We start from the raw sequence: 57,838 nt of genomic DNA on the forward strand, positions 1-57,838 counted from the left end.
TCCAAAATGTTAGGTGATACGACAAAACTAACAGGACTTAAAAAAACAAAGAACTCCCACTCATCTGGTCGAACCACTACTAAATATCCCCATGCTGCTGATCACATGTATGGTATATAACATGTGTACACCGTTATATGTTATAGACTGTGATAGACAATTTGCTCCAGGAAAGTTAGAATGAACTTGTGACTTTAAATGAGCATCATTATTCCACAATACTGTGAAATTTGGGAAATTATGTAATCATTTAATCACAATTTAAAAAAAAAAAAGAACTTCAGGGAAGGTAGGGAGGGAAGGGATGGTAGGGGAAAACAATGGAGGGGGTAACAATGCTCAATAGGAAGTGTACTCATTACCTTACTCATGTAACTGTAACCCTCTGTATAGTATCTTTACAATAAAAATTTTAAAAAAAAAGAAAAGAAAGGGAGAGAGAGAGGGGAGAAAGGGAGGTATAGGGAAGGAGGGAGGGAGGGAGGGAGGGAAGGAAGGAAGGAAGGAAGGAAGGAAGGAAGGAAGGAAGGAAGGAAGGAAGGAAGGAAGGAAGGAAGGAAGGAAGGAAAAGGAGCTGGCCGCTGCCGAGAAGCTGAGAGGGTCTGGGATACTCTTGTAATAAGGAGTAGCAGAGAAAAGAGGAGACGGGTTAGTTAGGGAGAGGTTGAGGGGTGAGAAAGAGGAAATGAGAGTAATCAACCCTTTGAGGAGTTTCCCTGCCAAGCAGAACAGGAAAATGGAGGGGGGCGGGGGGCTGCAGGGGAATGTGAGGTCAAGGGAGGGCATCTTAACATGGGAAATTTCAGCCGAGCACCATGGCTCCCACCTGTAATCCTAGCTACTACTCTGGAGGCTGAGATCTGAGGATCTGAGATCTGAGGATCGGATTTTCTGTCCAGCTGGAGCAGAAAAGGCTGTGAGACTCATCTCCAGCAAAAAGCCAGAAGTGGAGCTGTGGCCCAAGTAGTAGAGTGCCATCCTGGATTGAAAACCCTGAGAAAGAGTGTGAGGCCCAGGGTTCAAGCCCCCAGTACACACACACACACACACACACACACACACATGCAGAAGTAACTCCACATTGAAGTCACACTGTGAAAGAAGCAAAATGGAACAGGGCCTAGAGGACAGTAAGCAGTCACTGTAGGCCCATGTAAGGGACAGGAAGTATAGGCCAGGCTACCAGAAGTGAACTATGAGGCAGTGGACAGAAGGCACTTGGAATGAAGATTGGTACATTACTGTCATAAAGACAGTGGTTCAGCCAGGCGCCGGTGGTTCATACCTATCATCCTAGCTACTCAGGAGGCTGAGATCTGAGGATCATGGTTCAAAACTAGCCCAGGCAGGAAGGGCAGGAAAGTCCGTGAGACTCTTAGCTCCAATTAACCATCAAAAGGCCAAAGGTGGAGCCGCAGCTCTAGTGGGAAAAAGCTAAAGGACAGAGCCCAGGCCCTACATTCAAGCCCCAGTACTGGCACAAAAAAAAAATGTGGAGTTGGAGACAAGGCTCAAGTGGCAGTGCACCTACTTAACAAGCATGAAGTCAAAATCTGGTTCTACAAAAAATAATGTGGAGCTGGGCGCCAGTGGCTCACGCCTGTCATCCTAGCTACTCAGTTCACAGCCAGCTCAGGCTGGAAAGTCTGTGGTGACTCTTTCTCTTCAGTGAACCACCAGAAAACCAGAAGTGGCGCTGTGGCTCAAGTGGTAGAGCGCTGGCCTTGAGCTGAAGAGCTGAGAGACAGGGCCCAGCCCCTGAGTTCAAATCCCATGACCAACCAAAAACAAAAAACAAAACCCAACAACTGTGTAGCTGAAATAAAATTGAGGCTTGGGTTTTGAGGTCAAGGGGTCAGATTGTCGAAGGCCTGACCACACTGAGCATGTGTGGTAAGGTCAGGGCAGGGCTGACAGAGGAGACAAGCACTGGTTTTCAGGAAATGTGTCATCTCCCTTAGAAATGTCAGTTTCTTCATTTTGTGTGTGTGTGTGTGCGTGTGCCACTCTTGGGGCTTGAAATCTGGACCAGGGCACCGTCCCTGAGCTCCTTTTGCTCAAGACTCATATTGTACCACTTGAGCCCCAGCTCCAGCATCCCTTCAGGCTTTTTGGATGGTTCATTAAGAGATGAGAAGAGTCTCAGGGACTTTCCTGCCCAGGCTGGCTTCAAACCCTGCTCCTCAGATCTCAGCCTCCTGAGTAGCTGGGATGATGGGTGTGAGCCTCCAGCGCTCAGCAGATGTGTGTACTTTTCAAACCTTTCTCTTTCCTCCCCTGTGACCCCCAGCTTGGGTCTCCAGCCCCCCAATATTGGTCCCTCAGGTTCAGTCTTCCCATGTCTCCATCCTGCCTTTGACCACTACCTGCCTCTCTCTGCCTATGTGACATTCCTGCTGTATAGGGACCCAACATGGCCACCAGATTGCCTACACCCTGCCCCTCTGCTTCCGTGGATCGGAGCCACAGGTGGCTGGAGCCAGGACCCAGGTCCTCTGTGCCAGGAGCTAAAGTGACCCCAGGCAGCTGCAGGAAGGAATGGGAAGGCTTTATTATGAGCAAATCTGTACACTGTACATCCGGGTATTCACGTAAGGGTCCCCCCCCACCCAGGCTGCCTGCTGGGGAGATGTTTCCCCCAGGGGACAGCACCTCAGTGGCCCTGTTGTCTGTCACGTGACAGGCCTTGCTATCAGGGCCGATCACAGGGGACAGGGCCCTTCTTCTTCTCCCGGCTCAGCAGGGTCACCAGCTTGGCCCGGAAACCCACCTGAGCCCCAGAACGGCCACCCTGCCCTGCCTCGTCCAGCTCCAGTTCTAGAAGCCGCCGATACTGGGCCTCCAGGCTGCTGTCCTGAGCCGGGCCGGGCCAGCTTAGATCCTCACTGTTATGGTAGATGGGGCTGGCCAAGGGACTGTGGCTAGCAGGAGAGCCTTCTGGAGGCTTGGGAGCCGCCGTGGGCAGTGCCGGGCTGGCTTCGGGCACGCTCAGGTTCTCATAGAGGTGCTCGGCTGAGGCTGGCGGCCTGCTGCTCGGCTTACACACCGAGGCATAGAGACAGGAGGCTGGATCTTCCAGGGCGGGGCCCAGCTGGAGTGGCAAGCTCTGGGGTCCAGGTTCAGCCACATGAGCCTTCTTGGAGGTGGATCGCTGGGGCCTACCTGGTGGTACGTCCTGAAGCTCTTCAGGGGGGTCAAGGGAGGGCAGGGAGATGGCCCGGGCTAGAAGGCAGGGCTGAGCGGGCCTGGGCGGCTCATGCAGCCGCTCTCGCTGGTGGGCGATGGCAGCAGCCACAGCCCCGCACAGGTCAGGAGCTCGTGGGCTGCTGAAGGCAAAGAGGCCCTCACCGGAGTCACAGCGCCGGCCAGCCTCGAAGGAGAACACGCCCTGTGGACAGGCCAGACAAGCCAGGGTCAGTCCTTCATTCTGGAAAGTCCTGGGACTTGAACTCAGGGCCTGGGTGCCGTCCCTGAGCTCTTCAGCTCATAAGTGAGCACATTGAAGCCACAGCGCCAATTCTGGTTTTCATGGGAGGTAAAAGCCTCATGAGCCTTCCTGCCTGGACTGGCTTTGAACCGTGATCCTCAGATCTCAGTCTCCTGAGTAGCTGGGATGACAGGCGTGAGGGCATCTGCTGGGGGGGTGGGGGGGGTTAATGGGGTTGGGCTAGCATCTCACCTTGTCAGAGCCAAACTTCCGCAGGAAGTGGTAGGGCCAGGTGTAGACGTCCTGGGAGCGGGCTGTGTCTCTCAGCCGGATGGCATCAGGGCCCAGCACCAGGAGATAGGACCCCTTCAGCTGGCAGCGGAGAGCAGCCTCGTTCCTTTGCACAACCACTGGAAACTCGCCGGCTGCAGGCAGGCAGGGAGGACACGCCATCAGCCCCACACAGCTTGGTTCTGGGGGTGACAGACTGAGTCCCCTCAGGCTTTCTTTCCCCTTTATCCCCTGACTCACCTTCCTGCCAGGAAGAGTAAATGGAGTTGTCCTCCATGGGGACCAGGCCCTTTGGGGGAGACTGAGTTACTGCAGGCTTGGATGAACAATTCCCTGTGCCCTAGGGAACAAGCTCAAGGTCAGCGGGTCAAGTTCAAGTCAGCCGTGAAGAGTACTCGGGTTCCTCTTCCTGACCCTTCCTGCCCGGGGCCAGCAGTCCATGCACCCCAGGGCCAGTCCCAGGTCTGCTTGGCACCTGCTGGATTCTGGGGACACCCTCCTAGGCATGATAGAGCAGCGATTGGGGAGAGGAGAGGGGTGGGCTTTGGAGGGGGCGGAGCCTGCCGGTGACGGACAGCACCCAAGTAGATGCTTCCATCACAGTCCCCGCGCCTGCCCAGGGACCCCGGCAGGCCTGGCCCCAGTGAAGGAGTGGGTGGTTTAGGGGTGGCTCATCTGAATGAATCCCTCAGTGAGCAACACCCCAGGCTTCCTTCTCTATCTCCCCAAAACCACCTTGTGAGTCACTTTTTTTTTTTTAAGTCAGTCGTGGGGCTTGAACTCTGGGCCTGGGTGCTGTCCCTCAGCTCTTCAGCCCAAGGCGAGCGCTCTACCACTTGAGCCACAGCGTCACTTCCGGCTTTCTGGTGCCTTATTAGAGATAAGAGTCTCACAGACTTTCCTGTCTGGGCTGGCTTTGAACCATGATCCTCAGATCTCAGCCTCCTGCGTAGCTAGGATTATAGATGTGAGCCACTGGTACCTGGCTCAAAATTTGTGTGTGTGTGTGTGTGTGTGTGGATAAAATACAATTTACCATTTGAGTATTGTAAAACACACAATTCAGTGTGTATGTGTGTGTGTGTGTTAGTATGTTAAGGAGGTGATATGGCCATCATCACGATCAAATTCCAAGAACTCAATTGTCACTCCAAATGGAAACTCTGTGTCTATCGGCACTTGCTTCCCATTTTTACCCTCTTTTACAGTTGTAGTCATAACTCATCTGTTTCTATCTTTACATATTTGTCTTACACAAGTAGAATCACATAAGATAAGAACATTCCATGTGGGTCTTGATGGTAGAGCGCTTGCCTAGCATGCATGAAGCCCTGGGTTTGATTCCTCAGTACCACATACACAGAAAAAGCCAGGAGTGGTGCTGTGGCTCAGGCGGTAGAGGATCAGCTTTGAGCAAAAGAAGCTCAGGGACAGTGCTCAGGCCCTGAGTTCAAAGCTCCAGGACTGGCAAAAAAACAAAAACAAAAACAACAAGTTCATGTTCAAGGTTCATCCACGCAACACGCGTCTGTGGTGCCTTGCTTTTTTACGGCTGAGTCACTCTCCAGTGTTTGGAGATTGCGTTTTGGTGATCCATTCATCAGGGGGTAGATACGAATAGGTTGGTAACTGTGAATAGCAGTTCATGTCCAGGTGTCATGTGAACATGTTTCGATACTCTTGGGTATAAATCAAGTGGTTGAGTTGCTGGGTCATACGGTCACTCCATGACAACCATTTTGAGGAACCACCAAACCTGTTCCCTAGGGTCCATTACAGACCTGGGAGATTTTTACAACCATCAGCATCTGGCTTTAAACACTCCAATGGCTTCTCCTCTGACTCAGAATAAAATTCCCCACTCCACCCACGGCCTAGGGCGGTCTCAGCTCCTCCTACCAGAGAAGACTCAATTTCAGGACCTTCCGCACATTCCTCTCCTGCATTGGTTTTTTGCTTTTTGGTCAGGACGTTTTCCTTCCTTCCTTCCTTCCTTCCTTCCTTCCTTCCTTCCTTCCTTCCTTCCTTCCTTCCTTCCTTCCTCCCTCCCTCCCTCCCTTCCTTTCTCCCTCCCTCCCCCCCCCCTTCCCCTTCCCTTCCTCTCTTCCTTCCTTTCTTTCTTTGCTTTCTTGTTGTTCAGGCCCACCGTCCCCTCCTCAGAGAGGCTTCTTTGGACTCTTGTCTGCCTGTTTGCTCCAGTCCCATCCCCCAGTCTCATTTCCTGTCTAGCATGCATGCACAGCCCTCTGGGATTTGTCCTATGACTTTCTGGGCGATTTCCCAGCCTCGCAGGTGGTTGGCAACGTTTAGCAAGTGGCAGGATGTGAGTGAACATGCGTGGGGTGACGTCACCCCAGCCCTACCCTACCCCCCTCACCCGTGCCGCCCCCCCCACCCCCCCACCTGGCCCCGGCCCCTGTACTCACAGGGAAGGCCAGCTGGCAGATGGGCCCTATCCATGACTGGCGGTGCTGGGCGGCCAGCAGGTGGCTTCGCTCCGTGGTGGTGAGCAGGAAGGCACCCGTGTCCCGGGGGCAGCTTTCGTGGTCCGTGGGCAGCACGGACACGCAGTCAGCCAGGCGGATGACCCTGCGCTCCCCGCGCCGCCCGGGCCCCGCAGGTCGGTCGCTCGCTAGTCCCGGGCCGCCATCGCGCATGTCCCAGCTCTCCAGCCGGGCCACGCCGGACGGGCCTCCAGCGTACAGCAGGGCCCACACCTTCCGCCACGACTTCTAAGGGGGGGAGGGGGGACAGGGAGACCATGGGTGGCAGGGTGTCCCTGTCACTTAGGCCAGCACAAGCTGCTCAGCAACTGACCATCCACGCCCTGATGTCAAGGGTACCAGGGCTGGGCCAGGCAGCTTGAGCAAAAGTATGTGTTTGGGACCAGTCAGCCCCAGGTTCAAATACCACACTGCAATTTCTTGCGATCTCAGAAAAGCCAGCATCTGGGCTGGGAAGGTGGCTCAGTGGTAGAGTGCTTACCTAGCATGCAGGAAGCCCGGGGTTCCTCAGTACCACAGACACAGAAAAAGCCGCAAGTGGTGCTGTGGCTCAAGTGGTAGAGTGCTAGCCTGGAGCAAAAGAAGCTCAGGGACAGTGCCCAGGCCCTGAGTTCAAGCCCCAGGACTGGCAAAGAAAAAAGAAAAGAAAAGAAAAGCTGGGCACTGGTGGCTCACATCTGTCATCCTAGCTACTCAGGAGGCTGAGATCTGAGGATCGCAGTTCAAAGCCAGCCAGGGCAGGAAAATCTGTGAGATTCTTTTTTTGTTGGTCGTGGAGCTTGAACTCTGGGCCTGGGTGCTGTCCCTCAGCTCTTCAGCTCAAAGTGAGTGTTCTACCACTTGAGCAACAGCGCCACTTCTGTTTTTCTGGTGGTTTATGGGAGATCAGAGTCTCATGAACTTTGCAGCCCGGGCTGGCTTTGAACCGCGATCCTCAGATCTCAGCCTCCTGAGTAGTTAGGTTTACAGGGGTGAGCCACCAATTCCCAGCTCTGTGAGACTCTTATCTCCAATGAACCACCAGAAAACCAGAAGTGGCCCTGTGGCTCAAGAGGTAGAGCGCTCGCTTTGAGCTGAAGAGCTGAGGGACAGCATCCAGGCCAGAGTTCAAGTCCCATGACCAACAACAACAAAAAATAACCAGTATCCTAGTCTTCTAAGGACCATGAAGACTTCTTCTGAAGTTTCTACACAGTCTATGCATATATTTATATATTCTTTTTTTTCCTTTTCTTGGTGCCAGTACTAGGGCTTGAACTCAGGGCCTCTCCTACTCTTGCTTGGCTTTTCTGCTCAAGGATGGTACCTTAGGTCTTGAGCGACACCTCCAATTATGGCTTTTTTTAGTAGTTTGCTGGAGATAAGAGTCTCATGGACTTTTTTTTTTCTTTGTCAGTCATGGGGCCTGAACTCTGGGCCTGGGCACTGTCTCTCAGCTCTTCAGCTCAAGGCTAGTGTTCTACCACTTGAGCCAGAGGGCCATTTCCAGTTTTCTGGTGGTTCATTAGAGATAAGAGTCTCACGGACTTTCCTTCCGGGGTTGGCTTTGAACTGTGATCCGCAGATCTCAGTCTCCTGGGTAGCTGGGATGACAGGCTCGTGAGCCACTGGCGCCCAGCTTCCACTTCCAGTATTTTAGATAAGAATCTCAGGGACTTTTCTGCCCAGGCTGGCTTCGAACCTCAATCCCGAGTAGTTTGGATTATAGGCAGGAGCCACCAGTGCCAGGCTATGTCTCTAGTCATGGGTGACCCATCTGATACTACTATGTTGATCCCCTCCCCCCCCCCCAAAAAAAGGACACTTTCAGGGTGGGTCGGAAGGAGGCTGTGTGTCTTGCAGGCAAGGAAGGAAACATGCAAATACCTTCTAACAAAGGAAACAGGTGGTTTATCCTCTTGGGTAGCAGCTGCGGGCAAAGGTGAATTCCCCGCCACACCCCCCCTGCCAGCCCTTGACAGAGATAGGGGCCCTGCCTGCCTCTGGGTACTGGTCCACCTCTGAGCACTGTAGCTCTACCCCTGGCCCTCTAGGGATGGGCTCTGTGCCCCTACCACATGAGTCAGAAGGCAGAGGCTCTGTCCAGTTTGCCAATCTCTCTCTGCTTGCTTGTCTGAAGCCGTGGCTCTATCATACCAGCCATGCCTTCAGTCCAGCATTTTGCTGGTTCACTGGAGATAGGAGCCCGGGGTGGGGGGGGGTGGGGACGGACTTTTCTGCATGTCCTCAAATCATGATCCTCCAGGCCTCAGCCTCCTGAGTAGCTAAACATTGCCAGCGCGTGAGCCCCCAGTGCCTCTTAGCGGAGATTGTGACTTAGACCCTTCCTGGATCGCAGCTTCCCCATCTCTACCCGAAGACAGGGGCTGAGTAAAGCAGGTTTGTTTTTGTTTTAACCCCGACCCTCCCAGGCCCAGAACCTGCTCTCTTCTGCTCACTCGTGAGTTCCTGGACTCCCCCCTCCGACCCAGACCCCTTTACTGCCTCCCTGGGTCCTGGCGGAGTCAGCTGGGTAATGCCAGGCCAGCTTTCTCTGCCTACCTCTGGCCCTTGGCAGCTGCCTGGCAGCTGGGAAATCCCACCTTGCCAAACTTGACCTGCTGCTGGTAGAGGACACCATCCTTGACGGGGGTCTCCACGGACTCCATGGGTTGAGCTGTTGTGAAGACTTGAGGAGACTGGCAGCCAGCCGGACAGGAACTTCTCCAACTTCCCCTTCTGCCGCTTCCCCCTCCCTTCATCCACAGCGGCCGGGGGAGGGGAGCACTGCTGGGGCTTGGGCTAAGGGGATGGGGGACGGAACATGTTTCTTCCTCGGGGTCTTGGCCAGCACCAAGTGCTCAACACCTGCCTGGTCGGAGTCTCGTGGATTGGCGGGAGGGCAGTGGATCTCCAAGGCCGCACCAAGTGAGCTGGGCGTGAGAGTCTGACCACAGGCAGGCTGTCTCGAGTCATAAGATCTGGGCTCCCCCCCACCCCCCCCCCATCATTGTACCGCCCTGCCCTCACCCAGACCCTCCTCTGGCCTGGTGATCTCCTAGCTCTCCACCTCCTGATTCCTTGGGTTTGTGCCATTGGGCTTGTTAGTGGTGGTCGTGGGGGATTGAACTCAGGGCCTTGTGTGTGGGAGGTATCATCTCAAATAGAATGTGCCATACGCCAGCCCTGACTCTGAATCAGTTGTCTTGCGGTCTGGCTTGGGTCTCTTGGCCTGTTTCCCCACACTTCAGCCCTCTTACCTTGGTGTTGCTCAGCTGGCAGGCGGGGTGGGGTGGGTGAGGAGGGGGAATGCTGCTTCCTCCGAGTAGCCTTCCCTGACCACTCCAAGGTGTCAGAGAGCATCAGCACATCGGACAGCTGTTCATGTGAGATCTATGCCCTCCCCGCCATGGCCTCCACCACTCGAGTGTGGGTGGCAGGCACCCAGTGGGCGTCCCAGAGAGGTCACATGTTCTAATAAAGCTTTGCTTCCTGCTGAGGTTTCTTTTTTGAACTCCTTGTTTTGCTAGAGGCCAGTATTGGTGGGCCACTGTACTGATCCTGGGAAATCCTGTCCCTGAGGAGGGGCTGGCCTTGTGCCCACCAGGGTCCAGGGGCCCCAACCCGCACCCCCGCCCCCCCTTACCCCACCCCATGTCCTTTGTGTGGTCTGTATCCGCCTTGCTATTTCAATGATGAGGAAATCAAGGCTGAGAAAGTTAAGCAACCTGCCTCAAGCAGCACCACACACGGCTTGAGCAACTGCTGTACTGCTGGGCTGGGCCTGTGAGGAGCCGAGCTGCGCCCCCCCCCCCCCTTCTGCCCACCGCTTGCCAAGTGCTGGTGGTCCTGGGGCTTGAACTCAGGGGCCTGGGCACTGTCCCTGAGCTTTTGTGCTCAAGGCTTGTGCTTTGTTTCTTGGCTAGGGCCATGTGTGGCTTTTTGGTGATGACAGTGAAGAGAGGAAGTCACGTGCTTTCCTGCCTGGGAAATGAATGAGGATCCTCAGCCTCCTGAGCAGCTGGGGTGACAGGCGTGAGCCACGGGGTACCTGGCCAGGTGTTGAAATCTTGACCGGCTGGCAGTCTTGTGATATTCACCCGGATTCCTAGCCGAGCCTCCCACTTACCTGGGATCCACTAGGCTCTTCTGGACCCTGACAGCCCCGGCCTGAGCTGGGCACACAGAGGGGCTGGGGGAGGGGAGCAGTCTCGTGGCATCTGCCACCTCTTCCATGAATGGAACTGAGCGTCCCTTGGCTGGGAGTAGGCACAGAGGGGCGGTGGCAGGGGCCTGGCGCAGGAAGAGGCCTCCCAAGGGGCTCTACAAGTCTCAGAATGTCGCAGGGAGAGAGAGAGACAGACGTAGCCATTTCCTCTTGGCCCCCACTGTGATCCCTCCTTAGGTCCCCCCCGCCCCAACACACCTCTAGCAGGGCTCATGAGGATGTGCCCCGAGCCCTGGGAAAAGAGGGCGCTGGACAGGCAGCTCTATCCACAGCCAAGTGCCAGCAGGCGGGGACACCTTGCAGCCGAACCCCGAACAGGGCAGCCAGGGCAGAAGGCGAGACGCAGAGGCAGGGCAGGGCTGTGCTTTAATAGCAACGAGAAGACAGGGAGGAGAGACAAAAATAGTCATTCTGGGGTGGGGGTCCAGGGAATGCCCAGGCCAGCTGGGCCAAGGGGGCTGGCTTCCTGTCCAGCGGGCTGGTGTGTGTGGGGAGTGCGGGCTTGAGACTGTGTCCTCGGCTAGAAGTCCATGGAGCTGTGGGCCAGGTAGTCCTTGCGGCCGATGTTGCTGACCTGCTTGGTCTGCATGGCTTCCAGCTTGGGGCAGTCGGTGATGCGATGGCCCAGCCCCCCGCAGAAGGCACAGCCACGCTCTCCTGTGGGGGAGGCCGGGAGCTGGGTCAGCCAGGCCACAGGGCCCTCCGTTATGGAGTCCACCCGTGTCATGAACGAACGGCTGCCTTCCGTGCTGCTCCCGCCTCCCTGCCTCCAGGGACTGGTGCTCCGGCCTGCCATTCACCTCCAAGGTCCAGTGGGGATGCATCCCTGCCTTCCCACCCCGCCCCTCACCTCCAATGTCTAGCATGGACTCGTCCCCACAGTGCAGGACTTGCAGCACGGGCGGCACCTTCTGCTTGGCTTCCAGCAGCAAGGCCTTGAGGTCCATGAGCACCGACTCATCTGGAGGAGAGGAGGGAAGGTCAGGCCCCGCTCCAGGAGGCCACACACACAGGACTTGGGGTAGCTCTGGTGGCTGTGGTGACCGACTCACCGCAGGCCTTGTTGATGAACGTGGTGGCGATGCCTGTGTTTCCAGAGCGCCCGGTGCGGCCGATCCGGTGCACTGGAGAGGGGGAGAGAGAGGGGGAGAGAGAGGGGGAGAGAGAGGGGGAGAGAAAGAGGGAGAGAGAGAGGGAGAGGGGAATCAGCTCTGGCTTACTGCCCAGCCACTGGCAGGCTTGCTTGCTTCTTCTTGCCTGTTGCCCACACCCTGTCCCCCCCACCCCAGCACCCCAAGCTCCTTACCGTAGTTCTCGATTTCCTCAGGCATGTCGTAATTAATGACGTGCTGGATGGCAGGGAAATCCAGGCCCTTGGAAGCCACATCGGTGGCCACTAGGACGTCTTTCTTGCCCTCTCGGAAGGCCTCGATGGCTTTGGTCCGTTCCTCCTGGTCTAGGGAAGGGCAGGCAGAGACTGTCAGGATGACGGTAGGAGTTCTGGAGGCGGTGGTGGCCAGGCTGGGGAGGGGGAGAGGAAGGGGCTGTGATGGCAGAGGGGCCCATGCCAAGGATTGCACTGCCCTGACCTTTGCCCCCGTGGATGGCCACGGCCTCGACCCCCTTGAGCAGCAGGTATTCGTGGATCGCATCCACATCTGCTTTCTTCTCCGCAAAGATGAGCACCTGCCCGGGAAGGCGTTGGTCCAGTCAGAGGGCGTGCCGCTAGCTTCTCCTTACCACCCTCCCCCTCACGCGGGTCCCCAGGCACCGGCGGGGGGGTCTTCTGCAGGCACTCCAGCAGGTACACCATCTTGGCCTCTTCCTTCACGTATTCCACCTCCTGCCGCCAAAGGAACCAGGTCAGGGGATCCCGGCGAGAGGCAACCCCAGTCCTGGTCCTGCCACAAGAGGCCGGGCCTCTAAGATGAGGCAGGTGACCAATGGCCTTTTTTTTGGCCAGTCCTGGGGCTGGAAGTCAGGGTCTGAGGCTCTGGCCCTGAGCCTCTCTGTACCCAGGGGTAAAGCTCTACCACTTGAGCCACAGCACCACATATGGCTTGTTTTTTGCTGGTTAACTGGAGATAAGAATATCTTGCGTGTTGGTGGCTCACGCCTGTCATCCTGGCTACTTAGGAGGCTGAGATCTGAGGATCACTGTTCAAAGCCAGCCTAGGCAGGAACGTCTGTGAGACTCTTATCTCCAATGAACCACCAGAAAACCAGAAGTGGCACTGTGGTTCAAGTGGTAGAGTGCTCGCCTTGAGCTGAAGAGCTGAGGGACAAGGCCCCGAGTTCAAGCCAACCAAAAAAAAAGTCTCACAGACTTTCCTGCCCAGGCTGGCTTCAAACCATGATCCTCAGATCTCAGCCTCTAGGATGACAGGCGTGAGCCACTGGCACCTAGCTAGCAGCCTCTTGCCACCCAGGGCTGAGAACCCAAAGAATGGCCTTGGCTAAAGGCTGGGGGGGCGGGGAGAGGAGGGGGTTCAATGGAACTTCCTGGCCACACAAGGTGGATTTTTTTTTTTGCTCTAACCAGTCTCAGGGCGGCCTCACAGGTGACAGATCCACCTACCTGGATGACATCGAGGCTGGCGGCCCCGGCGCGCCCCACATTAATGGTGACAGGTTTTACCAGGGCACTCTTGGCGAAGTTCTGAATCTTCTTGGGCATGGTGGCACTGAAGAGTAGAGTCTGTCGCTGGCCCTGGGGGAATGGTGGGTCAAAGGGCAGAGGGTGTGAAGGGCTAGGCACCGGGCCTACAGGGGGGAGGGGGGAGGGATGGGGGGGGAGTCTGAGGAGGCTGAGATTCTGAGAGAAGGATAGTGCGTGCGTGCGTGCGTGTGCATGCGTATGTGTGTGTGTGTATGTGTGCATGTGTTTGTGTGTCCCTGTTCTTGGATGGGATATTCATCCCATCCAAGGAAGGGCCCAGAAATGCCGAGGCCGGGCACCTTGAAGTAGGAGAAGATGGTGCGGATGTCCCCCTCGAAGCCCATATCAATCATGCGGTCGGCCTCATCCAGGGCCAGGTAGCGACAGATGTCCAGGCTGACCATTTTCTTCTGTAGCAAATCCATGAGGCGCCCAGGGGTGGCCACCATCATGTGCACGCCGCTAAGGGTACAAAGAGAAAGACCGAGGTTGGAGCCGCAGCACTGCTTCCGGCTTTTTGGAGTAGTTTACTGGAGCTAAGAGTCTCACGGAGTTTCCTGCCCAGGCTGGATCCTCAGATCTCAGCCTCCTGAGTAGCTAGGATGACAGGCGTGAGCCACAGGTGCCCGGCTCTAAGAAACCTTTTTTGTTGTTTTTACACTGGTATTGGGACTTGAACTCATGGTCTAGGCCCTGTCCTTGAGCTTTTGATCAAGACTAGCACTGCTCTACTACTTGAGCCACCATTTTTTGGAGATAAGAGTCTCATGGATTGGGCTGGGAAGGTGGCTCAGTGGTAGAGCGCTTGCCTTGCATGCCTGAGGCCCTGGGTTCGATTCCCCAGCACCACATAAGCAAAAAGAAAAAAAGCCGGAAGTGGCGCTGTGGCTCAAGTGGTAGAGCGCTAGCCTTGAGCTGAAGAGCTGAGGGACAGCGCCCAGGCCCAGAGTTCAGGCCCCACGACTGGACCCCCCCACAAAAAAAGAGTCTCATGGATTTTGTGCCTGGGTTGGCTTCAAACCATGATCCTCAGACCTCAGCCTTCTGAGTAGCAAGGTTTACAGGTGTGACGGTGACTAATTCTTTCTTCTCTCTCTTCATGACCCCCATCATCCTGCCCTAGGTACGGCATGCCTCTCTTTCAGAGGGGCTGCACCCTTCTGGCCAGTGCTTAGGCTGGGACCCCTTGTCCCCCTGAAGGGGGTCTGCTGTCTGAGCCTCTACAGAAGCTGCACCCCAGGCTCTCAGTCCCTTCACAGGCCTTGCTGGGCTCACTTTCCTAGTCCTCTGATTTCTCCTTCCCTGAGTTTGGGAATGCCTCAGACACAGAGGCAGAGTCTTGCCCAGCGTAGAGCCTAGCATCTACCCCAGGGCATCTGGCGATGTCTGCTGAGGATTGCCCTGTAGACACGGGTGCCCCTGGCATCTGGCCTGTCCCCAGCGCCTCAGGGTCATTGGACTAACCACACTGAACAAGTCTGGCTCTTCTGGTCACTGCACGGCTCACCTATACCTTCCCTGTAAAGCCACCCCGTCCTCTTCCCTCCTAGATGCCCCCAGACATTCCACATCATGCATTCCCACAATACCCCTGGGCCCTCTCCAAACCACCTTCCCTTACATTTTGGGCCCATCAGAGGCCTCTGGCAGGGCCTGTGTAGTAATTAAAGGGTCCCCTTGTTCTGGGGGGCTCGGAGGGAGCTTGGGGGATGGGGGAGAGCCAGGAGTGTCTGGACTCACTGTCGGATGGTCTCCATTTGCTCTTTGACAGACATGCCTCCAATGCAGAGGGCACAGCGCAGGAGCGGGGAGCTGTCCTCTTGCAGCAGGCGACAGTAATACTCCAGGATGCCGTGCGTCTGCCGGGCCAGCTCCCGCTGCAGGCACAGGGACGGGGCTCGTACCCCAACAGTCTCCTCACCTACCTCCCCGCCCCTCCCCTCCCCGCCCCGCCGTGTCTATCTTACCGAGGGGCAAATGATGAGTCCGTAGGGCCCTTCACGCTTGGAGAAAGGCAACCGCTTCTCTTGCTCCAGGCAAAACATGATGACAGGCAGGGTAAACACCAGAGTCTTGCCTGACCCGGTGAAAGCAATACCAATCATGTCCCGGCCAGACAGACTGTTTAAAAGAGAGGACATGGGCTGGGAAGGCGGCTTAGTGGTAGAGTGCTTGCCTGGCAAGCAGGAAGCCCTGGGTTCGATTCTTCAGTATCACATACACAGAAAAAGGCAGTAGTGGTGCTGTGGCTCAAGTAGTATAGCTCTAACTTTGAGCAAAAGACACTCAGGGGCAGTGTCTAGGTGCTGAGTTCAAGCCCCAGAACTGGAGAGAGAGAGAGAGAGAGAGAGAGAGAGACAGAGAGAGAGAGAGAGACAGAGAGAGAGAGAGAGACAGAGAGAGAGACAAAGAGAGAAAGAAAGAGGGGGGGGAGGAGACACACTGCACACTGCAGCCGGGCCTGGTGGAAGACAGTAGCTACTTCTCTAGCCAAACACTGCCGTTCCCCCTTCCCCCACCCCCCACTGCCCTCCTCTGGAACCCCAGGTCCACGGTGTGCACTCACATGGTGGGTATGCCCTGGATCTGAATGGGTGTTGGGTGAAGGATGCCTTTCTTCTTCAGGCCTCGAAGGATTGCTGTGAAAAATAACAGGGGCTTTACTGGGGGTCCCAGAGCCGGTACAGTGAGCACTTCCTCACTGCTCTCAGGCTCAGGGAGAGGCAAGCAAGAGAGATTTCTTTGTTCAATGTCCACTGGCTTCCTGGAGCCAAGATTCCCACCCAGGCCTAAGCCCAGTGTCACCTTTCCACCAAAACTTTGAAACAATAGAAGAGAGTGAGATGTCAGAGAAATAACTTGAAAGAAGCTCCTTCTCAAATCCCTCTATCAGTAGGGCTGGGCATATACTCACACAGAGGCTTGGTTATAAAAGTGGAGCTGTTGGCTGGGCACTGGTGGCTCATGCCCATAATCCCAGCTACTTAGAAACTGGGGTCTGAGAATCAAAGTTCTGCCAGCCCAGGCAGAAATGTCTATCAGAATTTTTTGTTTTTCTTTTTGGTCAGTCATGGGGCTTGAACTCTAGGCCTGGGTGCTGTCCCTGAGCTCTTCAGCTCAAGGCCAGTGCTCTACCACTTGAGCCACAGCGCCACTTCCAGTTTTTCTGGTGGTTAATTGGAGGTAAGACTCTCACAGGTTTTCCTGTCCAGGGTGGCTTTGAACCACAATCCTAAGATCTCAGTCTCCTGAGTAGCTATGATTATAGGAGTGAGCCACCGGTGCCCAGATTCATCAGACTTTTATCTCCAATTAAATGGCACAAAAACTAGAAGTGGAGGTGTGGCTCAAGTGGTGGAGCACCGGCCTTGAGGGAAAAGGTAAGGGATTATGTCCTGGCTCTGAGTTCAACCCCCAGTATTGGCACGCATGCGTGCACGCAAACACAGACACAGAGCATGGTTGTCTCACTGTTTTAGGTACCTGCGGGAAACTTCATTTCCTTGAAGCTCTTGATGGGTGGTGGGATGCCATCTCCCTCCACCAGGATGTGATACTTCTTCCGTACTCGTTCATGCCTCTCTTCAGACATGTTCAGGACGTAACGGGGTGGAGTCCAACTGAGGGTCAACAGTCGTGGTCAAGAAAAGATCTGAGCATAGCAGGTCTCTGGGTGCCACCGCCAGGGTCCACCACACATCATCCCAGCTACGGGCAACCGCACAGACTACAGAGATGTACCTGGTTTTGATGGGGTCATCGTACGTGATGCCCTTGGCCATCTCCTTCACTGACATCAAGGCTAAGGAGACAAGACATAGCTCAAGGCTGGCTCTTGCTTCCCAGAGGGTGAGACCCCTCCAGATCTAACATGCCTGCCTGAGGTTGGAGGAGAGGGGACTCAGTCTGCCTCCCCTTTGCCCTGGAGCTGGCACAATACCTCGTCCTTCCGCTACACTCTCCAGAATCTTCTCTTCTTCCTTGAGCTGTTTCTCCTTTGCAGACTCCTTGCGGGCTGAGGAAGGAAATCAAAGATGTCAAGAGATACCAACACAAGTGGCCAGGCTTAGCTGTGCTCTTCTGGCCCTGCCAGGCAGTGCTGCCCCAACCCACCTTCAGCCTTCTCTTTGAGGTGCTGGTGCTGATCCAAGAGGCTGACGTTGGACTGAGGGCCCAGGGGGATGTCGTCTTCATCCCCCCGGGGCTCGCTGCCGCTGTCCTGCTGCTCCTCCTCCGCGGCTCCTTTGCGTCTGCGCTGCAGCAGCTTCTGAAGCTGGGGTTCCACCAGTTCCCCTCAGAGCAAAGCCCGAGACAAGAGGAGGGGGCATCCCCGGAAGGGTGGGGTGTACCCCCAGGGGCACCAGCTGCTTTGATACTAACTCTCCTGGGATCGCTCCCCTCCAAGGCCAGGGTCACCCACCCCGCTCCCCGCCCACCAGCGCCCCTCACCAGGAGCTGCCGGCGCTGTCGCAGCGGCACATACGGCACGTATTCTTCGTCCTCCCCGTCCTCATCCTCGGAGCGACTCCCTCCGGCAGTCGCCTCGTCAGGGCGGGCCCGCTGTGGATACGCAGGAGTCAGGCCCGCGACCCCTCCCCTGCCCCCGACTCAGGCCCGCGACCCCTCCCCTGCCCCCGACTCAGGCCCGCGCCCCCTCCCCGGCCCCCCCCACACCGCCCCCACTCAGGCCCGCGCCCCCTCCCCTGCCCCCGACTCAGGCCCGCGCCCCCTCCCCTGCCCCCGACTCAGGCCCGCGCCCCCTCCCCTGCCCCCGACTCAGGCCCGCGCCCCCTCCCCTGCCCTCCACACACCGGCCCGACTCAGGCCCGCGACCCCTCCCCTGCCCCCCCACACCGCCCCGACTCGGGCCCGCGACCCCTCCCCTGCTCCCCACACACCGCCCCGACTCAGGCCCGCGACCCCTCCCCTGCCCCCCCCCCCACCGCCCCGACTCGGGCCCGCGACCCCTCCCCCGCTCCGCACACACCGCCCCGACTCAGGCCCGCGCCCCCTCCCCTGCCCCCCCCACACCGCCCCGACTCAGGCCCGCGACCCCTCCCGGCCCCCCACACACCGCCCCGACTCAGGCCCGCGCCCCCTCCCCTGCCCCCGACTCAGGCCCGCGCCCCCTCCCCTGCCCCCGACTCAGGCCCGCGCCCCCTCCCCTGCCCTCCACACACCGGCCCGACTCAGGCCCGCGACCCCTCCCCTGCCCCCCCACACCGCCCCGACTCGGGCCCGCGACCCCTCCCCTGCTCCCCACACACCGCCCCGACTCAGGCCCGCGACCCCTCCCCTGCCCCCCCCCCCCACCGCCCCGACTCGGGCCCGCGACCCCTCCCCCGCTCCGCACACACCGCCCCGACTCAGGCCCGCGCCCCCTCCCCTGCCCCCCCCACACCGCCCCGACTCAGGCCCGCGACCCCTCCCGGCCCCCCACACACCGCCCCGACTCAGGCCCGCGCCCCCTCCCCTGCCCCCCCCACACCGCCCCGACTCGGGCCCGCGACCCCTCCCCCGCTCCGCACACACCGCCCCGACTCAGGCCCGCGCCCCCTCCCCTGCCCCCCCCACACCGCCCCGACTCAGGCCCGCGACCCCTCCCGGCCCCCCACACACCGCCCCGACTCAGGCCCGCGCCCCCTCCCCTGCCCCCCCCACACCGCCCCGACTCAGGCCCGCGACCCCTCCCGGCCCCCCACACACCGCCCCGACTCGGGCCCGCGACCCCTCCCGGCTCCCCACACACCGGCCCGACTCAGGCCCGCGCCCCGCTCCCCCCGCTCCGGACCCGCGCGCGCCCCGGCCGCCGTCCCACCTTCCGCTCGGGTTCCGACTCCTCCATCCTTGGCGCACGCATGCGCGCTCCGGAGGACCACGCCCCCACGCTGCCACGAGAACCAATCAGGTGAGAGGGCATGGGCGTCGGCGCCTAGCAACAACGCGGAGCGCCGGGTGGCGCCGAGGGACAAACTTCCTTCCGAAGAGGCGGTAGCCGGACGGGACCGTGAGCGGGGCCGGGGGTGGGGGCGAAGGCGTCAGGCCGGAGGCCGGAGGACGTGCGGCGCGGGGCCCCGGGGCGGCGTCTCGAGCTGGGGCTCCAGGACCGTGCCCACCCCCGCGGCGCCTGTGGGGCGTGGCGGGCGGGACCGTGACCCCGCCTCCGCGGGGGGGGGCGTGGCGGGCGGGACCGTGACCCCGCCTCCGCGGGGGGGGCGTGGCGGGCGGGACCGTGACCCCGCCTCCGCGGGGGGGGCGTGGCGGGCGGGACCGTGACCCCGCCTCCGCGGGGGGGGCGTGGCGGGCGGGACCGTGACCCCGCCTCCGCGGGGCGGGGCGTGGCGGGCGTGACCCCGCCTCCGCGGGGGGGGGGCGCGGCGGGCGTGACCCCGCCTCCGCGGGGCGGGGCGCGGCGGGCACACGTCCATGGCGGCGGCCGAGCGGGCGCAGAGCGGCGGGTGTGAGCCCCCGGGGCAGCGTGGGAATCGCCGCGCCGGGAAGGGGGCGAGGCCTCCGGAGGGAGAGTGGCGGCGACAGATGGCTGCTGGTGTGCGTGCGTGCGTGTGCACAGAGGTTCCTCAGGGAACAAAGGGACAGCCACACCGCGGGGGGGCGGGTACCCAGAACCGAGGCTGCCAAGGGCGCCCGGGCCCAGGGCTCGCGGGGAGAAAGGACTTGCCAGGAATTGGAGCCGCTAGGCACTACAGCCTAGGACTGAAGGGAAGGAGGGAAAAAAAAGCAGACGTACAATGCAGGGCGCCGGTGGCTCAGGCCTGTCACCCTAGCCACGCAGGAGGCTGAGAGCTGAGGATCGAGGTTCAAAGCCAGCCCGGGCAGGAAAGTCCGTGAGACTCTGATCAACAATGAAGCCAGGAAACCGGAAGTGGCGCTGTGGCTAAAGTGGTAGAGCGCTAGCCTTGAGCTGAAGAGATTAAGGGATGCCCCCAGGCCCTGAGTTCAAGTTCCACGACTGACCCGGTCTCCCCCCCCCAAAAAAAAAGCATACATTAAACTAATTTGGGAGTTGGGACTTATGTATGTAGGAGGGATTTTATTTCTGTTGGTGGTAGGGCTTGAACTCTGGGCCTGGGCACTGTCCATCAGCTCTTCAGCTCAAGGTGAACGCTCTACCACTTGAACCACAGCGCCACTTCCTTTTCTAGTAATTTATTGGAGATCAGAGTCTCACAGATGTTCCTGCCTGGGCTGGCTTTGAGCTGTGATTCTCCTATCTCAGCCTCCTGAGTGGCTAGGATGACAGGCGTGAGCCACCACAGCCCAGCTGGGATTTTTAAAAAAATCATTGTATTACTGCTGGAATTTACAAACGAGCACCAACTGGGGAGGCAGTTGATTGCTTGTGCTTATTGATACGTTTGTTACCCTTTTTACTCTCAAGTATACAGGTACAGTCCCAACTGAGACCTCAGAGCTTACTTAAGAAACTGAATTTACTCCCAACTGTCCTCACTACATTGTCAGGGTGAGAAGCCTCAATTGGCAAGACATAGAGGTGTCTGATCTGCAAAGGCCTTAGGCCTTCTAGACCCCTTCCACACCTAGATGCCCAGAGGTGACATCCAAACCACCCCTTGCCCATGCTGCAAAGGGGGAAAACAGATCCGAAGCTGGTTGGAACCTGCCTTATTAGGCTCATATCATAGCTGGGCCAACAACACAGATGTCAGGGTCACATGGGCCTGTGTTAAGCTCTACTTGAGCAGACTTGAGTGTGCTAGTCACTTCACTCTCATCCTTTGTTTCTCATCTGTAAAATGGGTCTACAGCCCCACTTTCAGATTGCTTTGAGAAGGCCTAAAGCCTGACACACAGTACCTGCTCCATAAGGTTTGTGATTCCAGTAGAGCTGTGCACATCCCTTCCTCTCCCTACCCAGGCAGCAAATCACACCACACCAACTCTGTGTCCAAATGTTGCTTTTATCTTTCAGGATGAAAGATGTTCACAGTATCAAAAGTAAAGAATTGAAAAAAAATGACAACAAAAATAAAACAAACACAAAGAGAGCAGTGTTGGGCCAGCAGTACCCTCAGCCCCTGGCCCTCAGGCCAGCCCTGTCCCTGGGATCTGAGTGTGGAGGCTGCATAGCACCAGGAAGCAGCTCTGCTGAGGTCCTGGGGACCCAGCACAGCATGGCATCCGTTCAGCTTTTGGTTGGTCCAGGACCGTGGGAGCAGGGAGGGTCAGGGCGTGTGGGCATGTGGAGGGAGACTCTGGAGACTTTCAGCTTGCAGTTGAGGCCTCAGGATGACTTGCAGAAGCTCAGCCTGGGCAGGGCAGAGAGAAAAAAAGAGCAGGATCATGGTGAGAGAAGGCCTGTGTCCTGGCCTCCCCATGGGCCCCTGTGGTAGTGAGAAAAGGCAGCTTCTGGTCCAAAAACATGGAGCAGATTCACTAGATCCAATCATCAAGCAGAAGCTGAGGCTGAAGGCTGTGGATGGCACTGGGATGTGGCCAAGGGGTAGATGCTTGCCTAGCAAGTGCAAGGGCCTGGGTTCCACCCCCAGTAATGCAAAAGTAAGGAAAGGCCCTGCGAGGGAACAGAGCTCAGTCCTGGAATTCTAGAGACAATCCTTGGGGACGATCCTTGAAGAACCCAGGATCCTTGTGCAGAAGCAAAGCCTTCCAGGTCAGGGCTGAATATGAGCCCAGCACTGATGTCTGCTTTCCCACTGGCGGGTACAGGAGGCAGGCCCTGAATTCAAACTCCTGCCTTGAGCTCCAGGGACTCAGCAGTGCTTACTCCTCTACTGGGGCTCCTGGCCCTGCCCTGGTGGACAGTGAGGAGGGTCAAAGGACAGCACTTATGAGAGAGGAAGGTATTAGCCAAGAGGCTGGATTTGGTTTCCTGGATGACAATGGAATTGGACTGTGGAAGGAGAGGTGAGCCCTTTCCTCTCAGCTGGGATAGAAGGTGAGGTGCAGGGGGCTGGGAAGGTGGCTCAGTGGTAAGAGCTTGCCTTGCATGCCTGAGGCCCTGGGTTCGATTCCTCAGCACCACATAAGCAAAAAGAAAAAAGCCGGAAGTGGCACTGTGGCTCCAGTGGTAGAGCGCTCGCCTTGAGCTGAAGAGCTGAGGAACAGCGCCCAGGCCCAGAGTTCAGGCCCCACAACCGGACCCCCCCCCCAAAAAAAAAAAAAAAAAAAAGGTGAGGTGCAGGGGGTCTCTACTGTTTCTTGTGGAGGCTGATGAGACAGAAGGGCACCCTTGTCCTGGAAGATGTTCCTGGGGTACAGACATCTTGGTCTGACAAAGATCAGAGTCCTACCGCTGAGAGCTGAGGACAGCTGGGGGAGTCTGAAGAGAGCCCCAACTGGGGGGGGGGGGACACCAGTGCCACTGGGAGCCTGAGCTCTAGGAAGTCCACGACTTTAATCCAGAGAAACTCTCCCAAGAGAGAGAATGGCGGTGAGAGGGGACCTCCCAGGCACCCCCCCGTCCCAGCCTCTTGCTGCCTGCAGGAGCTGTGCAGCTGCTAGTTGCTGGAAAGGCCTCGCTCCAGGGAGACTGCCCAGCACCGAAACCTGCCCGCCTCTGGCCCTTTCCTTCTGCACCAAGGTTCCTGGCCCACAAACATCCTCCCTATGCCAATAGGTCTGATAAAAAGTTTTCTGCAGGTGTCCGGAGGGAGAGCAGCATTCCTGTGGGAACCAGGTCTCTTCTTCCACTAGGCGGCTTGGCTCCCAGTTCACTGAGGGGAGTCCTGTTTGGGGGGAGCCTCCAGGTTTAGATGGCCTACACAGCCTTGCTCTACCTCTCCTACTTCCTCACTGCTCCCTCAGGCTCTTCTCACACTGGGCATCTGCCTTGGGGACCCCACTAAGCCCCAGGCCTGATCATCTAGGCGCTCAGGGGGCAGCTGGGTTGGTGGTGACCATTCAGAATGGCAGTCCAGGAAGATCCTTCAGGAACACGGGCCAACGGGGGCGTGGAGAGGGCCTGGCCAGGGAGGAGAGACAGACGGACAGAGAGGTCCGAACCAGCAGCCACAGAAGACTTGGAGCCTAGACCTTCAGACACTGTAGGTGGCTGCAGAAGCAGACATAGCAGGGCTGCCGGACTGCAAGGCCTACTCCCTGGCCCCGGCCTGGTGTGGTGGGGCACGGGAAGGAGCGGCACAGCACGCGGGAAGAGGTCTCTACCTCACTGAGCTGTGCTGGGAGTGGTCTTCTTGAGGCTGAAGTTGGTCCAGTTCACGGCAACTTTCTGACGGGTTTGCTTTGCAGAATCCAAACAGAACCTGGAGGGTTTGGGAGCCACGGGAGAAGCAGTGAGCGGTCCCCTCCTTCCTCGCCCGACCCCCTGGTGGAGCTGGGGTACGCGGCCGAGAAGCCGGCTGGCTCTGTACAGCCAGCGACTCGCAGGCGCTGGGGCTGGCAGGCACAGGGGCCTTGCCAGCTTGGCATCAGGGAAGAGTGCAGGAGGACAGCGAGGCTGCCCTGAGCCACAGCTCCCTGCATCTTCTGGCACTGGATGGAACTGGTTTCGGTTCACCCTTGGCCCTTTGTATACCTCACTTATCTGGCCAGCTCAGACTGAAGTCTTCAGGGTTCCTCTTGGTATCCCTTTTTCCAGGAAGGCCTCTGGGCCTGCCCCTGCCCCACAGGTGGCTCCCCCCTGCACCCTCCCATCACACCCAACACTCTAGTGGCACTGGTGGCTAGGCTGTGGATTTCTAGATCCCTCCCGGTCTACTCTGTTCACAGAGCCTGGACCATGCAGAGCAGATAACGTCCAAGAGAAGTAAGTTGGGAAAGGCCCGGTTTTTGGGACCTGACATGCTTCCTTCTCCCCATTCACGGCAACTCCCTGGGCTCCAGCAGACGCAGCAGGTGGCAGGGTCTGGAGGGCTGGGGAGGCTCCCACCCAGAGATCAAGGCAAAGGAGCAGGCTCGTTTGAGCCCCGAGGCCTGCGTGGGCTCCCTCAGGGAGCGGAGGGCAGGCGCCCACACCTACCTCTTGAAGTACTCCACCTCCCGGTCAGTCTCATCCATCTCCGTCCCATCCATGTCCTTGGGCAGGAACACATCGTCTAGGAAGACACAGCCAGGGGGGCTCAGTGCCAGCAGCCAGGCCTACGGGGTCATGCTCTGGGGGCAGCGCTGCCCTCCACCCCATGGCCGGGCGGGGGTGAGGGTCAGCCCCTCGGCTCCTGGTGCACTCACCCAGCGAGGAAGCTGACTTCTCCTGTTTGTGGCGGCTCCTCCGGCTGCGGCCCTTGCCCTGGGGCAAACTCTGGGGCCTGGCTGGGCCTGAGGGCAGCACAGACTCCTGTTCTGAAGCCCGTGCCTTGGCCTCGCCCGGCCAGTTCTGCCAGGAGCTGCCCTTCTCCTTCGCAGTTTTGGGGCTGTCTGCCCAGCCTGGTCTTGGCCGGCTCCCTTGGCTGCCCTCTCCAGCCTCAGCACAGCTGCCTCCTTTGGGAGGCTCAGAGGCCCTGGCTGGCGGCTTGGAGCCAGGCACTTGGCTCTTGGCACTAGGAGTGTCTAGGCTGTCTGGAGGTGGGGGGGCGGGGCTCGCCTCGCTCTTCTTGGCCTGAGCACCCTGTCTCTTGCCCTTCTTTGGCTTCCCCACAGTGGCTACAGGCTCAGACAGTTCCTGTTTGCAACTGGGTGCCTCCTTTGAACCGGGCTCCTCGGAGCTGGGGTTGCCCGGCTTAGGCGTCTTGACCCAGATCACCCGGGACAGGTTGGGCACGGTGTTGAGTCTCCGCACCAGGCCATTCTCAGGGACAATACCAGGTGGGGGGCCCCTCACCTCTGTCCATGGTGGGTGGGGGCCTCTCATTTCTGCCCATGGTGGGGCTGGCTCGCCTGGAGCTTGTAACGTGTGGTTCTGGGGGGATCCCAGAGTCAAGGGGGACAGGTCAAGGTTGATATCAGGCTGTTGGTCAGAGGAGCCGTTGAGGTCTGAGGGGACTAGATTTTGGGGTTGCGACTCCTCAGCCCCCTCCTTGATGAAGCAGCTGCTGTCCATGCTGAGCTCGCACACGCTGAAGCTGGCGCGGAGGGAGTCCTTCACAGTGCTCTTGATCTCCTGCAGGTGGCTGCTCAGGAAGCTGTTGACCCGGTCCAGCTCCTGGTCAGGCCACTCTAAGAGCCTCTCTTTGGCAGGCCTCGGCTCCTGGCTTCCAGAAACACGATTCGCCTGCTTCAGACTTTCTGCTGCCAACCGGGCCTTCTCTTTCTCCTGCTAATACAAGAGGCAGTGTCAGCAGAGGCCTGCCAACTGCTGGGCTTAAAGTGACGCCTGACCCATCGGCCCAGGGCCCAGCTTTGCCAATAATCTGCTGGAGGCAGAGCTACAGCACCTTGGCCTGCTTTCCCACCTGGCAAGAAAGTGGGTGAACTGCAATCAGACAAGTACCAATCTGGGGGTGGGGGGTGGGCAGAGTGCAAGATTTTGACATCTGGTTTATTAATACTTGTTTTGGTTTATTCTGAGCCTGCGTGAGTCCTGGGGTCTAAGGGCTAAGGTCTCAAAGGGACAGCATTTGCCTTGTGGATATTAAAGGAAACCTTGAGCAATTCCAGTGCACTCATCTACAAAATGGGGACAATAATTTTGGAGTGAAGACCAAAATGGGGACGCTGACGAGGAAGCTGGCGGCTGGAGAGGCGGTCTTGCCAACGCTGTGGGTGGGTGGCAGAGAAAAGCCGAATGAGTCTGTCCTCTGAAAAGGACTCCCAACGGTAGGTAAGATACACACAAACACATAGCACCTCCTCATGCAGTGGCTGGCTACCTCAAAGGGGTCCCTGCCCTTAGAAAGGCCCTGGCTGCTCAGCTAGCCTCAGGCAATTAGGTCTACACCTAAAGTATGCCCTGCAGAGACACCAATGTAGATTCTGAGCTCAGGGAAGGACTGGGAGGCTCTGAGGCCTGACCATGGAAGCCAATCAGCTTTGCTACACCTGCATGAGAATGCAAATCAGCCTATGGCTGGGTTACTCCACCACTGTGACAGGAGACCAATGCACTGTATTCTGGCATTAGCAACAAATGCCAGCTCACCTATTTCTGGTCTACTTGCAGATAAGGGAGAGAAGAGAAGCCACTTCAGAGGCCACCTAAAGAGGGCACACTATTCTGACAGGGGGCAGGCACTTATTTTCATCGCTTTAGAACACTTATTCCATGACTGTCTTCAGAAGACTTTGGACAAGTCACTTATTCTCTTTGAACCTTAACTTCCCAGTTTATAACATAGGAAGAAAAAGCACCTGCACCTCACTAGTTTGTACATGAGCAGCCATGTGCCAAGGCTGTGCTGTAAACGATGGGGGCTCAGGTGGGCAGCAGCATGGCCTCCAGCATTTCCAGCTTTGGAGGCGATGGTGATGGGCCTTGACCCACACCAGCCCAGCTCTGTGGCTGTTATACACTGGGCTTCTATGCAAGATTTCACTCATAGGAAAAAGGCTTGCTGCTCAATTAAAAAGTGTAAGGGATACCGGGCACCCATGGCCCATGTCTGTAATCCTAGCTATTCAGAAGGCTGAGATCTGAGGATCACGGTTCAAAGCCAGCCTGGCAAGAAAGTCCGTGAGACTCGTATCTCCAATAAACCACTAGAAGACCAGAAGTGGTGCTATGGCTCAAGTGGTAGAGCGCTCGCCTTGAGCTGAAGAGCTGAGGGACAGTGCCCAAGCCCAGAGAGTTCAAGCCCCATGACCAAGAAAAAAAAACAAAAACACAAAACCAGCCCCAGCAGGAAAATAAGACTCTTATTTCCAACTAAGCACCAAAAAAGCTGGAAGTAGAGCTGTGGCTCAAATGGTAGAGCATTAGCTTTGAACACAAAAACTCAGGGACAGACTGAGAGGGCTTGCCTAGCGTGCATGAGGTCCTGGATTCCATTCCTCAGCACCACATAAACAGAAAAAGCCAGAGGTGGTGCTGTGGCTCCAGCAGTAGAGTGCTAGCCTTGAGCAAAAGAAACTCAGGGACAGCGCCCAGGCCCTGAGTTCAAGCCCCAGGACTGGCAAAAAAAAGCCCAAGGACAGTGTCCAGGACACACACACACACACACACACACACACACACACACACACACACACACAGAGTCAGTTTGAGTACTGTCAAACCATATACACTGGGAGCAAGAAAAAGAGAAAGCACAGAAACCACATCTGTTCCATACCAAGAGCCTGGCTCCATCTGTAATCTGTCTCAGTCAATCCTTACTACTGTCCTTGCTAGACAACAGATGAGGAATCTTGCTTGCCTTTGGGGAGAGTCTGGAACAGGCTCAAGGATACTTTGCTGCTAAGTGGCAAAGTCAGGACAACCCATCAGAGACAGAAGGTGTTCAATTGAGTTTGCCCACCTTGCACTGCTTAGTTACTGACTGTGAGGCGGGAGGCTGGGCTCTGGGAGTGCTGCACGGCTGGGCATGAGACCCCGTCTCTGTCCCCGACTTTAGTCTGCTGAGGAGGCAGCCATGAAAATGGGCTGTTTAGTTCAGAGTAACAGAGAGTGCTACCTAGGAAGAAAGCACGGGGCGCTATTATCCCAGACTGGAGGTAGCACTCGCACAGGTGGTTGGAGTGATCCTGGAGAACGAGAGGCCACAGCAAGTGCAGGTGGAGAGGCTGGGGAGGGGGAAAGCATGCCGTCAGAGAATGGGAAGCATTCCCTAGAGCCTGGCTAGGGTAGGAGGGTCAGGGGCGACTTAGGGAACGGGAAGGCAGGTAGGAAAGGGGAGGTGGAGGAAGGTGGCAAGCTAACGGGCTGGATCCTGAACAATGTGGGTTTGGGCCTGAGGTGATGCTGAGCCACTGAAGGCTTAGGAAGTATGGGTAGTAGGTGGAGAGGTGGCCTGGCTTACGCTGTCCCCCTGGGGAAGTACTACAGTCCGGACTTTTGGTTTTGGGTGGGAAGAGAATAAAGCCCATCCTGAGACTGCTAGCAACCACTATGGCTGCTTCCGCAGTCTCCACGGACGGAGCGTTCCCAGGCGCCAGGCGCTCTGACAGGCTTCCCATGTGTTATGTTATTCTCACAACCATCTATGCCGTTGGTTCCTGTTAGTCTCATTTTACGGATGCAGAAACTGAGTCTTGGAGGCGCAGTGATTTGCCGAAGGTCATACAGCAAGTGTGGCAGAGCCAAGCTTCCAACTGAGGTCCGATTCCCAGGCCAGCTGTTCTGGGTCCCCATGATGCAACCCTCCCCCCTCACCCCAGGACAGTACCCGGGGCTCGGGGCAGGCAGCAGGGCGGACGGCGGTGCCCCTGACTAGACAAACGAATGGAGAAGAAAAGGCAGGCCTCTTTGGAGGAAGATCACGAGCTTAGTTTTAGCTATGGCGCGTCAGAGGTACCCGAGGGGTTTCCTGAAGAGGATGCTAGAGGCAGAGTTGGACATTGGGGTGAAGTGCAGGGAGGAAACCCTACCTACATCTTCTCTTCCTCAGAGAGAGGTGCTCGAGGAGGGCTAGGAGGTCACAAAGGAGACAGGAATGTTAAAGACACGTAAGAAATCTGGTGAAGATGGTAGTCCCACTGCTTTTTTTATGCTGGGGAGGGGGGGCGGGGGGAGGAGCCTAAGACAAGCACAGAGTACATCAAGGGTCATGGAAATAGAATGAGAAGGGAGCCTCTCCCGTGGATGGGAATGGAGAAGACTGCAGAAGGCTGACGAGGCGGGGAAGACAAGATGGATGCTGTTTCTTCAAGGACTGTGGCTGTGACGAGAGCGAATGGACTGGGGGACAGCAAGCTACAAGAACTGTCTGCTGTTGACATGGAGCAGAGGAAAAGAGCTCATGTGTGACGGGAACTGCCCCAGAGGCCTCAGCCCCCCCCATGTCACCTTCTTAAGGCATGGTAAGATGAGGAATGATTAGCGGGTGGGGTGATTGGGGTCAGGTCTGCCCAGTGATGGCCCGTTTCCTCAGTGAAACAGGAAAAACCACGTAAGGGGATCTGGAGAAGGCCTCCAAGTTGGAGAACAGAGTTCTGACAGAAGGACCAGGTGACTGGGTGTGAGGCGGAGCTGCCTCCGGAAAGTGGACACTCACCCAGTGGGGTATTATCGCCCAGCTGCAGAAGGGCACCCGGGGCTTTGTTGTTGTTTTGCAGCGTGGGTGTGAAAGCAAGGGTAACGGGGCAAAGAACGTAGAGAGCTGTAAGGGTGACGGAACGATGGGTTCCATTTGCGCTTGCTCTTGTATCAATACTCAATTTAAGCGAGCGAGTGCTGGCTCGCCCAGAGAAGAGGAAAGGGCAGACGGCAGTATTCAGTACGGGAAGAGGCAGGGCTGGGGTATAGCCTCAACGGATCAGGGTGAGGAGACAAAGGCAAGAATGATGACTGGAAGCGAGAGCAGGAGGGGACTGAAAGCTTCACCCCTCTCCCAGGATAGGGGAGGCCCTTATCCCATGGCTGCTGGAAGCAGGGTTTGGGTGGACAGGAAAGCTCAGGAGGTGCAGGAAGCTAAGGTCTAAACAAATGACAGCTAGACGCCCGGGGCTCACACCTGTAGTCCTAGCTACTCAGGAGGCTGAGATCTGAGGATCACGGTTCAAAGCCAGCCCTAGCAGAAAAGTCCCCATGAGACTCATCTCCAATGAACCTCTCTAAAACAGAAGTGGCACTGTGGCTCAAAGTGGTAGAGAGCTAGCCTTGAGCAAGAGTTCAGGGACAGCGCCCAAGCCCTGGACTGATCAAAAAAAAAGAAAAAAGAAAAAAACAGATAATGACACCAACTATGTCTGACTGACACTGTGTCTGCCCGTGTGTGTCCATCCCTGCACGTAGCTCCAGGTCTGTACATGGCAAGTAAGGTCTGCTTCGTCAGTCTGAGCATCTAGGCTGGGCCTGGCACACAGTGGCTGTGCAGAGAGCTTCGGAATTAGGAGGAAAAATCTGGAGAGATGCAGGGTGTGTCAGGAGTATGGCAGAATGGCCTGTGGATGCTTCACTGAAGACTAAGCTTGTCAAGAAGAGGCGAGCGGACAGCACCCCAGGAGGAGGAGGAAGATCAGGAGGATCAGGAGGAGGAGGAGGAGGAGGAGGAGGAGGGCTGTCTGGGGGCACAGGGGGCCTGGGAACTGCTGAGGGCAGTCTCTGGGGACTTTGGTAAGCAATGCTATCCCAAGAGGCCAGAGAGCACCGAGTCCCACTGGCAAATCTGGTTAAGAGCAAGCAAGGGCTGACTCTGGCTCACTACATCCGGCTGCAGAAGGATCCCGGGCTGTCCTCTGGGCTGGAAAGACATGGAGAATCACTTCTGCCTTCCACATCACTAGGGCTGGGCTGTTTGACCATCCAGAAATTGAACTAGCTGGCTGTCAACCCCAAATCTCTTCAGATGCTGGGCTCCCGAGGGGGCACTGTGCAGACGTAGTTGGGGGCAGGCAGGCAGGCAGGCGAAGAGGTAATGAAGCCGCAGGGACGAGCGCTCTAGCCCTGGAGGCCCATCCAGCAGGGCTGCCTGGGAACAGCTCCCTGGGTTCAGTCCTCAGTGCTGAGCACTGCTTCATTCCCATGGCTTCCACTACGTCTCTGCGCTGGTGACTCCTATTCCCGCACCTCCAGCCCCAGTCTCCCGGGAACGCCTCCGAGGCACCGTGCCCCGACTGCTTCCAGTCTTGCGCTCGGTCAGAGGCGCCACCATCTTCCTTGCCATGACCCGGGAGATGTCCCTGCTTCCATCGCCCTGTCTTGCCATCCGCTCCCGGGCCTGTCACCTGTGCTCTCTGCACGTCCCTCTTCTGCCGCAGCCCCTCCCTCCCTCAGCCAGCTCTCCCTCAGCTCAGCCCCTGCCTGAGGCATCCAGCTCCAGCTCCCCCTGGCCTTGTGCTCGTCTGTCCCTTGTTCCCACTGTCCGTCCTGCCTCTGCTGTGGTCATCTTTTGCCTTTCTCAAGGTGCTGTGGGGCACGCCGCGCCGGCGGCCAGCAGCGCCCTCCTGATGGATCTGTTCTCACGCCCCGCGACTCAGCTGGAGTCGGCCTCTTAAGCCAGCTCCAGGGGGCTGCCCTCAGCCTGGGACTCCACACCTGCTAACGGGCCTGTCCACTTCTGGGCCAGTGTCCTCACTGGACTCAGCTTCTCCCAGGTGAGGACTTCAGTGCATCACCCCTTGGCTCCCAGGATCTGTGGAAGTAGCTGCTGATGCCAAGTCCTGGGTTTGGAGGAGTCCGGCAAGAAACTTGAGGCTCAGAGACTTTTCCTCCAAGGACTCGCCCCAGGTTCCCTGCCCCTGCTGCCTCCCAAATTCATCCAGACCTTCCCCGCCGCGGCGAGCCACTCCAAGGCCTCTGGCGGCCAGCACCATCCATGCCCCGGACGGCTCAGGGCTTGGGGTTCCTCGGGGGGAGGAGAGGCGGTAGAGCTGAGCTCCCCCCCACACCCACCTTCTTTTTCAGCTTGTGCCGGGCCCGCTTGGCGGCCCTGGCGCTGTTGGGGACTTTGGGCTCCGTGCTGTTGATGAATTCCAGCAGCTCATCCACATCTCGGTGGTCCACGGTGGGCTCCCCAGGGATCCCGCCCAGGGCGCCCCCCTTCACGGGCAGCTCCTCTTTCCGCCTGGTCAGCCTCGAGCGGAGCTTCTCCCGGATCTCGGTATAATTCCGACTCGTCGGGGCAGCGGGTGGCTGGGGGAGGGGGAGGCGCTGACATTACACCCCGGGCCTGGGAGCCCCCGCAGCAACTCCCCACCCGCGGGCACCACGGATGTGGTGAGGAGCCGGCAGCCGTTCTCTCTACCATCCGCCAAGGCCAGACGGCCTCGCCCTCAGCAGGCTCAAGCTGAGGCTGCCACGAGTGAAAGGAACGGGGAGGGGGAGCGAGGGGTGGGGGGGAGTGGGGGTGGGGGACAGACAGGACATGGCTTGGGGAACACGGACCGGGGAGCCAGGGAAGCCGGTTTGAGGCTGGCTTTCGTCACTCAGAAGCTGTATGACCTTGGGCGAGTCACCGGGGCTTTGTGAGCCTCCATTTTGTCATCTCTAAAACCCGGATAACAGAGCTCAAAGGTGACAAGGAGCAAACGACTGCCATTTTTCCTATCCTCCACTGCTCTGCCCTGACCGGAGAGCCCTTTCTTTCCTCTTCACCTTAGGAGATCTGAACTGCTTTTCCCCTGTCCAAGGCCGCATGGACTCTGATCTGAGCCTCCTTCCTGGTGCCATCTGTGCTCACGGCCTGTCCCCCTCGGCTGGCTGTCACACTTGGGGACCTGAGAAACTCTGCGCTTCCATTCTGCCTTCAGCACGCACAGGTGTTCAGTTCTCTGGGCTTACACACGTATACATACTCATCAGAACCATAGCTTTCTCTCTGCCACTTCCTTTCCTTTGGCCTAAGGAGAAAAAGTCAATCTGAAGAGAAACCACGAGAAGAGCAAAGGCGGCAAAGCGTTCCAAAAAAATAAAAATAAAAATAAATCCCAGACCTTACGCAGGTGCCGTGAGGCTCGAGCGAGCGACGCAGGTGTGAGGGCTCGCCGGGCCCTGGGCAGTGGCGATCGGCAGGAGTGAGGGGCGTCTGGGGAAGAGCGTGGGGCTCCTTGGCTCACCTGGGCTGGCCCCCAGCCCTCACTGGCCCGGGGGGGCTCACTCACCGCATTGTGGCCGAAGAACTCACAGTAGCAGCAGTCGCAGAACTTCCCGTCTCGCTGGTGGGTGGAGGACGAGGTGCAGGAGCTTCGCTCAGAGCTGCTATCCTCTTCCTCGCCCAGCCCCTCGTCGGCCTCACAGGGCTGGGGCAGCTGGCAGGCTAGGCCACTGTGTGCAAATTTGTGCCCCTTGCACCCGGGGTCCCTGCTGTAGGGGAAAAGACAGGCCCAGGTGTGAGGGTGAGGGGTGCTGGCACAAGCCACCTTGCCTTTCCCCACCATGCCAGGGCCAGTCACAACACCAAGGGCAACAAGCCCCTGCCAGTCCCTCAGGGCCATCCAAACACAAAGGCCGCCCCTCTGGAAAGCTTTCTGATGCCTGCTCTGCCAGTACCTACAAAGGGCCCACTGCTCAGGGCATCATGTGGATGGATACCTCGTGTGCTAATGTAATGGTCTGTCTGTCATTTGTCACTGGATTGTACCATCCAAGGCTAAGAGGCTATACCACTTCTATCCAGCCAAGGCTAAGAGGCTATACCACTTCGATTTGGCGATCACTGTACCTATAAGGACAACCTTGAACATAGCAGTTGCTCAGTAAGTAGGGCCCAAACTCATCGGCAAGCTAACGGCGTCCCCAGGGGGACACACGCAGGTGCCGTTAATGAGGTCAGTGTCTGTGTCTACTTTCTAAGGTCTTAATGACCTCAGTGTGGCTTCAGTACTTCCTTAACCAGGGGCTCTAAATTGACGGGGGGGGGGGGGGGGGGGGGGGGGAAGCAAATGAGTCAGCACAGTGCCTGTAATTCCAGGACTAAGAAGCTAAGGTAGGAAGACAGAGTTCAAGACCAGCCTGGGATGACCCTAATAAATGGGTCAATAGGTCTCATGGCCTACAGATTATAAGAGCTATTGCCTGTGCCAGCTCTGTACTCAGCAAGTACCAGTCCTGCAAAAAGAGGTGTTTTGAAGTGGTCTAGAGACGGAGGCACCCAGTGCTCACAGCTCGGGCCAACAGGTGGCAGGATGCTAGCCTGTGTCTGTGCTTTCTCCCTTCCACAGTCCTACCTCTGGATTCTGGAAAGCACTAGGGGCTGTTACATAAAACATGTCCCATGGGCTGGGAAGGTGGCTCAGTGGTAGAGCGCTTGCCTTGCATGCATGAGGCCCTGGGCTCGATTCCTCAGCACCACAGAAGGAGAAAAAGCCAGAAGTGGCATCATGGCAAAAGAAGCTTAGGGACAGTGCCCAGGCCCTGAGTTCAAGTCCCAGAACTGGAAAAAAAAAAATTCTCCCAGTGTATGAGACACAGGCTGACAGGTCCCAGAATTGGAGCTGGAAAGAACTAGAGCCCTAGGTGCCAGCAACGGCTGAAGGGCGGCTGCAAGATGGGGCTGAGGCATGGGTGGAAGGAGGCAGGAATATTAAGCCATGTGGAAACCAAATTCTTGGGGAAGGCTAATGTTACCCTCTTCTGTGGGAAAGGACAGAAAGGTTGGGGCAGGGTTTTAAAAAATAAATGGTTAGCCGGGCGCCGGTGGCTCATGCCTGCAATCCGAGCTACTCAGGAGGCTGAGATCTGAGGATCACAGTTCAAAGCCAGCCCGGGCAGGAAAGTCCCTGAGACTCTTATCTCCAATAAACCACTAGAAAGCCGGAAGTGGCACTGTGGTTCAAACAGTAGAGCGCTTGCCTTGAGCTGAAGAGCAGAGGGACAGCATCCAAGCCCAGAGTTCAAGCCCCGCGACCGACCAAAATAAATAAATAGGTGATCAAACAGTAAAATATGTTAATACACAGGGGTAGAGTCCCATGGTTTAACTCCTTTGAACAATTAACTGACAGTATGCCAAAATGAATGCCAGGCAGCTGAAACATGTCTTATTTAAGGAAAGTGGGGGTTAGGGGTGAATGTATGGATAGAGGAATGGTGGGTGAGTAGTCATATACTACTACTAACAATATTCAAATATAGTCACATACTTGAATATAGTCATAATAGTCATAATATCACGTATCAGGAAATGGAAGGAGGAAAGGAGGGGACAGGCAGGGTTGGAAGAGATGGGATGGGAGGAAAAGGATGGAAGGGGTGACACCCATCACCATGCATTGTACACATAAACTGCACATTGGCCCCAAATCCCTGTATACAACTAAAAAACAAAACATCTTTCCCAGCCAGGCACTGGTGGCTCACCCCTGTAATCCTAGCTACTCAACAGGCTGAGATTGGGGATCACAGCTTGAAGCCAGCCTGGGCAAAAAAAACCTCATGAGATGGGGCTGGGAAAGTGGCTCAGTGGTAGAGCGCTTGCCTTACATGCATGAGGCTCTGGGTTCGATTCCTCAGCACCACATAAAGCAGAAAAAGCTGGAAGTGGCGCTGTGACTCAAGCGGTAGGGTACTCGCCTTGAGCTGAAGAGCTGAGGGACAGCGCCCAGGCCCCACGACCGACCAAAAAAAAAAAAAAAGTCAGTGAGACTCTTATCTCCAATAAACCACTCAGAAAACTGGAAGTACAGCTGTGACTCAAGTGGTAGAGCGCTAGTCTGAGACAAAAGAAGTTCAAGGACAATGCTTAGGCCGAGTTCAAGCTCCAGGACTGGCACACACATACAAAGTCTGGACGTGATTAAATGTCCAGGAATAGGAAAAAATAAATAAATTAGGCCAGAGCCATATGGTAAGATGTTACATGGCCAACGGAAAGTTTTTTAACTGGAGAGATGATCACAATGTATTTAAAGATAATTGCTGCGGGGCTTAGTGGAAGAGTGCTTGCCTAGCATGCATGAAACCCTGGGTTTGATTCTCCAGTACCACATACACAGAAAAAAGAAAAGAGAGAGATAATTGCTGCAGCAGCTGGCAGGGACTGGAGAGGAAGGCAGGGAATACCTACGATCTTAGCACTCAGATCATTCATGGCCAGCTTAGGCTTTATAGCAAGACTATCTCAAAACAAAAAAATTGCTACACACACACACAATTACCATACATTGATTGGAGCATGTCATTTATACACAGAATCTGCCCCCCCCCCCCCAAAAAAAAAATCACAATACATGTCCTGGTGGCTCACACCTGTAACCCTAACTACCCAGGAGGCTAAGATCTGAGAATCACAGTTTGAGGCCAGCCAGCACAGGAAAAGTCCATGAGACTCATGTCTAATTAACCACCAAAAAAACAGAAGTAGAATTGTGGCTCAAAGTGGTAGAGCACTAATCTTGAGCAAAAGAGCTCAGGGACAGTGTCTCATGCCCTAAGTCCAAGCCCCAAGACCAAGCAAAAAAGAAAACAATAACAACAACAACAAAAAAACTAAACAAGATCACAAGGTTAGAAGTTTATCTTTCAGTTGTGAGGACATACACTTCTGAACTGTTTCAAGCTGAAAAACCAATTTTTTTTTAATTTTCTTTATTTTTTTGTCAGTCGTGGGGCTTGAACCCTGGGCCTGGCACTGTCCCTGTGCTCTTCAGCTCAAGGCGAGAACTCTACCGCTTGAGCCACAGCACCACTGGTGGTTTATTGGAGGTAAGAGTCTCACGGCCTTTTCTGCCTGGGCTGGCTTTGAACCGTGATCCTCAGATCTCAGCCTCCTCAATAGCTAGGATGACAGGCGTGAGCCACCGGCGGCCAGCTGAAAAAGCAATTCTTTTCTAATTGGGAAAACAGTGGTAGGAATGGATGGTTCACACCTGTAAGTAATTGTAGCTACTCAGGAGGCTGAGATCTGAAGAATAAGATTCAGAGCCAGCTTGGGCGGAAAAGTCCATGAGACTCTTATATCTCTCATTAATCAAGAAAAGCTAGAGGTGTGGCATAGGTGGTCGAGAAAGAAAAATACGCCATCCTTTGTTTAATTTTTTGGTGCTAGGGATTGAACCAAGGTCCTTGACAGGCTAACTCTGTGCTCTACCATTAAGCCTACCCTAGCACAATCTACTTTTTCACTTCTACCCCAAAGGCCCCCTTGGTCAAAGTTTTCCCAGTCTCCAGTTGTAGTGGCCCTGGGGCCCTGCACACCGTTCACTTACCTGTGAGTGCTAGGGAGTGGCTGGGAGCTCGGCGGTGGGAGAAGAGGCCCGCTGCAGTGCCCGCTGCAGTGCCCGCTGCACCCCGAGAATGGTGGAGGCATCTTCAGGAGGGGCATGCTGGTGGAGGGTAAGTGGGGACTTTGACACGGCCCTGGGGGGTGGGGGGCAGTGGCAGCAGACACAGGGCACTCTGAAGCCTGGGCAGGGAAAGATGTCGCTGGGGTGTTGGGGAGCAGGTGTGGGTGGGGCGGTGAGCCAAAGGAGCCAGGATGAGAAGGGAGGAGAGACACTGGCTGTGGGGCGTGGCCCGTGGGGCTGTTAGGGGGAGCAGTGAGGTCTGAATGCTGGTGGTGCTCCGAGATGGGGAAAGCCTCACCTGTGGGTGGAGTGGAGAGAGAGAGGTCAGAACTGAGAAGCCCGCGGGCTCACTGCCATGGCCCCGCTCAGTGTGACTGGAGCACACACACAGCCTCTCAGCCTGGGAATCAGTGCGGGCAGCAGCTTATCTGGACAGGTGTGAAGAGACCAGGCCTAAGGGAGACGGCACTGGGGATGCTGGCCCTGAGTAGGGCCACAGGCCTCTCTGCTATAGCGCCACCAGCGAATTGACATGCTCTCTGTTCTCTGGGTCTGCCCAGGACCTGGCGGTTCACAGGCACTTCTCAGGCCTGGGACAGGAGCTGCAGCAGGCCTCGGCTCTGCTTCTGGGACACGCAGACCAGAAACCAGTTGATGCCTGACTCTCAGAAGGCCACAGATTTCAGAGGGGAACTGGGGAAAGGTTCTGATGGCACTCTGCCTCATAGACCAAAGTAGCTAGAATTACAGACTGCTCAACTCATCTAATTCTAGGGCCAAAACCATTGAAGAACTCTGGCCAGGTGCCGGTGGCTCACACCTGTCATCCTAGCTACTTAGGAGGCGGAGATCTGAGGATCGAGGTTCAAAGCCAGCCCGGGCAGGAAAGTCCCTGGAGAATCTTATCTCCAAATAATCACCAGAAAACCGGAAGTGGCTCAGTGGCTCAAGAGGTAGAGCGCTCGTCTCGAGCTGAGGAACAGTGCTCAGGCCCAGAATTAAAAAAAAAAAAAGAACTCTGCCTCTCCATTTAGAGGTAGGACAGTCATTCATATTCATGTCATAATTTGGGAATTCAAGGGATTTTTCTCTGGGTCTCTGAGGAATAGCCTAGAGTCCAAAAAAGGCTTCTACAGCTTCCAGCTCTCTCATCAGTAGGGCAGCTGGCACTGCCAGTCTCTGGTGGAGATCGAGTTAGTTCTTCACCACCCCTCAGGTGGGGAAAATAGGCTATCCATCGTGCTGTAGAGCAAATGTTAGTGACCTAAGTCCTACTGCCTTCCCTACGGGCCCTTCTGCTATGAGAGCCAAAGAAGCCCAGGCAACCTTTTCCCTGCAAGCACTATTTAACTTCACAGTTCAGGAAGAGCTGCTTCACAGAGACAGTCAAGGCCTAGGTTCTCCTGCTGCATCAGAAAGCTCCATGCTTTATTATCTAAATAACCGATCCCTGATGAGAGGGAAATGCAGCCACCTACACCGAGGAGTCACCTCTCTCCCGAGCTTAGAGACTCACCGGGGATGGCGGGACTCCCAAGGGAGCTGCCTGGCATGGCCCCCGCTGTGTGTGGGGAGTTCCACAGCCCCGAGAGCTTATGTGCAGACAGGAACGAGCTGGGATCCCAGTCCCCTGAGTTCCCATGGCAGGAGGAGGAAGAGGAAGATGAGGATGATGAAGAGGAGGACGAGGAAGAATGAGAGTCACCCCCACAGGACTGTGACTTGCAAGATGAGTGTGACAAGGAGATCTGGAAAGGAGGAAGAAAAGGACTCATGTCAAATAGTGAAGCTGACCCTTTGCTGCCTCTGTTTACCCCCCTAGCATACTCTGTCCTCCAGGCTCTTGTGCTGTTGCCAAAGCACAATTAGAGCAACCCAGGCTGAAGTTCAAGCAAGAGTCAGGCCTGTGCAGGGAGGGGCTGTGGTGAGCTCAGTTCCATGGACGTACAGCTAAGCCTTCCTGTGAACATGGGCCTCTGGGGAGTGGGAAGAACAAGAATGATGTCTTTACACCAGGAATCTTGGAGGTAAAATGATCCTGGGGTTGACACTGATGGCTCACGCCGATAGCCCTAGCTACTCTGGAGGCTAAGATCTGAGGATCAGAGTTCTAAGCCATCCCCCTCAGCAAAGTCAGTGAGACTGATCCCCAATTAACCTCCGAAAAGCTGAAAGTGGCGCTGTGATTCAAGTTGTAAGGAGTGCCAGCCTTAAGCAAAAAAAGAGACAGTGCGTGGCCCTGAGTTCAAGCCCCGGGACGGGCACTATATAGATAGAACCGTCCTTGGCAAGAGTCTGCAGGGAACGAGGGAGGGCCTGGCCGCCGCTCATGGGATGGCAGACTGCCAAGCTCCCAGCTATGAGATGCAACGGACTGGGCTACATTTCCAACTCGTCACCTTTGCTCTCTGGCTGATACTGGTTGCCTTCCCAACTGTCACAGACTTGCGGTGGCCAGGTGACAAGGGGGCAGGATGGCAGTCGATGGGTATCTATGGGCGGGGAGGGGGGGAGGGGAGCATCTTGTGCTGAGGGGTTTCTCCTTCCCTTCATTGGAACCAAAGCTGCAAAGGCTGGGTCCACGCAGCCGTGCACGGAGGGACCCTCTCAGCAGCAGTTACCTACCGCCACTGCGTGTTCTCGACCCGTCTGCCTTTCGTCTTCTTCCATGCTCTTCCGGCAACTCTGGCAAACCCACAGGGGCATCTCGCCTAGGAGATTCTTGACGAGCTTTGGCATGAAGTCAGGGGGCAGCTTCTCACCCTGCAATACCAGTCCGTTTTGTGAAGGGCCTTCTTCCCAGCCTTTTCGTTCTCGATGACACAGCAGGCAGCAAGTCTGCACAGACTGGCTGGAGGTAGGGGGAACCTGTTCAACAGACAGACATGGGGTTTCCCGGGGGCGGGGGGGGGGGAGGGGGAGGTTTTCCTTAGAGAAATGCCAGTGGTGTTCGGAATACCCCTTATTATGTGCCAGGCACTAGGTTAGGCACTTAATCAACACAATTTAGTTTCAGTCCTTGTAGCAGCTCTGCAAAACAAGGTGTTCTTACTTGCATTTTTACTTATTTTTAGATAAAGACTTCAAGATGTTAAATCAGTTGCTCAGGGTTACAGAGCTGGTGAGTGGCTGAACCTTATTGAGTCTGACTCCAAAGCTCATGCCCAGATGCCCTAATGCCCAGATATCCCCAGGTCTCAAGGAACTAAAAAAAAAACAGATGGATGAGCTGGGAATGTGGCCTAGTGGTAGAGTGCTTGCCCTTAGCATGCATGACGCCCTGGACTCAATTCTTTTTTTTTTTTGTCGGCCATGGGGCCCTCAGCTCTTCAGCTCAAGGTGAGCGCTCTACCACTTGAGCCACAGCGCCAATGCTGGTTTTCTAGTGGTTTATTGGAGATAAGAGTCTCACAGACTCTCCTGCCTGGGCTGGCTTTGAACCGTGATCCTCAGATCTCAGCCTCCTGAGTAGCTTGGATTACAGGCATGAGCCACCGGTGCCGGGCTTGGATTCAATTCTTTGGTACTACATAAACAGAAAAAGCCAGAAGCAGAGCTATGGCTCAAGTGGTAGAGTGCTAGCCTTAAGGAAATGAAGCGGTAGAGTGCTAGCCTTAAGGAAATGAAGCTCAGGAACAGTGCCCAGGTCCTGAGTTCAAGCCCTAGCACTGGCAAAAAAAAAAAAAAGATGGCTCTTTCCTGTCTGGCATGTCTAGGAAAGGTCAAGACCCTATGGGAGGAAAGGATGCCTTGAGTCAATGCAGTTTGGGAGAATATGCACACTTCTTTAGGATTACAGAAATGGTTTGAAGTTTGTAGAACTAGTAAATATGTGTGTATATATCTATGTGTGTGTGTACATACATACATATATGATATAAATTTTCCCCTCCTGGTCCTAGGGCTTGAAATCAGGGCCTGGCACTGTCCCTGAACTTCTTTTGCTCAAAACTAGCACTTTACCACTTGAGCCACAGCACCACTTCCTGTTTTTTCTGAGTGGCTTATTGGAGATAAGAGTCTCCTAGACTTTCCTACTCCCACTGGCTTCGAACTATGGGCCTCAAGATCTCAGCCTCCTAAGAAGCTGGGAATACAGGTGTGAGCCACCCAACTCATGCTTTCCTTCCCTCTATCTAGATATGTATGTATATAAATGTGTGTGTGTGTGTGTGTGTGTGTATATATATATATATATTTTTTTTTTTTAAGAAGCACCAGCTCAATTGAAAATTGGTGGATATGTGCACCAGACCCTGGTGCTCCGAGGAGGAGGCAGGAGGGATGGTGGAGTCATGCATTCTAATCTCAGCTCCACCACTATCAGCCAGATGACCTTGAGCAAGTTATTTAACTGTGATGGAGATGCCCACCTACCTTGCAGAGCTGTTGTGAGGGTGGCTGCAAAAGCAGGTGAAGTGCCTAGCCCTGCACATGCTGGAGCGTAGGCCCAGCACAGTCAGTACTTGGTCTGTTTATTTCCCTCCTAGGACAAATCAAACCCAGAAATATAAGACTGAAGGCTTTCTTTGAGATTGAGGGGTCCTGACTGGGAGACTAATCGTATTTGGATTTAATGCCCCCAATTTACTGGCTTCTCCTGCAATTCTGTAGTTCCCCTCCCACTGGCCCTGCGCATGATCTCATCACTCTTTGGCCAACAGAACATTAGCAGATGTGCTGCAAGCGTAAGCTTGAAAACTGCGTACATTTCCCGTTTCCATGCATAGCTGGGCTTGCTCACTCTTGGGCCTCTAAGGTGTGATCAGGCTGGCTCCCAGCAAACTGGCCAAATGACCAGAGATACCTGAGGGAGCCCAGCTGAGATCAAAAAGGCCTGCCCAGATCAGGAAGCAGACTCAAGGAAAGGTAAATGGTTGTTTTAAACCACTAGTTCTTTGGGTAGTCTGTTCTGCAACAACAGGCGACTCTGTAACCTTCCCAAGTTAACCCTCACTGGGTGGTTATCTATCTACAGCAGGTGCCATCATCTGTGCTGGGAAATTAGCTCCACACAGAGCTGGCATTAGGCTATCCTTGAACCTCCAATGTTACAATGACATTCACCTGGGCCCATCTCGTTCCTTAAAAACAAAAACAAGAACAAAACCCAAAAGTGTAATGAAACGTAGCGGGGGAGAACAAGAGTACCAGAGATACAGCTCCTGCCAAGGGGATGTCTTATTAAGCCAAGTAGTTCATGTAAACTACCTAAGACGCCACTGTGGAGAGCATCTCACAGAGGGTAAGGGTGGAGAAGGATGGTGTTCACAGACATGAGAGCAAAGGGAGGCCTTTCCAGAACTGCATTCCACAGCTGTAAAGTGCAATATGGGCTCTTAGTGGAGGAGGGGAGGCCACTACAAGTCTCTTTCCCTACGATGAGAATAACACTATTAAAGCAAACTCCAAATAGGAATTTTACCACAATAGTTCTGTTTCACTTGGGTTCTAAAGTAATTACATAGGATGAAAATCTTGTATGAGTAACATTATTTGAGATATACATATATAATATATACATATATTTGGTATAGTATGTATTTATTTGGTGTTAACAGGGAATCAATCCAGGGCCTCTTCTTATGACTGTAATATACAATGTATATAGTTTTACAGGTTTGGGCAAGAATTGAATTGACTAATGCATAAAGCACTATACCAAAAAATGCTTTTGTTTTCTTTTAAAAAGCAAACACGCAAGTCAGGTGATCGGTGGCTCGCACCTAGCTACTCAGGAGGCTGAGATCGGGCTTAAAGTCAGCCTGAACAAGAAAGTCCATGAGACTCTAACCTCCAATTAACCAAAAAGCTGGAAATGGTGATATAGCTCAATGTGGTAGAGCACTAGCCTTGAGCATAAAACTGAGGGATAGTGCCCAGGTCCTTAGTTCAAGCCTTAAGACCCATGTGTATACACACACATACACACACACACACAAGCAAACATACAATTAGTAAGTGTGTGACCAGTGAGACTGTACTTAGTGTGAAAGTACTTGGGAGCACTGGGGTGCACTGGACACACTTGCTTGGGCAGTAACCCTGGGCCACCATCATTTAACACTGAATGGTACCGGCCAAGTTCTACTTCTAGACTGCCGTAATTTACCATCTGTGCGGTATTGGTCAAGTTTTACTTACCCTGTTTACTCATCTGTAAAATGGATCAAGTCCTAATTTGTAGGGTCAACTAAGAGTTAAATTCAATAAAGCATCAAATCCAGTGTTAGGCACATAATATTTTGCTTGACAGGACACTTGTAACATGACCGGGAAGAAAGGGAAACAATAAATGATCGGTACTTTGTAAGAAACAAGAATCTTTCACAGGCAACGAATGCATGGGGACTTGGACATCTCAATCTCTGCCCTCAATTTCATGAAGTCAAATGCCCAAGTTCTCCAAACTACTCTATACTTCCAGACCTCAGCTGGATGGGGCTAACAGCCCAGCATAAATGCAGACTTCTCTAGGCATTCCTAGGAGACTCTTCCGATTCACCTCCCCTCTCCTTTACTCACCAAGCACAAGGGCCTTGGTCATAGCATTTGTGCCTTCCATCCTAATTACTTATCTGTTCTTCTGTTCCTTCTACTAGGCACAGGCATGAGGTGTGACTCCAGCCTGGATCCTCCTCTAGAAAGCACAAGTCTGGCTCAGGGCATAGGCTCAGCTGGGCTTATGGTTGCTAGAGCAGATTGGGAGATGTGCTCTACAAAGGGTAGAGACGGTGTGGTGTGCTTGAAATTACTGCTCCTGGGGGCTGGGAAGGTGGCTCAGTGGCAAAGTGCTTGCCTTGCATGCATGAGGCCCTGGGTTCAATTCCTCAGCACCACATAAGCAGAAAAAGCCGGAAGTGGCGCTGTGCTTGATGTGCTAGAGCACTAGCCTTGAGCTGAAGAGCTGAGGGACAGCACCCAGGCTGAGTTCAGGCCCCACGAACCACCAAAAAAAAAAAAAAAAGAAAGAAAGAAAAGAAAAGAAACTGGAAGTGGCACTATGGCTCAAGTGGTAGAGCGCTTGCCTTGAGCTGAAGAGCGCAGGGACAGCGCCCAGGCCCAGAGTTCAAGCCCCGCGACTGACCAAAAGAAAAGCAATTACTGCTTCCCAAGGAGAAAGAGCCACATCTCCCCCCTGGACTTGTACCTGAATGGTTCCAATTTCTATTGTGGAACGAGGATGACTGCCTTCTTTAGGGATGACACGATGTCCTTCCGTTAATGAAAATAATGAGCCAAATTGATACACAAAATAAGTGATCTGCTACCCAACGGAAGTCACTTTACAGTACACCTATTTTCCAGGATAAAGAGAGAAACTCCAGACTTGGAAAGCAATTTAAGCTGTAGCTGAAGCAGTAATACCACCTACACTGCAAAGTTGCCCAGAGGACTAGTGACAATAGAGACAAAGCTGGCAAGCTTGAGACATTTGGGAGAAGGTGCTCAACCTACTATCTAGGCCTAAGGAGCTGCTGTACCCTTAACAAATCTACACTGGACATGGGTATATCCGCTATCCTCTTTGAGTTTTATACTTAAATCCTTCTTTCATGCTCACTCAGGGGCATCCTTGATACTTATGTCTTAACCCCTAGATCCTGATGCTTCCTCTGGTTTCAATGTGCTGTGCAGCAGGTAACTTTTCTCTCTCTTCTATCTTCTCTCCCACCATTTTCCTCTTTCTCCTTTTCTTTCTTCCTTCCTTCCTTCCAGTCCTGGGGCTTGAACTTCAGGTGCGGATTTTTTTTGGCTCTACCACTTGAGCCATGGCTCCATTTTCCGCTTTTCGGTAGTTAATTGGAGATGAGAGTCTTGCAAAACTTTCCTAGTAGGCTGACTGTTAACCACGACCATTCGATCTCAGCCTCCTGAGTAGCTAGGATTATAGACATGAGCTACCAGCATCCGGCTTTTGTTGCTGGTACTGGTGATTGAACTTAAGACATAGTTGAGCCCCATCTCCAGACAATTTTGTTTTTAGTCTGTTTCCCAGACAGAGGTCTAGCACGTTTTCTGGGGCTGGCCTCAGACCAAGATCCTCATAGGTCTACCTCCTGAGTAGCTGGAATTAGAGACGTTTTTGTTTTTGTTTTTTTTTTTTTGTCGGTCGTGAGTCTTGAACTCTGGGCCTGGGCGCTGTCCCTCAGCTCTTCAGCTCAAGGCGAGCGCTCTACCACTTGAGCTACAGCGCCACTTCCGGTTTTCTGGTGGTTTATTGGAGATAGGAATCTCAAGGTCTTTCCTGCCCGGGCTGGCTTTGAACCGCGATCCTCAGATCTCAGCCACCTGAGTAGCTAGGATTACAGGCGTGAGCCACCAGCGCCCGGCTGAGACGTATTTTTTTTAATGTCTGGCTGAGTGTGTGCTGGTGCTATGGCTTGAACCCAGGCTTTCTCATTCACAGCTGCATTCTCCCACTGGAGGCACACCTCCACTTCTGACTTCTTGCTAATTACTTAAGAGACATGAGTCACTCTAGTTTATCTGCCTGGGCTGGTTTTGAAGTTAGAATCTCGATTTTCAGATTTCAGCCAGCAGCACCCAGCATATGGTTGTTATGGGTTTTTTGGTCAGTTGTGGGCTTGAACTCAGAGCCTGGGTATTATCCCTAAGCTCTTTTGCTCAAGGCTAGCACTTTACCACTTTAAGCCACAGCTCCACTTCTAGTTTTCTGGTGGCTAATTGGAGAGGAGTTTTAGGGGTTTTCCTGCCCAGGCTGGCTTTGAACCTCGATCCTTAGATCTCAGCCTCCTGGGTAGCTAGGATTACAAACATGAGGCATTAGTTTTCTAAAAGTGGTCCTGGGGCTTGAACTCAGGGCCTGGGCACTATCCTTGAGCTTCTTTTTGCTCAAGGCTAGCACTCTACCACTTGAGCCACAGTGCCACTTCCAGCTTTTTCTGTGTATGTGGTACTAAGGCATTGAACCCAGGGCTTCATGCGTGCTAGGTACTCATTCTACCACTGAGCCCCTGGCTTGTTTTTGATAGGGTCTCATTAACTTTTGGCTGGGTTGTCCTCAAATTTGATTCTCTATCTACATTCTAAGCGTTGGGATTATATGTGTGCCACTCTAGCCCATCCTTCCTCCATCCTTTGCTTTCTTCTTCACCTTTCTTTTTGTTTTTGAGATTGAGTCTCGCTATTACATAGACCAAGCTGGCCTCAAAGTTGCAATCCTTCTGTCTCAGCCTCCTTATTGCTGGGATTGCTGGGACACAGCACCACACCTGGTTTTCTCTCTGACATTTTCATCTTTGCTTAATTGCCAGAGGGGGTGAGAATACTAAGCCCTGGTTTTGCTATGTTTAGGCAGTAAAGCACCATTCCTCCAGGTTTGTGGCTTGAAAGAAACAAACTCTAGGATCAGGGTTTTTTTTTTTTTTTTCTTTTTGCCCATCCTGGGGCTTGAACTACAGGGCCTGGGCACTGTCCCTGAGCTTCTTGTGCTCAAGGTTAGCACTCTACCACTTAAACTACAGTGCCACTTCTGGCTTTTTCTCTCTGTGGTACTAAGGAATCAAACCTAGGGTTTCCTGCATGCTTGGCTCTACTACTAAGCCACCTCCCCAGCCTTAGGATTCTCTTTTCCTGCAATCTCTTTTCTGGTCCAAGACCAGAACTTGAACTTGATACCTGATGCTTTTACTCACTGGTTAGTGCTCTGCCAACAGAGCTCTGCCTCCAACCTGACTGCAGTGTCTTGCCATTTTCTAAACTCTGACAAAGATGGCCTCTCGTGCATTGAAGAGTTAGGTCAACCCAGGCTTTGGACTCATTGTTCTCTACTATAATTCTAATCACCTGGCAGAGTATTCCCACAAAAGGAACGTAGTTAGTAAATCTTCATGAAATAAATAAGAACACCCAGCCATTTTTTTTTTCATCTCAAAGGCTGATGGAACTGATTCTTATGCCCAGCAGTCATAGGCAACAAAAAATTGTGCCAGCTCACTTCAGATTAAATTTCAGAACTTCTGAAGTCTCAGGTCTAGCCTTAAGCAAAAGATGGAGGAAGAAGAGGAAAAAAAGTTCTAGGGGTTATGTTGATTTGGGATTTGCTCAGAAAGATTCCAAGATAATTCTGTTTCATTCTTCCAGTGCAGCCAGCATCTTTGGAGAGAGTGGCATTATCAGAGGAGGATCTAAGTAGTGGCATGTTCATCCCCAAAGCAGCCAATGAGCCAGGTGAAGTCTAAACTGAAGCTATTTGGATTCATGGGGCTGGAGTCTATAGCCATTAAAACCAGTATATCAAGGGGCCAGGAATGTGGTCTGCCTAGCATGCATGAAGCCCTGGGTTCAATTCCAGTACATACACAGAAAAAAGCTAGAAGTAGTGCTGTGGCTCAAGTGGTAGAGCTAGCCTTGAGCACAGAGCTCAGGAACAGAGCCCAGTTCAAGCCCCAGGACTGGACGGACGGACGGGGACACACACACGGACACACACACACACACACACACACACACACACACACACACACACACACTTTTCCAACTACAAATCTATGTGAGGCTGGATTTCCTTTTTCATGTACTTCTACAGAAGCATATTGTAACAGTTGAACAGCAGAGATAAGAATTTAGCTTAGCTGGGCGCTGGTGGCTCATGCCCATAATCCTAGCTACTCAGGAGGCTGAGATCTGAGGATCTCGGTTCAAAGCCAGCCCAGGCAGGAACATCTATGAGACTCTTATCTCCAATAAACCGCTAGAAAACAGGAAGTGGTACTGTGGCTCAAGCAGTAGAGCGCTAACCTTGAGCTGAAGAGCACAGGGACAGCCCCCAAACCCAGAGTTCAAGCCCCACAACCGACAAAAAAAGAAAAAGAAAAAAAGAATTCAGCTTAATTTTATTAAAGAAGTTTGCAAAACTAAAAAAATGTTTTGTTTGGAAAGTACTTTTTTTTTGGGGGGGGTGGGGGTGGTCCTGGGGCTTGAACTCTCAACTCTTCAACTCAAGGCTAGCGCTCTACCACAGCGCCATTTCCAGCTTTTTCTGCTTATGTGGTGCTGAGGAATCGAACCCAGGGGCCTCATGCATGCAAGGCAAGGCCTCTACCACTGAGCCTACCTTCCTAGCCCTGAAAAGTATTTTTTAAATAAAACTTTTGTCAGCCATTGGTGGCTCATACCTGTAATCCTAACTACTCAGAAGGCTGAGCCCTGAAGATCACAGTTCAAAGCCAGCCTGAGCAGGAAAGTCCATGAGACTGATTTCCAACTAACTACCAAACAGCCAGGAATGGCTCTGAGATTTAAAGTGGTAGAGCACTAGTTTTGAGCACAAAAGCTCAGTGACCAGACCCTGAGTTCAAGTCCAAAGACCAACACATAAATAAATGACTACATTTTATGCTAGCAAGTGATGTGTTTTTCTTTTCTTCCATCCTTCCTCCCTTCCTTCCTGAGACTGAACACGAGGCCTATTGCATACTAAGCAAAGGCTCTACCACTGTTGCTTTCCAGTCTATGTGATCTTAAATGAACTAGTGACTAAATATCTTTACACTGTCTCAATTTTAATACTTAACTTTGGTAAACACCAGCAGATCCAACCAACAGAAACAAAAACTTTGGGCTGCTTCGTAATTTCGGGACTGTTTAGAGCCTCTGGCATTTTGGAGATTGCTGATGTGGAGCTGCTAGGGTGCCAGTCGCCCAGTGGGTGCTCATGAGAACAGAATGGCTATTCAGAATGACATGGTTTGTGCCAGATCTGGACAGAGCTTAGGGCATGACTCAATTTTCCAGCTTGGCCTTTCTGTCCACAATTTGGCAAGTGTCAGGGAATAATGCTAGTCACTACACCAGGCAGGTGCCAAGAACTGCCTTGGATGGAATTCCCAACATTCAACCTAGCCTCATTCCTCCCAGGGGTTCCTTCCAGTCCCAAGGGCTTGTGTATGTTTGCACTGGATTTCCCCAAGACACACACTCTTATCTGACCAGCTGCCCTGCAATAGGTTCCAAATTCTATTCTGAACTGACCCAAGAGAGTACTCTCTCTTCTCAAAGCTCTGAACTCCAAGGGCCTCCTTGGCACCAGGCAGGTTGAGGACAACAGCAGGAACTAAAATTCTCTTTGAGAAGTTGAGAAAATTAATCAGCCTAGAAAAACTCACCAGGCAAGTAATCACCATTCACTCCTCCACTCATCTACCCATTTCCTCATTCAACAAATGCTCACAGCTCTGATCTCATTCATGCCAACCTCACCACTGAAGACCCTAAGTCAAAGCTTTGTCAATGAGGCTTTTGCTGGATTGTCGCGGCTATCACGCTGTGTACAGATGTAGTCTTTGTCTGTCCCCAAGTCCCTGGTAGGACGTGAGGTCTTTGGGGTCACAGGGTAGATCTTGGTCATTTACATGTGCCCAGGAACCAGGCATGGCTTGCGCCTGTCACACAGCCGGCATTCACTGGGTAAATGAACGCTGAAAGCCCGTCTGGCTCATGCCTCAGCTTCTCCATACAAAGGACATACTTTAGAACACGGCCAAACCAGCCCCTGTCCCAACATGCCATACAGAAAGGCCTGGCTGTGTCACTGTCGTTGTGGTAAGAAGCCGATCAGAGCAGAGAGCCTCACACCATAACAATGCAGGCATTGAGAACTGCAGTGAACTCTTCAGGACCCGGTTATACCTCAGTGGCCTGGAACTTCTACCCAAACTTCCTGGCCCTTCCAGGAGGTAGACAACTGCTTCACAGCCCAAGACCAGTTGGCCGAGAATCTTCTCTGGCGGTACAAGCTGAGACAAGGACAGGGTGGTGAGGGTGGCTGACCCTAGTGACCCTCTGTCACTGCAAGCCCAACCACCCCCCTCACCCCCCCACCCCTGCCACCGAACTTGCGTCTTAGGTGCAAGTAGCCACAAAAAGGGCCCAAGCTGCTCATTAACCTGGAACGTTGGGTTAACTGTGCTCTGCTATTATAACTATAGCATGGATTTCTCATGGTGGGGGGGGGGGGGGGGTGAGGGGAGTAAGCATGAACTTTGGAGAAAGTTGTGAGCTCAAATTCTCATTCTGTCATTTGCAGTATGATCTTGGAATGATCACTCAATGTCTTTGAACCTCAGGTTCCTCAATTTATGAAATGGGAATAACACCATACTTCACAGAGTTGTGAGGACAGAAGGAAATAAATTATATAAAGTACCTGGCCTGGGCCTGGCACACAGTAGGTGCTCAATACCCGTTAGTTTCTTTCCTCTTCTGCCCTGGAAGAAATGACAGGGAAACTTACTAAGTGAGACTTGCCCAAACCAAATTGATTACTTGAAGCACAGGACAGAGGACCAGACAAGTGACCTTCAAGGTCTCTTTGAACCCCCAAGTCTACATTATATAACAGGGCTATCATTTCCTAAAAAGGACTTCCAGGGCTCACAATTTCTCTGGTCTCTTCTTTCTGCCTTAGGTTCCCCATATCATTTTTCAGAACAGAGATCTTCTTTTATCACAAGGAGAGGGGAATCAAAAGGGAGACAACTGGGAATGGAGGGGAAATGGAATAAAAGTATGTTTCAGGGCTGGGAAGGTGGCTCAGTGGTAGAGTGCTTGCTTTGCATGCATGAGGCGGCCCTGGATTCGATTCCTCAGCACCACATAAGCAGAAAAAGCTGGAAGTGGCGCTGTGGCTCAAGTGGTAGAGCACAAGCCTTGAGCTGAAGAGCTGAGGGACAGCGCCCGGGCCAAGTTCAGGCCCCACGACCCACCAAAAAGAAAAAAAAATGTATGTTTCCTGTCACTACTCAGCTGGAAGCCACCTAAAGATTGAGGGATGAGGGTAGCATCATGGGTACAGAAATGAGGAGCACAAACTCAGGCCCCTTGCCAGGACACATACATGCCCTTCCTTGGTCCTTTTCTGCTTTTGCTCACCCTGCCGTGAAAGAATACTGAACATTCCTTTCCTGCTGGTTTGTCTCTTCCTCCTCGTGAGGTCCTGCAATGGAGGTTCACATTCTCCTAAGTCCACAGACAGAAGAAACTGGGCTTGCCCTGAAATGTCCTATGCTTTTTGTGTTTTCCTAGAATCACTGATCACATACATTCTAGTGTTTAAAATTTTTCTTCTCTATGATATCGTGAACTTTCCAAGGGCAAGGGCCAGGTCCCCAAGAGTCACTGAATTCCAGTCTAGGCATAGGTAAGCATCACAGGGATAGGGAACTTTGGTTCTGCGCAGGACCATTGGATATTTATAATATTCAAGGGCCATACAAAAGTAGCAATCTAGGCAAATGGTCTCAGAGAAGCATATAAGCAAGTGTGTCCCATCCTGTACCAATGATCTTGCGTGGGAAACTCCCCACCCCCTTACCCTTCCAACAGAAAATTAGTGGTGGAATATTATTAGCTAGGCAAAACCAGAGAAGTGGGGGAAGGCTTCATTTTTTTTTTTTTGGTTGGGGGAGGAAGAGAGTTGGATAAAGCCTAGGCCTCACACATGCTAGGCGGTGCTCTATCACTAAACCATATTCCCAGATACCTCTCCTCACTTTTTAAAAATTGGTTCTATTCCTCCTTATGGAAGAACAGAACCTCCCGAGGAGGAGCAAAACCCTAGGCCTCGTCAGCAGTTACCAGACCCAGCCACATTCAGTCACCTGGAGTAATCCAACAACATGGGATTCCTCGGCTCCAGACTTGGAGACCATAGTTCTGTAGGTCTGGGATGGGGTCCAGCAGAACACTGATGATCAGATGATTAGTCAGGTGGGGAAAGGGAGCTGTGAGATTGAGCAACCACAGCTGCCTTTCCCACTGAGTCTACTTCCTTGCACGCTACCAGAGGATCTACCAATGCACATCATGTTCACTTTCAGGCTTCGAGGCTTTCACTCCTTCCTCACTACCCAAACCACTTCGTGTGGTGGACCAAGAGCCAGCTATAGCCTTTGCAGTCTGATTTCTCCTGCTTTCCAACTGAGTCCAGCTTGTTTCTGGCTCTTTGTATACCTCTTCCTTTCTTAGCCTTCTTCCTCTCACCCTTGCTGTTCTGAATAACTGTTCAACCTTGAGGACCAGGCTTCCAGAAGCCTTTTTGGACCCAGTCTTCTCTGTATTACAATATGCTGGCATTCTCAGCACTCAACACCTGTACTGAGTACAGCACTGCTGGGGCTAAGTGCTCAACAGGCAGAACTTGTTTGGGGGGGAGGGGAGGGAGCGGTCAGTCATGGGGCTTGAACTCTGGGCCTGGGCACTATCCCTGAGCTCTTCAGCTCAAGGCTAGCGCTTTACCACTTGAGCCACAGTGCCACTTCCAGTTTTCTGGTGGTTTACTGGAGATAAGAGTCTCAAGGGCTTTCCTGCCCAGGCTGGCTTTGAACCATGATCCTCAGATCTCAGCATCCTGAGTAGCTAGGATTATAGGCATGAACCACTGGTGCCCAGCTCCCACTGCTATTTTTTTTTTTTTTGGGTCCGGTCATGGGGCCTGAACTCAGGGCCTAGGCGCTGTCCCTCAGCTCTTCAGCTCAAGGCTAGCGCTCTACCACTTGAGCCACAGCGCCACTTCCGGCTTTTTTCTTTTTGCTTATGTGCTGCTAAGGAATCGAACCCAGGGCCTCAGGCATGCAAGGCAAGCGCTCTACCACTGAGCCACCTTCCCAGCCCCCCACTGCTATTTTTATACATGAGAAAACAAAGCAAGAAGCTGAAACACTATCTAAAGGCTAGGATTTGACAGAACAATGAAACCTGTCAAGATTGCTTTAAGAAGGGAGGGTAGAAGAGAGTGAGAGGGGGAAAGTTGCTCAGGATACACTGTGTATATACATGGGGAAATGTCACAATGAAACTCTCCTTGTACAACTAACTATGCTAATTTAAAAACCAAAGAACTTAGCACCACTGCAATTACTACATTTGCTAGACCATGAAATCCTTGTGGCCAAGAAGCACGTCTCATTCCTTTCCGCCCTCACAGCTAGCCCAGGGCCCGGCACAGAACGCAGGTCAGGTAGTGTCTGCAGAGTCGGTGCCAGGTGTGAAGACGACTGGGTATCAGAGCACGTGTGCCATGGCTGGCCTGAATGAATGCATGGAGGCCTGCCAACCTGGCCCAGTAAGAGTGGCGGGCAGGAGCAAAGTCATAGAAAACTAGCTTTTCAATTATCATTTGGCTTAATAGACATGTAGGAAGCACGTAAAGACCACACACAATATACAACCCGGAGACAACTTAATTAAAACACTCCCTGCTTCCAAAAATTCTAGGCACAGTAGGCAAAAGCATTAGGAACCTAATTCATCCAGCTGATATCAGACATTAAGCCTGTCCTCTGGGACATTATATGGAAATTTAAAATTTTAAACCTTGAACGTGTAAGTCTTCATCTTCCAGGGCTCTTGGCCTTTTTACATAGTGAGTCTTTACTTGAACGTGTAAGTCTTCATCCTCAAGGGCTCTGGGCCTTTTTACATAGTGAGTCTTTACTGCTTCACAAAGAACTACAGGAGGCAGGCATGTCCTCAGAACCACCTCCCCCTGCTGGATGTGAGTGGTGCCTTAGGAAGTGGTACTTGGGTAGGCAGGGACTCTCAGATGGAGATCCTTGAGGGAAGGGAACACCTGGTCCTTCTGGGCATCCCTAACAAAATCAAATGGTCTTACTATAGAGATTGATCATCTGATCCTGTTCCTTAAGGGAACAGATTTATTCTGAGCAGAGAGAGAACCAGGTCTCTAGAGTCCCTTTAAACTAAACTGGGCAGTCCCAGAGGATGCTGTAGAGAGGAGAGAAACAAGTGCTGGGGAGGGATAGGATGAGCTCATTCGGGTCAGTCTCCTGGGGCCGAGTGCATACCTGGCCTGCCAGCAAGGCAGGCTAGGAAGCCTAAAGACAGCAAGGAGAGCTCTCAGGCTTTGTCTCGCCGCCCAGCACAGCTCATGTCACCTCAGAAGACTATGTACAAGAGGCTCTGCAGCTTGCTTTGCGTTCTCTTGGGAGGCTGCTGGTGAGGTTCAAATGAGGGAAGAGACAGACAGCATCACAGAGGGAGGCAGCCCTGGGAGTTTAATTCAAGCCAGTCAATACTGTTCCCATAGCTTCCTTCTACTGCTATTAAATTTTATCTGTGCTTCTCCTCTTGAAGTAAAAGGGAGTTGGGGTTCTAGGAAACAGCAGGTTTAGTGGCCTAGAACTAGAAAGATTTGGGGTCCCACATTTAAATGTGTACAAGGGATGCGAATGATGGAAGGGGCCTGGATAAAACCAAAACTTCAGGGATTATGGAGCACATTCTACTTAAAGGCAGCAGCTGCTACTCAGACTTACAGATTGCCTTGTGGAGATGGGGGCCTGATGTCACCAGATCTTTAGAGTTTGAAGAAGCACAAATCTAGATCTGTGACAAACATTTTGGTTTCTAAAATACTAGTGCACATTCAGATAAAGATAAGAGAAACAGAACAATGTTGGAGTTGGACCTCAGAACAAGTAGGTAGACTGAAAGTCTCATTTAGCTCCTTTGGTTTAGGTAGACAAATGACACAAAGTTTCACCTCTCTTATCTGATCTATGTCTGTTAAGACTGGGTTGACTGGCAGTGGGAACAAGAGAGCCTAGTTACTGGCAGAGCGATGACTAACCTCTACTCTGTCACCAGGTACTTTTTATAAGGGCACAAAAGCCTGTTTCTCAAATCCAGACTCTACTCCAGCAAACAAGAGGGGTACAATCAGAACAGATTTTGTCAATGTGTTTTAGTTCTGTGGCTATTACAAACTTCCCACAGTATACAAGAGTAACTTTTTTGTTTCACATCTATCGTGGGAATCACTTGGTCAAATATTAAGTATTTCTGTTTGTTCATCTGAAAAGCAGAGAAACCACCTTTATACCCCTCAGGTTTTCAGGGGTATGATATGATGGAGACTGCCAGGGTTCTGTTGGCACTCTCAGAGTTTAGATGTAAAAGCAGACAAGGAGTTACATTAATTTTGACAGATAATTTTTGATAGATACTGAGGAGAAATACAGGGAAGGTGAGAAGATGAGAAGGCTTGCCTACTAGGGGCATGCTTTGGTGGCAGAGCTCCTATGCAGCAAGACAGAGACTCTGAGCTCAAACCCCAGTACAGAGAGACAGACAGAGACAGAGAGAAGAGAGGAAGAGGGAGCACTAGCAAGGCATGACAAGTGCCTCGTTTGAATAAATGAACTGGCAGGTCAAGCAGTAGAGCAGAGGAAGTAGTGAAGGCTGTTAACTCTGGGGAAAGACGTGCCCTCAAAAATTAAACTGAACACACTGGGGAAGTTTTTTTTGCACATCTGTGTGGCAGGAACTCTCGTGTTGTATGGCAGAATGGGAAGGAGAGAACAGAACAGACAGTTCTGTTTCTCCCCTTTCATCTCTCCCTGTTGGATTAATAGTGCTCCCAGGGGAGACCGGGGTAGGTCCTGGAGGGAGGAGGGAGTCAGACCTACCATGGACAAGGGTTAGCCTAGAGAATCTCCTCTAGATCTATTGTCAGCCCAGGGTAAGAGGTAGGGGTAAGGCAGCTCTGCTGACACAAGGGGTTAGATTTTCACTAATTAAAAAAAATGGGGCTGGGAAGGTAGCTCAGTGGTAGAGTGCTTGCCTTGCATGCATGAGGCCCTGGGTTCGATTCCTCAGCACCACAAAAGCAGAAAAAGCCAGAAGTGGCGCTGTGGCTCAAGTAGTAGAACGCTCGCCTTGAGCTGAAGAGTTGAGGGACAGTGCCCAGGCCCAGAGTTCAGGCCCCACGTCTGACAAAAAAAAAAAAAAGTATTGTCATCTGAAACACAAAGGAGACCAACACCAAAACTGGGTTACCATAAGCACAGGTTCTGGGCTGACTCATTTTCTTTCACCTAGTTAGCTCGGCTCTGCCAGGCTGGGTGTGGAGGATCGGATAATCCACACAGTCTGGGTCCCTGTGCAGTTCAAGCCCGGTGCAGGGGAGCAGACAGATCAACACGACATTTCATCACAGAAAGAGGGGGGAGCGGGGTCAGAAAGCTACTGTAGGGAAGCACAGAGGGCTGTGAGCACAGTGGGATCACTGGGGCCCAACTTGGGGAGGTCAGGGAAGGCTTTCCGGGAATGACACCCCAAAGAGCATCCCCACTCACATGCACAATTCCAGAGATTCTACTAGAAGGCTGTCAAGAGCCATGCCTTCAGGCCGCACCAGCCTCCCAGAGTCCCCTGCTGCCCGTTGCAGTGTCTGCAGAGCCAAACGCATCTTCCGCCACGCCTCATCCTCATCCGGGCGCTGCCTCCGACCCTCCAAGACTCCTGCAGAGGCCGGCCTTCCTGGGCAGGCTCAGCCAAAAGACCAACTCAAAACTCTTTTGTCAGAGTAAGCTTGGGGGGGGGGGAGCCACCCAATCCCGGGGGGAGGGAGGGAGGAGGGAGGGGGAAAAGCACAACCCTCCCAGAGCTCCGGTGTGGCTTCTGCCACCACCCCAAGCCTCTCAGAGAACCACTGGCAGGGAGGGGTACCTCCTAAGATCTCCTTTTTAGCTCAAAAGAAGAGTGACCTTCTTCCAGGTGGCAAGCTGGAAGCTTTCTAGAATTCTCCTACTGCTGGCTCACAGCAGGATTTGCCAAAGGGGGGGGGGGAAGAGGAGGGGGAAGGGAAGCGCCTTGTGAGTGGAGGGTGGATTGGGGGGGAGATAGGGAAAGTTTGTCTGAGTTCCCTTCGAAGGACCGTGGGGGGGTTGTGTGTGTGTGTGTGTGTGTGTGTGTGTGTTGGGGGGGCGAGGGAGCTGCCTGGTTGTCACTCCAACTGCCCCAGGGGACACACACGCCGGTGACACGGCAGCACGGGGGGGGGGGGTTAAAGGGAGATGTGGGGGGGAGGGAGAACTAGAGGCTGCGGCGCCCTGATTTGGTCTGGGGGTGCGGAGCAGATGGGGTCCGAAGAAGGCGGAGAGCCGAGAGCCGAGCCGTGGCCCCCCTCCAGCACCACAGCCCAGCCCCGGCGGGTGCGCGGCCAGCGCGATCCGCTTCGGCCCCAGCCTGGGGGGCATCGGGGAAGGTGGGCCAGCATCGTGGAGGGCGCGCCCCCCCGGGGAGGGGGGAGCCTCCGCCCGCCCCGCCGGCCGGGCCGGGGAGAGAAGGCCTCGGTCGCGGCCTCGGGGGCTCGGGCGGCCGCGCCGGCCCCGGCCCCGCCCCGCTCCCGGGATGGGAGAGCGCCCCGGGCCGGCCGAGCCGCCTCGCTCGCTCCTACCTGCGGGCCGGGCGCCGGCTGGGGCTCGTCCTCCTCCCGGGGCCCGTCGCGATCGGCTTCCGTCGGCGCCTCGGGGGGCCCAGCGCCCGCTCCCGCGTCCGAGCTCGGCGGCGGCTGGGGTTCGGGCGCCTGGGGCTTCTGCAGCCCCGCGGTCCGCGCCCTGTCGCGCCGGCCCGCGCCGCCGCTCGGCCTGCTCCGCCTCCGAGTCATGCCGCCGCCCGTTCGCGCCGCTCCGGCCTCCCGGTGCACCCGCTTCACCCGCGCCGCCGCCGCCGCCGCCGCCGCCGCTCCCCTTACAGGACAACAGCCAATATGGCGGCGCCCGGCGCCCCTCAGCCCGCTGCCAGCAGGTCAAAGGGCACGCGGAGTCCGCGCCGACGCACTCGCCTCGGAAGCCGTCGGCGCCATTTTTCATGAGGGCATTGCCCTGAGTGTCCCGGGGTGTTGGCCTGGGAGACGCCCTCCCCCGACACTGCTGGGTCTGGAAGGGCCGCGACCTCCCAGCGGAGCGTGTGCAATGCTGTGGCAGCGGGCCTAGGAGCTTAATAATAGCCTGTTCGTCGGGGTAAGTGGATACATTGCTGCCAGTGTGCTTTGACCACAGCCCCTGACGACACCTCTCCCGGTAGCACCTGCAGGCAGGTAGGGGCCGATCTCCTTGTGCAAGGGAGAGAGGACTAATGTCGAGGAGGCAGAAGGGCCGGGAAAGGAGGCTCGACGCCCTCCAGCCAGGGCTCCTGCGCTCCTGTGGTCGGCAAGGGGTGTTCTGGGTGCCGGAGTCTTCCTGGTGGTCAAGGCTGACACACACATAACG

The 57,838-nt window shown here is 54.3% G+C and overlaps 3 protein-coding genes across 10 annotated transcripts; all 3 read right to left on the bottom strand.

Moving 5' to 3' along the window:
- Positions 1–2,527: 2,527 nt before the first annotated feature.
- Positions 2,528–9,769, bottom strand: Dok3 (docking protein 3). Of its 2 annotated transcripts, XM_042667125.1 has the most exons (6): positions 9,462–9,769; positions 8,805–9,003; positions 6,145–6,450; positions 3,959–4,058; positions 3,680–3,852; positions 2,528–3,388 (listed from the first exon to the last, which is right to left on the bottom strand). In XM_042667125.1, the coding sequence occupies exons 2-6, from the start codon at positions 8,961–8,963 to the stop codon at positions 2,693–2,695; spliced, it is 1,434 nt and encodes a 477-aa protein (XP_042523059.1). In that variant the 5' UTR covers positions 8,964–9,003; positions 9,462–9,769; the 3' UTR covers positions 2,528–2,692. The 2 variants fall into 2 exon arrangements, with proteins under 2 accessions (XP_042523059.1, XP_042523060.1); XM_042667126.1 differs by lacking the exon at positions 9,462–9,769 and having other exon boundaries at positions 8,805–9,160.
- Positions 9,770–10,776: 1,007 nt separating this feature from the next.
- On the bottom strand, positions 10,777–18,966 carry Ddx41 (DEAD-box helicase 41). Its single transcript, XM_042667112.1, has 17 exons — positions 18,907–18,966; positions 17,538–17,648; positions 17,202–17,361; positions 17,029–17,103; positions 16,830–16,890; positions 16,572–16,708; positions 15,655–15,727; positions 15,056–15,209; positions 14,829–14,965; positions 13,388–13,550; positions 13,008–13,139; positions 12,201–12,272; positions 12,019–12,115; positions 11,736–11,885; positions 11,482–11,553; positions 11,280–11,390; positions 10,777–11,086 (listed from the first exon to the last, which is right to left on the bottom strand). Exons 1-17 carry the CDS (start codon positions 18,946–18,948, stop codon positions 10,950–10,952), a joined length of 1,884 nt encoding a protein of 627 aa, XP_042523046.1. The 5' UTR covers positions 18,949–18,966; the 3' UTR covers positions 10,777–10,949.
- Positions 18,967–21,008: 2,042 nt separating this feature from the next.
- Fam193b (family with sequence similarity 193 member B) lies at positions 21,009–57,234 on the bottom strand. Of its 7 annotated transcripts, XM_042667110.1 has the most exons (11): positions 57,025–57,080; positions 55,922–56,105; positions 39,426–39,668; positions 38,317–38,548; positions 36,723–37,098; positions 32,679–32,880; positions 31,471–31,710; positions 24,276–25,299; positions 24,067–24,142; positions 23,253–23,350; positions 21,009–21,376 (listed from the first exon to the last, which is right to left on the bottom strand). In XM_042667110.1, exons 3-10 carry the CDS (start codon positions 39,537–39,539, stop codon positions 23,254–23,256), a joined length of 2,361 nt encoding a protein of 786 aa, XP_042523044.1. In that variant the 5' UTR covers positions 39,540–39,668; positions 55,922–56,105; positions 57,025–57,080; the 3' UTR covers positions 21,009–21,376; position 23,253. The 7 variants fall into 7 exon arrangements, with proteins under 7 accessions (XP_042523044.1, XP_042523040.1, XP_042523039.1 ...); XM_042667106.1 differs by lacking the exon at positions 55,922–56,105 and having other exon boundaries at positions 24,276–25,296; positions 57,025–57,234; XM_042667105.1 differs by lacking the exon at positions 55,922–56,105 and having other exon boundaries at positions 57,025–57,234.
- Positions 57,235–57,838: the final 604 nt, after the last annotated feature.

This window comes from Dipodomys spectabilis, unplaced genomic scaffold (genome assembly GCF_019054845.1).
Source record: "Dipodomys spectabilis isolate Male_0828 unplaced genomic scaffold, ASM1905484v1 ptg000375l, whole genome shotgun sequence".
Classification (NCBI taxonomy): domain Eukaryota; kingdom Metazoa; phylum Chordata; class Mammalia; order Rodentia; family Heteromyidae; genus Dipodomys; species Dipodomys spectabilis.

Excerpts from the sequence above, each read along its gene's own strand:
- Dok3 (XM_042667125.1), bottom strand. The coding sequence starts at position 8,963 with ATGAAGGGAGGGGGAAGCGGCAGAAGGGGAAGTTGGAGAAGTTCCTGT. Across the intron at positions 6,451-8,804 it reads AGCAGGTCAAGTTTGGCAAG|AAGTCGTGGCGGAAGGTGTG; the intron begins GTGGGATTTCCC and ends TCCCCCCCTTAG. Across the intron at positions 3,389-3,679 it reads GGAAGTTTGGCTCTGACAAG|GGCGTGTTCTCCTTCGAGGC; the intron begins GTGAGATGCTAG and ends GCCTGTCCACAG.
- Ddx41 (XM_042667112.1), bottom strand. The coding sequence starts at position 18,948 with ATGCGTGCGCCAAGGATGGAGGAGTCGGAACCCGAGCGGAAG. Across the intron at positions 16,709-16,829 it reads GATGACCCCATCAAAACCAG|TTGGACTCCACCCCGTTACG; the intron begins GTACATCTCTGT and ends GTTGACCCTCAG. Across the intron at positions 12,273-13,007 it reads CCAGCCTCGATGTCATCCAG|GAGGTGGAATACGTGAAGGA; the intron begins GTAGGTGGATCT and ends CTTTGGCGGCAG.
- Fam193b (XM_042667105.1), bottom strand. The coding sequence starts at position 57,234 with ATGACTCGGAGGCGGAGCAGGCCGAGCGGCGGCGCGGGCCGGCGCGAC. Across the intron at positions 37,099-38,316 it reads TGGGAGTCCCGCCATCCCCG|GTGAGGCTTTCCCCATCTCG; the intron begins GTGAGTCTCTAA and ends CTCCACCCACAG. Across the intron at positions 25,300-31,470 it reads GGCACAAGCTGAAAAAGAAG|CAGGAGAAAGAGAAGGCCCG; the intron begins GTGGGTGTGGGG and ends CTCTTGTATTAG.